The sequence below is a fragment of the Megalops cyprinoides genome, chromosome 15, assembly GCF_013368585.1.
Source record: "Megalops cyprinoides isolate fMegCyp1 chromosome 15, fMegCyp1.pri, whole genome shotgun sequence".
NCBI lineage: Eukaryota > Metazoa > Chordata > Actinopteri > Elopiformes > Megalopidae > Megalops > Megalops cyprinoides.
This window is the reverse complement of record NC_050597.1, coordinates 33,782,162-33,844,120: the sequence shown is the minus strand read 5'-3', so window position 1 is coordinate 33,844,120 and position 61,959 is coordinate 33,782,162. Positions and strand designations below refer to the sequence as shown.

The 61,959-nt window shown below is 42.3% G+C and overlaps 3 protein-coding genes across 3 annotated transcripts in view; 1 reads left to right on the top strand and 2 right to left on the bottom strand.

The window, feature by feature from the left end:
- Window positions 1–2,573: 2,573 nt before the first annotated feature.
- ogdhl (oxoglutarate dehydrogenase L) lies at window positions 2,574–37,674 on the top strand. Its single transcript, XM_036547105.1, has 22 exons — window positions 2,574–2,823; window positions 3,410–3,580; window positions 5,170–5,272; window positions 15,366–15,481; window positions 16,207–16,361; window positions 16,516–16,662; window positions 16,756–16,846; window positions 17,093–17,272; window positions 17,845–17,973; window positions 20,943–21,122; window positions 21,378–21,530; window positions 23,743–23,845; window positions 24,084–24,212; window positions 25,536–25,686; window positions 28,200–28,327; window positions 28,651–28,829; window positions 29,200–29,271; window positions 33,818–33,943; window positions 35,304–35,376; window positions 35,526–35,689; window positions 36,312–36,466; window positions 36,743–37,674. The coding sequence occupies exons 1-22, from the start codon at window positions 2,605–2,607 to the stop codon at window positions 36,864–36,866; spliced, it is 3,048 nt and encodes a 1,015-aa protein (XP_036402998.1). The 5' UTR covers window positions 2,574–2,604; the 3' UTR covers window positions 36,867–37,674.
- Window positions 37,675–38,650: 976 nt separating this feature from the next.
- c15h10orf53 (chromosome 15 C10orf53 homolog) lies at window positions 38,651–39,298 on the bottom strand. The gene is made up of 3 exons (XM_036547104.1): window positions 39,205–39,298; window positions 38,844–38,963; window positions 38,651–38,715 (listed from the first exon to the last, which is right to left on the bottom strand). Exons 1-3 carry the CDS (start codon window positions 39,296–39,298, stop codon window positions 38,651–38,653), a joined length of 279 nt encoding a protein of 92 aa, XP_036402997.1.
- A 14,143-nt stretch (window positions 39,299–53,441) lies between these two features.
- Window positions 53,442–61,959, bottom strand: part of LOC118790219 (choline O-acetyltransferase-like) — a 17,360-nt gene continuing 8,842 nt past the window's right edge. Inside the window, exons 8-15 of the mRNA XM_036547106.1 lie at window positions 60,886–61,055; window positions 59,455–59,555; window positions 58,773–58,901; window positions 58,193–58,315; window positions 57,696–57,837; window positions 54,815–54,877; window positions 54,390–54,527; window positions 53,442–54,069 (exon numbers count right to left, since the gene is read on the bottom strand). Coding sequence (XP_036402999.1) covers window positions 53,833–54,069; window positions 54,390–54,527; window positions 54,815–54,877; window positions 57,696–57,837; window positions 58,193–58,315; window positions 58,773–58,901; window positions 59,455–59,555; window positions 60,886–61,055 — 1,103 coding nt within the window. The 3' untranslated portion in view covers window positions 53,442–53,832. The remainder of the gene's footprint in view (window positions 54,070–54,389; window positions 54,528–54,814; window positions 54,878–57,695; window positions 57,838–58,192; window positions 58,316–58,772; window positions 58,902–59,454; window positions 59,556–60,885; window positions 61,056–61,959) is intronic.

Here is a 61,959-nt window from a genome sequence, read left to right as displayed (position 1 = left end):
CCAGCTTCGTTTCCGCCTGCTCTGTCTGCGCCCGGAATAAGACGTCCAACCAGCCGCCCGCCGGTCTGCTGCAACCCCTGCCGGTTCCCCGACGACCCTGGTCCCACATCGCGTTGGACTTCGTCACTGGCTTGCCCCCGTCAGACGGTAACACCACCATTCTCACCGTCATCGACCGTTTTTCCAAGTCTGTCCACTTCATTCCGTTACCTAAGCTTCCCTCCGCCAAAGAAACAGCGCAGCTGCTTATTCGTCACGTTTTCCGGCTGCACGGCCTGCCCTCCGACGTGGTGTCTGACCGGGGCCCCCAGTTCACCTCTCACTTCTGGAGGGCATTTTGCAGATTGCTGGGCGCTTCAGTCAGCTTATCGTCGGGGTTCCACCCCCAGTCCAACGGCCAGACCGAGCGGGCGAACCAGCAACTAGAGAGGGTGCTGCGATGTCTGACCTCCCAGGAGCCGTCGGCGTGGAGCCAGCACCTGCCCTGGGTGGAGTACGCTGTCAATTCCCTGCCGTCTTCTTCGTCGGGGCTGTCCCCTTTCCATTGTTGCCTGGCCTACCAGCCCCCTCTGTTTCCTGCCCAGGAGGAGGAGGTCGGCGTCCCCTCGGCAGCTGCGTTCATCCGGCGATGTCGCCGCACCTGGAGGCGTGCACGGCTCGCCCTCAGAACGGACTCCCGCAAGCTCGCCCCTCGCTTCATCGGACCGTTCCCCATTGCTAAGGTGATCAGTCCCACAGCGGTCCGGTTGAAGCTGCCGCTCTTGCTCCGCCGCATACATCCCACCTTCCACGTCTCCAGGATCAAGCCCGTCTTCCGCAGCCCGCTCTGTCCTCCACCCTGGGCGCCCCCGCCACCTCGCCTGATCGACGGATCGGAGGCGTACACCGTGCACCGCCTGCTTAAGGTTCGGCGACGGGGGCGCGGACTCCAGTACCTGGTTGACTGGGAGGGCTACGGTCCTGAAGAGAGGTGCTGGGTCCCTGCCAGGGACATCTTGGACCCCGCCCTCATCCGAGACTTCCATCGCCAGCACCCTGGCGAACCCGCTGTGACGCCTGGGGGCGTCCGTAGGGGGGGGGGGGTACTGTCAGGGCTCCGCCCCCCTAGCTGTGGTGTTTTTGTTTTTCCCTGTCCATGTGCTTTTTGTTTTTCCTTGTGTTCCAGCCCCGCCCCGCTCCCTGCCTGGTCCCCGCCCACCTGATTGCCCCATTACCTTCACCTGCCTGCCTGCTCACCTGCATCCCATCTCCTCATCAGCCCAGCCCTATTTCTACCCCGCTTGTTCCTGTCTTGTTTGCCAGTTCGTTGCAGTGTGTTTCGTACCTGTTTCGTTCCCGCAGTTTTTTGGATGTCTGATTTCTCCGTGTTTGACTCTGCCTGCCCTTCGTCTTTGTTTTCTGCCTGCCGTTTTGTCCCGTTGCCTGATCGTTTGCCTGCCCGGTTCCTGACCCTGCCTGCTTCTGTTACCGACCCTGCTTTTGTCCACGGACTGCCTTCCGGTTTTCGACCCTGCCTGCTTTTGTTGTGCAACTTGCCTGCCGTCATTAATAAACCCGCCTGGAACCTGAAGCTCTCTTGGTCTGCGACTGAGTCCTTGCCTGAGCCCTTACAAGTTTCTCACAGTGAGCACATTACAATGCTAATCCTTGACAAATTGTGGCAGGTCTTTGCACCGTTAATTTTTTTTTTACTTGAGCTGTAGAAAAATAGAATATCCACATGTATTATTTGTCACATGGCTGCCTGCATGTTTGGTATGACAAGCAGCATTTCAGTTGGAGAGCATTATTTTCTTGCTCTAGTTTAGAAGTTACTTAAAATACAGAGCCATTCATCTCAGTGAAAATGAATTTGAGAATTGCATTGGTGTCTCAAAATTGCAGCCATTTTGAAATGTGAGGGTTTTTTTTTTTTTTTTTTTTGAAGGGAAGGCCTCTAAATGTACAGGGAAGGATTTCACCACAGTGGAGGTACAGAGTGACAGAAAATAAGATGATAATTCAGTGAGGCACAGGCACAGCCCTGTACTGATAGCCAGCTAAATTCAGGCCCAGGGAGATTGATATGGTCATGTCTGTGTCAGAACAGGTTAAACATTTCAACTGGCTGTTAGGTAACACTCTGCTCCTTCTCCTCTCTGTGTTATGGTGGTGACTGCTCCCTCTCCTCTCTGTTTTAGGGTGGGCAGGTGACTGCCCTCTCTCCTCTCTGTGTGAGGGTGGTGATTGCTCCTTCTCTCTGTGTTAAGGTGGGCTGGTGACTGTTCTCTCTCTTCTCTGTGTTAGGTTGATGACTGCTCCTTCTCTTCTGTGCATTATGGTTGGCTTGTGACTGCTTCCTGTGCTCTCTGTGTTTGGGTGTTCTGGTGACTGCTCCCTCTCCTTTCGGTGTTTGTGTGGTCTGGTGACTGCTCCCTCTCCTCTGTGTGTTAGGGTGGGCTGGTGACTGCTCCCTCTCCTCTCCTCTCTGTGTTAGGGTGGGCTAGTGACTGCCCCCTCTCCTCTCCTCTCCTCTCCTCTCCGTGTTAGGGTGTGCTGGGGACTGCTCCCTCTCCCCTCCTCTCTGTGTTAGGGTGTGCTGGTGACTGGTTGGGCTGATCGGAGATGAGCCAGCTGCGAGCATTTGCAGGGATTGCAGGGGTCCTGAGGGGTCATTGGGTGTCATGGATAAAGGGGAGGCAGCCTGTGTCAGGGCGAGGCCTCCTTGACCCCCACCGGGGGTGCTCCTCCAGGGCTCCGGATCCAGCGTTGGGGGATGGCAGCTCCATCTACGTGAAGGAGATGTACTACGCCTGGCTGGAAGATCACAAAAATGTTCATGAGGTACTGGAGGCTGTTTGTTGCATATTTCATTGATGATATATTCTTTATTGATCCATGGTGGCAAAATTCACCTTGTCACAAACATACAGAGGCAAAATACAATAACACATATTCACACAAGCAACCAACCAATGATTGGTATACATCAGCAACGTCAAGAGTTAGAGACATACATTAGAATCGTTCCACATGTCTGCCCAGAGTAAACAAGAAGAATGAAAAAAATAATAAAAGTGCAATAAAATGGTGCATGGGAACATGACAGCCTCTTATTAAAGAACATGTAACTCTTCTCAAAGGGATTCCACTTCCTGTAGCTTCTCTTGTTGAGTATCTGAGTAATTCCAGTCAGGATAGTGGTAATGTGGGGACTGTGCTGCTGATCGTGTTAGTGTCAAATCTGTGTGTTTGTATTGGGTAGCTGGGAAACTCACAGAGGCTGTGTGTTTTCGGCATGTTTTGTATTAGTGAATGAATGTCGTCCTCATTATATGTTAATTAGCACTTTGTTGAGGTTTTTTGGCCTGAAGTGTGGTGTGCAGACATGCCCAGGAGCACCACAACATTGATTTTGTTGCCCTTGCAGTCTTGGGATGCCTTCTTCCGAAACGCGCAAGCTGGTGCCATGCCTGCTGAGGGGAGCGAGAGCCGCCCCTCTGCCCTGCTCCAGGGGCGTGCCATGTCCCAGACCCCAGGCATGGCCCAGAAGGTGGTGGAGGATCACCTGGCAGTGCACACACTCATCAGGGCATACCAGGTACTCTGACCCGTGCAGGAGCATCCCATCTGCATCAGTGCAATGTGACTACACCAGTACAGTACACATACATTAATACAGCCTATCTGCATCAGTACAGTTACTACATTAATACAGCCTATCTGGATTGATACAGTACATCTATATAAATACAGCCTATCTGCATCAGTACAATACATCTATATAAATACAGTCTGTCTGCATCAGCACAGTACATTTACATCAATACAGTGTATCTGTATCAGTACAAGCTATCTAATAATACAGTTTGTCTGTATCAGCACAGTCTCTCTGTATCGGCACAGTCTGTGTGCTTCAGCACAGTATATCTATATCAGCACAGTCTAGCTCTGTCAGCACAGTCTGCCTGTATCAGCACAGTCTATCTGCACCAATACAGTGACTGCTTGACTACAGTGTATCTGTTTCAAATGGACTCTTGTAAAGTGTGAATAACATATTTGCTACATTATTGTTTTGGTCAATGTAGTTTTGCAAATGGCCAGCTAAATTTACTTAGACAGTTTTTGAAAATAAAATATCAAAATAAACAAAGCAGGTGGTAGCATTTCCCTTCTTCCCTAAACAGCAAGAGTATCAAAGAGATAGATTAAGTTCTGTCTGTTGGCCAAGTCTCCTGTTCACTCCTGTCTCTGGCAGGGCCCTTGCTGGATTGTGCACACAGCCAGTGTGATTAATTTAATTCAGTTCAATTCAATTTTATTTGTATAGAGCTTTTTACAACACAACTAAGTTGTCACAAAGCAGCTTTACATTGGCCTGAGACCTCCTGAGAGCAAGCCTGAGGCAACAGTGGCAAGGAAAAACTCCCTAATTTACAGGAAGAAACCTTGAGCAGAACCTGGCTCAGAGGTGGAGCCCATCTGCTTCTGGCCGGCATTGGGCAGATAGAATTACAGAGAATACTTGAAATTGTACAATGTACTTTAAGACATGTGAGTTTTGATAGACAGTAGTAAATAACAGAGTAATTATAAAATCTATCCTAGAGAATGTCCGGTTCTTGGCACGCAGTTGGAGTTATAGACAGGGCAGCGAAGTAGCAGGACTGGAGATCGGGGTGTGATGTTTGGACTACAGCTCCAGGCAGGAGCCCGGAGCAGGGACAGGAAACAAATAGAGAACAATGATTAGTGAATGGTAAGAATGACAGAAATGTACAGCAGAGAGGCAGGAGAGGAGGGGCAGGGAAAAAAGGTGCCAGTGTGCAACAAGGAAAAAACCCCGGCAGACTAACATTATGGCAGCATAACTAGGGGACGGGAGGCAAGGAACCGGCATAGTCATGAGGGCGGCTCTAAGGCAGTCAACACCAGTTCACGGCACAGACTCCATGTCATGACAGCAATGACAAATGGTTTCCATGTGTGGGTCAACCAAACCAACAAGCCCTTTGCAAGTTGTGTTGTTAGAGTTATGCTTTGTTTTCCGGTGTGTGTTTTTTTATTAGCTCAGGATGGAATGCGTAGGTCTGGGTCATGTTGCCTTGTCATGATGCTCTCTAAACTCCAGAGGTTACATTCACTTGTCCTCTATAATGCGCTGCAGTCTTCCCTCCTTGTTTGCAGATTCGTGGGCATCATGTGGCACGGCTGGACCCCCTCGGAATCCTAGAGGCTGACCTGGACTCTTTTGTTCCTTCAGATTTGATCACCACCATAGACAAACTGGGTGAGACATTTCTCTGTACCTACTGCCCATTTTAATCTGTTGTCTTTGCAATTAGCAGTGTTATGTATAGTGTATAGAAAGTGCAATATGGATCATTTGAATAAATTCAAATACGTGTAATTACAGAGTTGATGATGTGATTTGCTTGCTTGACTTTACAGTCGTATGCCTGTCTATAATCTTTTACTAATCCATGTATTTTTACTTTATTTGGGTCTCTTTGTGTAATGGCTGAAGTTGATCACGGCTCTTTGCATTGTGAGGATATTTGGGAAGCCAGGGCTGGCTTCTGTTTGTCAGAAGGGTAAGAACATAAGAACATATGATGACGAGAACAGGCCATTCGGCCCAACTAAGCTCACCATTTCTTAATTAAAGAGTATCCAAAACTGCATCAAGTCTAAACTTGAACACAGCAAGGGTCTCTGCCTCAACTACATGACCTGGCAACCTATTCCATGTATTGATAACTCTTTGTGTAAGATAATATTTCCTTATATCAGTGCAGAACTTACTCTTAACTAGTTTCCATTTATGTCCTCTTGTTTTACAGACTGAACTCACCATAAAAAATCTATTATAGTTAACCTTATTGATTCCTTTTATAAATTTAAATACCTCAATTACCTTACAATTACAATTGTATTAATTACTTTATTTCTTTTTTTTGAAGGGCTATTTTTTGCAGTGTAAATCACCCCTAAGCCTCCTCTCACTTAATCTAAATAGGTTAAGTAACTTGAGTCGTTCCTCGTAGCTTTTATATTTCATGCCAGGAACTAATTTAGTTGTCCTTCTTTGAACCTTTTTTATTGTGCGGTGCCCAGAACTGCACACAGTATTCCAAGTGAGGTCTGACTAAGGCATTGTATAATTTCAATATACCCTCTTTAGATTTATACTCAATACCTTTGGCTATATATCCCAGCATCCTGTTGGCCTTTTTTACTGCTACAGCACACTGCCTAGATCCTGTTATGCTTGGGTCGACTATTACTCCCAAGTCTTTTTCAAACTGAGCACATTCTAGTTTTTTTACACCCATGAAGTAGTCTTGTCTAAGGTTCTTATTTCCCACATGCAAGACTTTACATTTATCTAAATTGAATGTCATCTGCCAGGTATCTGCCCAGTTTTGGATGCTGTTTAGGTCTTCCTGTATTACCTTAGTTGATTCTATACTGTTGGCTAGACCCCCTAGTTTTGTGTCATCTGCAAATTTTACTATTTTACTACTAACCTCTGCATCAAGATAATTTATGTATATAAGAAATAGCAAAGGCCCCAACACCAATCCCTGCGGGACTCCACTTTGTACAGGACCTTGCTCTGATACAATTCCTCCCACAGTTACAGTCTGCTTTCTATTAGACAACCAACTTCAAACCCACTCAGTGATAGCTCCTGTAATTCCTGCAGATTTCACTTTCAATATGCGCCTCTCGTGCCGAACATTGTCAAATGCCTTTTGAAAGTCCAAATAGATAATATCATAAGCTTGGTTTGAGTCCAGACATGCTGTAGCTTCCTCAAAGAAGTCCAGGAGGTTTGTAAGCATGACCTCCCTCTGCAAAAGACGTATTGGCTATCATTTAAGACACCATTTCGTTCCAGGAATAATTCTAAATTATCCCCAATGATGGATTCCAGTATTTTGCATGCGATACAAGTTAAGATGACAGGCCTATAATTTCCTGGATCAGTCTGGTCTCCTTTCTTGTAGATAGGTACTACACTGCCATGTTTCCAGTCATCTGGCATTTCTCCAGTTTTAAGGGATATAACTGTCAGAGGCTTGTAAACCTCCTCTGCTAGTTCTCTGAGAACTCTTGGATATATTCTATCAGGGCCTGCTGCCTTATTTGTTTTAAATTTTTGAAGTTTATCTAGTACTTCTGCATCATTTAAATCCATAAGTCTCTGAGAACTGACTGCACCTGAAGGCATATGCGAAAACACTTCACTAGTGAAACTCTCCACAAAGTAACTGTTTAGTGTATCAGCAATAGCTTTGTTATCGTAAACCATAACTCCATCCTTATTTTTTATACCTCTTATTTCATCCTTAACGATCCTTTTTTCGACCATAATATTGAAAAAAGCGTTTAGAGTTGCTCTTTGCTTCTAGTGCAATCTGTCTTTCAAAACACCTTTTAGCTTCCCTTATTTTTTTCTTAACTTGAGCTTGCATATTACTGTATTCAATCTTATTACCATCTGAGCTGTCCAACTTGTATTTTCTAAATAATTTCCTTTTTTGCTTCAAACTGTTCCGTAGCGACTTATTCATTCACTGTGGATGCTTCTTTTTCAGCTTCCCTTTTCTCACTTGCGGAATGAATTTACGCTGTACATCCAGAATAATCGTTTTAAATATGCACCACATTTCTTTCACAGTTTTACCACCTAGAAGAGGTACCCAGTTTATATTCCTTGTTTAATCACACATCTTGTACACATCCTGTCCCCGTACTGTCGCTATACTTACTGTATGCACTTTTGTATGTCGCTTTGGATAAAAGCGTCTGCTAAATAAATAAATGTAAATGTAAATGTAATCTTAATAAAGTCAGCTTGTCTAAAGTTGAATACTCTAGCATTGGAGAATGCAGACTTAACTTGCCAAAAAACTTCAAATGTAATTGAACTATGGTCACTTGTACTGAGTGGTTCCCCTTCCTCAATACTGCCGATTCTATCAGGATTATTACACAGAACCAGATCTAGGATTGTGTTCTCTCTCGTGGGTTGAGTAACAATGTTTGATGTTGTCATTTACAACATCCAAAAACTCTTCCTCACATTTACCTTGACCTGACACAGCTTTCCAATTAATTGAAGGGTAATTGAAGTCCCCCATTACTATTGTCTCACCCTCCTGACATGCTAGTTTAATGTTATCAAAGAGCATACTATTGACACTGCTGTCTGAGGCTGGTGGCCTATAGCATACTCCAACATTCAGACTTTGATTTTCCCCCAATATTTTAATTCATATGTCTTCACTAACACCAAGGGGCTCCATTCCTGGTATTTCCTGAATATTAAGATTATCCTTTACATAGAGAGCTACGCCTCCTCCTCTTCTATTGATTCTATCTTTTCTTAGCAGCTTGTATCCCTCTACGTTGTATTCATCCCCATCCCTTGCACCAAGCCACGTCTCTGTGATCCCAACAACATCAAAGTTACTATTACTCATAACGGTTTCTAGATCCAAAATTTTATTTTTTATGCTTCTAGTATTTAAACAGAGGAATTTCAGGGTACCACGTGTGCATTTCTTGTCCTTCACCCCCACCCCCAGCTGCTCAGAACCACCTCTATTACAGTGCTACTCTGACTGATTTACAAGCATCGTTTCCTCACTACTAATACAATATTTAGCCATGGTGTGTTCTATTCTGGCAGTCTGTCTATCCCTACCCCTCTCACTGCCCCCCAGACCCTAGTTTAAATAACTCTCTGCTACCCTAAGCAGACACTGGCCCAGTGCAGCTGTACTCCTGTACAAGCTGTATGCTTGTATAGGTCACCCCTGTTCCAAAAAGAGTCCCAGTGCCCCATAAACCTGTACCCCTCTTTCCTACACCAGGTTTGTAGCCACGTGTTAAACCTCCACATAAAGGCTTGCTTCCCTTTGCTTTCACGTGGTACTGGTAGAATTCCAGAGAAGACTACCGTGGAGGTTCTGCTCCTAATCTTCCCCGCTAGCTCAATAAATTTTTCTTGCAGAACCCCGGACCTACCCTTTCCTATGTCATTGGCTCCAACATGGACCATGACCACTGGATCCTCCCCCGCTCTGGCCAGGAGCTTGTCCACGCTCTCCAGGAGGTCTCCAACCTGGGCACCAGGCAGGCAACAGACCATGCGACCACACTATGCTATCTACCCCTCTAATGATTGAGTCCCCCACTATCACTAACTCCCTTTTCTTGGAGGATGATGCCGTCTGAGTGCCCTGGGGCTCTTCAGTCCTCCCACTCGCAGGATCATGGGGCAACTTCTCCTGCAGAGGCACGAAACGGTTGGTCACCGCAATCTCTGGAGATGCCGCCCCTCTTGGAATTTTGTGGCCCCTTCTATGCCTACGCCCTACTGTAGCTCTCTCGCCCTATCTGGCCTGTATCTTCCCCCCTACCTGGCTTGGGTGAGCAGACTATCTCTCTATAGGGCGTACTGATCAGTTCCTGGAACTCTAACAATTCAGGATTACTGTGGAGTCCAGCCTAGCTGGGCCTCGAGATCAAGAATCTTGTTCTCCAAGTGCTCAACAAGTCGGCAACGGTCGCAGATGAACTCATCCTGGAGGTCTCCCTCCAGAAATCCGATCATCTGGAAACTCTCACACAGTTTTGGCCACATTTTTTCCCCTAAATGAAACGCTTTCCCTAAATAAAGATTTACTGCCGAGACAGAATTACCAGCTAAAAAAAAGTGCTAAAAGCACAGAGGTGGCTCAGAACAGTCAAAGGCAGTAATCAAGAACAAGAAATGCCACTTAGCCTAAATACAATAAAACTATGTTTACAGTTCAGCAGACGCACTAACACAACCAGAATCAGAATATGCTAAAATCTGATGCTGAAAAATAGTAGAAAAAATTAAACAAGCAAACCAGCTAGCTAGCTAAACTACCCGACTAGCTAGGTAATGTGCACTGCTTAATTGTTTGAAGATTTGCTCCTGAGAGGGCGAAAAACCACAAAAAACCTCTCGTTGGCTAGAGCCGAATTAGCTGCGTTTGCCAATGATCTTGTTGGATAACGCTTTGATGGAGGAAAAAAGTGGAAAATTCCCTCTCTGTCCCCTAACGGCAACAAAAGATTCAACTTTAGGAGCAGATCAGACCTACCTTATTTAATAGCTAGGTAAATAGCCCCAATTTTTAGTTTTATCCTATTGAATGTAATAGCACAGAGACCACTCCACAAACACAACACAAACAAACACAGCAGGAACTCATCCAGGCTAGAGCAAGCGAGCAAGTAACTTGCTTCTGTCCCAGTAATCAGCTGTAGATAATGCATTCTTAATTCAATAATGCAGTAATGAAGAAAACAGACATTTTTGTTTAGAGTTTAGATCATTTTGGATGTGCAAATGCCTGCAGTTCAGGGTCCACATGTGAGAAGTTGTTGACCTCTCACTCATTGTAATTGGCTTAGCTTGCTCTCACCTGGGCATTCTGCCATGCTGTTCTCTTTTTATTTATTTTATTTAACCTTTGTTTAACCAGGAAAAAACCCATTGATATATAAAGTCTCTTTTGCAAGGGTGACCGCCAGGATCCAAGAGGATTGTCCACTGTAGTGACAGACCTGTTGCTGCACTTCTCTCTGTGTCTTCTGTAATGAAGGTCCTCTTGCTGCTGTTATCTCTCTCCTCTGTAGTGAGAGATGTCTTTCGCTGTTCACTCTGTTCTCTGTAGTGAGGGACACCTTTCTGCTGTTCTCCCTCTCCTCTGTAATAAGGGATGTCTTTCCGCTGTTCTCTTTATCCTCTGTAATGAGAGATGTCTTTCTACTGTTCTCTCAGTCCTCTGTAGTGAGTGAGATCTGTAAGGAAGCTACCATGTGTGTGTTTGTGGGAATTAGCTTTTGCACGTAAGCTTTCTGTGGGATGTTGGCATGATGTTGTATAGCTAGCACATTTTGTTGCTGTGTTGTGGTAAAACCTACACATTTGTTAGCATGTGCTGTGATGGCACAGACAGCCTAACTGTCACCTCATAGCTCCAGGTTTCTTAGCTATGATCATCTGGGCTCTATGTGTGTACGTGTGTGTGTGTGTGTGCTCTGTGTGTGTGCTCTGAAACCCTGCACCTTAAACTTACATTTGCACATTAGATGTTCTAATATGACATGGCTTATGTGCTATTTCATAGTGATGATAGGTGCATTGTAGTAAGCTGGAGGTGTTTTTCCATCTTTGAAAGTGCCGCTGTTGCCTCATGTTGACAGGTGCCAGCTCCTACTTCCTGCAAAACGGGAAGGTCTTTTATAGATTTGTATCTTTGTGAGCATTTAATTTCAATGGATTGTTTTGCTGTATCACAGTCTATTTATCCTTGGACTCTTCTATCCTATCTACTCCTGCACCACTCCTGTTCTGACTCATATGAAAGCCCAATGTATCATAAAACAGAATAAAGAAAACTGGGAAGTAATTGACCAAGAAAACTATTTTGGTCTGTTTTATAGGTCAAAATATGAAGCTTAGTGTTGTAAAAATGTTTTAGTCCCTTTTTAGATTCTGTTAACATGGATGTGGCATTAATAGGGATGCTTGCTGTGCATTTTGATGTGTATATATATTGCCTACATCATGGTTTGTATTTTTACTTCATATTGATATATAGTATATGCTACTCTCATCCAAAGGCATCATGTCTGTTTAGCTTTTTCACTGTTTGGGCTTATGCAGTCAGAATGGATTGCTGTACTTGTATTGTTTATAGAGAGGATTAAATGTCCTAAATGATCAGTAGGAAACTAGAATTAAAATGCTTTCTTTGACAAGCAGTTTTTTTTTCAGAATGCCCAGTGCTTATTGTTTGACAACTCCATAATCTACTCTGAGCTAACAAGCATTTCTCTGAGACAAAAAAAACTGATATGATTGGGCAGATTTTGTATGTTCTTAAATGTCAAAGAAATTGATATCAGTGCTAATGTTCTGAATGCAACAGCTTAGCAGGGTTCCCAAAGCAGCCCCTACATTGAAGCCCCCTCCCCCCTGCAGAGAGATAGGTGTAGAGGCAGTGTTGGTGGGAGCTGTCACATGCTAAGACAGGCAATGCAGGAGGTGACGCATCTAACGAGAGCAGTAGGAACAGGGAGGTGACTTGCTGAAAGAGAGCAAGCTTATGTAGATGATACTGCTCTGAGAAGTGCTATATTAAAATCCGGAACTGTTTGTGCAGATTCTTAGTGGCGGCAAAGCAAAGCACAACAGCTTTGCCTAATTACTTCCACCTGCTCTCCAGTTTAGCATGTCAGGTGTTGTCTGGAACGTTTCACTTCAGACCAAAGCACTAATGTGCCAGCAGGGCTCTCACAGTTCACATCAGCAGTGTGGGCTGTGTCTCGCATGCTGTAATTAGGTGCAGTTTTCTCCTCTTATTGAGCTCTGCTGCTTCTAATAGTGAAGCATTATATGTGTGGCATGTGCCTAATGGTGTCTTGGTGTCCTGCTGTTTATGTGTGCCAGCACGGTGTTTGCGGTGGTACAGCGTTTGGTGTTACGGTACTGTATACGTATATGTGTAGTGCGGTGTTTTTGGGTTATGATGTAATGGTTTACTGTTATGGTCATGGTGGCACGTTATGTGGTGTTATGGTGTTTGATGTTATGATTGTGTATATATGGCACGGTGTTTAGTGTTATGGTGGTACAGTATGTGTGGTACGGTGTCTGTTGTTATGGTGTGATGTTATGGTGGCTGTGGTGGTACAGTATGTAGCTGTATAACATAAATATTTATATAGAGTTCAAAGCACAAAAAACACAGTACCGGTGACACTCCTCAAACCAATTCCCAACCAATTCCATTTCAGAACAATGAAGATCTGGCACACTCAACCGCACTGTACAAGCACACAATAAGCTACCTGAATGTAAACCAATCAAACTGAGCTCACAGGAGCTGAGAGACTGCTGTTGTGTTTATATGTCATGTTTCCAAATAGGGTTGTCTCTACAGCCACAGATCAGAGAACAGTGTTAGTGGAAACACCAATATCCCTATGCACTATATCAAAACTATGCTCCATTAAGTAACATTAAATATTTTTAAAAAACAGTGTATCACATCAACATCCATGTCATGAAGAGTACAAAGAGGAAGGGGGGCCAAACCTTTCATCCCTGTTTACGATCATTGTTAAGGTTGCCTGATTTACTGAGAAGAGCCTCTCACTATTAGATGAGTCATATATCATGTGGTGTATGCAGGCAAAGGACCATGGCATGTTCAGAGACATGGTGGAGTGCACATAATTCACTCCCCTGGGACCTTCTGGCATCATCCGCCTTGTGGGATTTGCTCTGGAGACAAAGCTGTAGACAACACAAACAGCAACAGTTAATGCTATCAGAAGAGCCGTCATGCCGTCAGGAGGCGTCATACATCTATCTGCAGTAATCCAGCTCTGGGTCCTGTAGTGAAAATGACAGCATGCAGGACAGGATCTCAGAGCAGGATGAAAAATAGTCAGTGCCAGGTTTCTCCGCTCTCTGTCCTTCTACATATTTGTTATCTGGCATTGATGCGGTGCTCATTCACATGAAACATGAAGCTTCTCCAACAGGCTGTCAGACTGCTATGGACTCTGCAAATGTTTGTGTCCTCCCCTCCCCTTTTACTAGCATCCCTTTAATTTGATTTGCACCTGTCTCCTCTTGTGCTTGTTGGCTAGCTGAAGTTGAAGTCTCTGAGGGGGACTCTGTCCGTTGAATTTATCGCTGGGTCGCATGTATGATCATGTAGCAGACTCTCAGGATAACAGTGTATATCTTCTCTTTCGGTGCAATCAACTTGTGAGCATGTAGGGTGTAGCTTACACCTCTTTTTCCCTGCCAGAGCTCTCTGAAGTTATGCATAATGTGCTGCCGTTGTGTCAGAGTGCCTGTGTCCAGTAGACAGGTAAGCAGGAGATGACAGACCCTGAGCACAAGCGTTATCCAAGCCACCTGTCTCCTTGTCTAACATTCATCTTAATTCAGCTGCCCTCTTTAAGAGTTTCACCACAAGCGCTGATTTAGTGCTGATTTAGCATCCTGGCAGGAGGGGAAGGAGTAGAACAGTTTGGCAGCTGGAACCGAACAAAGAGCCTCCTTCTTAGCCTTGTAATTGCACACTTGTTGCAATGGTACATGAGCACATGGTACACAATGCCATCTGATCCATGTCCACCCAACCCTGATCAGAATTTCAGGAAAAAGGAGGGCCATCTTTGGCATGGATTTCAAAGCACACCGCACACCTGTCTCAGACTTCAGAGGGGAAGTTTCACCATGCTTGGGTCCGTGAACATTTTGGTCCAGATTGCAGTAGGTTTTTCTTGCATCCGTTAGGAAAGAAAATACATTTGACATAATCAGAAATAAGATGTCAGTCGCTGATGTCGTGTTTTCACAGTAACATGACTCAGATTCTGTGATGCAGTTTCCAAAGGTCAGACGAGGGCAATGAACACAGGGTTCATTACATTACATTATTGTCATTTAGCAGATGGTCTTATCCAGAGCAACTTACATATGTTAAAATTTTATCCATTTAAACAGCTGGATATTTACCAAGGTACTTCTGGGTAAAGTACCTTGCCCAAGGGTACAGCAGCAGTGCCCTAGCAGGGAACTAAACCAGCAACCTTTTGGTTATAAGCCCTGCTCCTTACCACTATGCTACACTGCCACCCCATTCACAACCATTTTAAATTTTGAAAGGGATTGTAGAGAAGCTGGCCGACACTTCTCTCATTAATGAGTAGAAAATAGCAACAGGTTAAAAGAAACCAATAATTTATTTTAAAATACAAACCAAAGATGAAGAAACTAGCCTACAACAACAGCAGAGACAAAACAAGCCTTCCCCTGCTCCCCAGTGTTAGCGCCGGTGATCGGGACACAAACGCGGACCACAGGATGTTCCGGTTCCAGGCGCTTTATTGAAAGGGACAGGCAGTTCGTAAATCCAGAGACAGGCAGGGTTCGAAACACAGAGAAGCAGTCCGGGGGCAAATCCAAAATCGGGAGTCAGGGAGAACAGGGTCAGGTCTCCTTCACAGAGATCGTGAACAGATATTCAATATTATATATATCTCAATATTTAATGGTATCTCTTTTGTTGATGACATTTTGCACATTTCACAGCCTGTGATTCATTTTACAACGAAATGTTTGTTATAGCATATAGTTCTAACCTCCATGGGGGCAAAGCAGCAGCCATTGGAACCTGCAGCCTCAGACCTGCAGTGCTGAATACTGTGATGTGCATCTCAGCTCCAGATCTCACCATGTCTGTACCTGATGAATTCACAACCCAAGCCCAAGATTTGACCTGTTTCTCTTTCTTCCTCCTTGACAGCATTCTATGGGCTGCATGAGTCAGATTTGGATAAGACCTTCCAGCTGCCTGCCACCACCTTCATCGGAGGCGGCGAAACCACCCTGACTCTGAGGGAGATCATTCGCAGATTGGAGGTGAGGGTGTGTGTGTGTGTGTGTGTGTGTGTGTGTGTGGGAGGGGGGGAGTGGTTGTATGGGGAGCCAGAGCCAGACCCAGGAGCATCATGTCGGTCATTCCCAGATTGTAGGTGAGGGGGTGTGGGGTTGGGGGGGGGGGGGGGGGGGGCTAGAGGTGAGGGCGATGGGGTCTGTGCAGAGCCGTAACCTGCAGGATAAGAGCAACGCGCGGCTATTTGTATGCATAACTAGGACAATCCAAACAACCTCTATTAAGAAGCATTTATGTGTCGTCAAGTTCAAGGAATTCTATACCAACCGATGGAATTGAAAATGGATGTGTAATTAAGATATTGTAAAGACAATTCCAGCACTTAAGAACAATAGTTGTTCATGACACAATCACATTGTTTGTATTGACAATTCAGAATCAAGTGTTTATGGTGCAGATTAAGGTCCACAGATGCCATCTAAAGCTAGACTTACATATCATTTAGTGTGCTCTACATTTAATCTCCCCAGTGTTAAACTCTTTATGCTTTGGTGGGATAGTTTGTTTCATCCATGGCCTCAAATAACCAATTCATGCCACAAATATTTTTGAACATGTATTGTATATTCAATATGATATTGAACTTCATCTTGGATTTCTGCAAAAAGTGAGTAGGTCAGTAGTAGTGTTTAGCAGGCCACTGTTTGCTTGCATGCTTAAGGAGTTATTGCTATTTCTTTTGAATGTGTAGATGTCATACTGTGGTCACATAGGAGTGGAGTTCATGTTCATTAACAATGTGGAGCAGTGCCAGTGGATCAGGCAGAAATTTGAAACCCCCGGGATCATGCAGTTCACCAATGAGGAGAAGAGGACCCTGCTGGCCAGGCTGGTGAGGTCCACACGGTCAGTACCCTCAGGAATCAACAGCAGCATATCTCAGTGGGCAGCAAAAAGGGGTGTTTTACACAATATTTGACCTTCTCGAAGCAGCAGGTTGCTTGCCACCTCTCTCCTTGTTCACAGGTTGCAGTTTGCTTGCAATGGTTTTTCTGAGCAGGTTTGAAGATTTCCTGGCCAGGAAGTGGTCCTCAGAGAAGCGATTTGGGCTAGAGGGCTGTGAAGTTCTCATCCCGGCCTTGAAGACCATCATTGACAAGTCGAGCGAGGCTGGCATCGACAGCATCATCATGGGCATGCCCCACCGGTACACCACACCCCTGAGATGGTTACCCTCACTGACATCTGACATTGTATCTTTGCTAATGTGTCTCAGATAGGTAACCCTTTTCTTTTCTAGGGGTCGGCTGAATGTTCTGGCCAATGTTGTTCGGAAAGATTTGGATCAGATTTTCTGCCAGTTTGATCCAAAACTAGAAGCTGCAGATGAGGTAAGAATCAGCTAAAAGGAAATCTAAGTGGCTGCAGTGGCCATGGTGATGGGTGTGGCAGTAATCACATTTTATATTGGCCGCAGTGGTGGGTGTGGCAGTAGTTGGGTGTTTTTATTGGCTGCGATGGTAGGTGTGGAAGTAATTTGGTTTTTTGATTGACCGCAATGGTGGGTGTAGCAGTGATTTAGTGTTTTATAGGCCATGATAGTTTGTGTGGCAGTAATCGGGTGCTTGTATCGGTAGGGTTCAGGGGACGTGAAGTATCACCTGGGAATGTATCACGAGCGAATCAACCGTGTGACAGACAGGAACATCACGCTATCCCTCATGGCCAACCCCTCGCACCTGGAAGCAGTGGACCCAGTGGTCCAAGGCAAGGCCAAGGCAGAGCAGTTCTACAGGGGTGACACCCATGGCAAAAAGGTTCCACCTTTCTTTATCCCTCTATATGCAGCTCCCGCAGTGTAGCTGGAAAACGCTTTCCGCAGGATAACATTTTCTGACATTAGCATCTAAGATAAAACCAACATACTAACCTTAGTCTGCATGAGAAAATCAGTAATCCATGGTTCTTCTGCAGGATCCTGTATGTCCTTTATATGCTTTTTGAGCTAATCAATTCAGATTCATACCTTTTTCACTGATCTCATGTCCATTCACAGTTTTTGACAAATGTGAAAAAAATGGGACAATTTCAGCCAATGTAACTGGCTGCTAATGCTCAATCAGTTAAGTCAGCCAGACATAGTTTGTTTTTAGCCTCTTGACATTATATTATTAATATAAAAGTCATTGAACCTATTTACAAAGATACAGTATGCGATATACTATAGATGGTGAACTGTACAATTATGACCACATGCTCACATTTATTTAAATGCTCTCGCTTTACATTAGTAACCTTTACTGTGCTAGTCCTATTAACTTTAACCATAATTAAATATGGCATAAGTGTTTTTTCTATGGTGTGTGAAGAGCATGTCTGTGCTTTTTAGGTGATGTCCATCTTAATGCATGGAGACGCAGCGTTTGCTGGACAGGGGGTTGTCTATGAAACCTTCCACCTGAGCGAGCTCCCATCCTACACCACACATGGTACCATCCACGTGGTGGTTAACAATCAGGTATGCCGAAATGCTTGGAGCTCTCTGACAGTATGTCATGAAAAACAGCACTGAGCTCTGCCCTGGCATTTGCTAGCATTGTAAGCTTAGTTTCATGGAACTAGGTTATTGCTAGCATTGGGAGGTTAGCTTCATGGAACCGGACTATTGCTAGCATTGGGAGGTTAGCTTCATGGAACTAGGTTATTGCTAGCATTGGGAGGTTAGCTTCATGGAACCATATTATTGCTAGTGTTACGGCGTAGCTATGGGCCCAACATAAGAAGCTAGGGGTGGGGCAATACAATCAGGCCACGAGACGAGATGATCCTCGATACAGGGTTAACAAGACGATACAGTCTCGATACTCTTTTTTATTAAATGTAATCAAACTAAATGGGTAGCCCAGCATTAATATCTAAACTGAAATGTAACAACTCCCAATAGACAAATGGCAGAAAACAGGGCTATTTTCTTAGCTAGCCACAACTTCAAAACAAACAGGGCAGGCAGAACGCACACCTGTGCATGCTCTCAGTGTCTTATGAACAAAAAAAAATCTAAGTTAGGAGGGCTGCTGCATGGCTTGAATAATCTAATCTTTTTACAAGTTCTTCTTCAGAAAAAATTAACAAATCAACATTTTTGGTCAGTAACTGAGACCTCTGAGAGCTTACAATGTCCCCTGCTGTTGAAAATCTTTCCTTTGTTTACAATCCAACAATTAAAATATTCGTCCCTCCTGTGAGAAATAAAATCTTTTAAAAAGTAAAATATGGCTTAGCTTTCAAACCTACACCTGTCACGCATGACGGCACAGTGAGACGAATATGAACATGGGCTGCACAGAAATAAACCATATGAGTAGCTCTTCTGTGGCTGATAGGGTGACCAGGTGTCCCGCTTTGCATTGTACTACACAGCATTTTGACCCTTTGTCCCGCATCCCACGTATTGAGATAATGTCCCGCATTTTCATTTGTCATTTGGTTTTCAACTGTCAAAAATAATAACACATGGATGTGTTCTTTTACCCGCCCGGCACATGTGCCGCTTATGCTGTTGTGGCATAGTTTCTACTGTATTTAATTCTTTCGCACGTAACTTATTTTTTTTTGCCTTGTGGCACGTGTGTTACGTTACATGGTTCATTATGTTTTCAATAGCATTATTAAGCTTCTCATAGTTTTCAGTTAGGATTTGCTATATTTTTTAACGTTAAATCGCTGTTTCCTCAAAGCTAAAATTAGCTAGAATTTTTCCAATCTAGTGTTGTAATCGCACCGGTTTTAGCATACGCGCTAAACGGCAATGAGAATTTCTACAGAAGATCTTACAAATACTTTTATCTTCCTCCACTACCTTATCATCGTGTCACACCGGAAATCCGAAGTTTTGCCACACGAATGATTTAAGTTGTGTAGGTGCATCACATATGTCTTGCTCCATCCTTAACTGAGTGAGAATTGGCTAACTACGTATGCGTTCATCTCTGACTGCGTGCAAATGATGAGACCATTGTACCACATCAAAAGTATTAATGGTCGCCCCCTGGTGTGGTGGCGGTGTAATTATTATTTTGTTGGATATCATTTCACTACTTAAATCATGAGGGCTTTTTTGCATAACGGAGCCGGACGAAAATATCATGACTCGTCACGAGATATTTCGACACATTATTGTATCGTGGTGCATCGTGTCTCGAAAGTATCGTCCCACCCCTATAAAAAGAGAAAATGAGTCATTTTGACAGTAGAAAACAAACAGGGAAATTTATTAAACAAACTTATGGGCTTCCCTGAGTTGGAGGGCCAAGACGTGGGAGCTAGGCTAGGCTGGTCTAAATGTCATGTGAACTCTTACCTCTCTCCCGTTCACAAAACACAGTGTCTTCTGGACCACTTCCTAGCCTATTTTCTATCTACTCTATGTTAGACAGAAGGATTTCTCACATCTTGCAGGGAAGCCCAAAACATAAAAAATAAAGACAATAAACTGGGGAGAAAAAACAACAAAACAAAAAAGTAGACCACTTGCTGGGGAGAAACTGTGTCTGTGTGTCTCTCTCTTTTGTGTCTCTCTCCTGCAGGCAAAAGTTGCTCCTCTTTAAACAGGATGGCACAGGTGCAACCAATTGGCTCATTAGTGCTGATCAGCAGCACAGTTGATTCCACCCGCACTCAGGCCATCTCAAAGAGAAACAGAAAGGGGAGGGGCTTGTAACACTAGCATTGTGAAGTTAGCTTCATGAAACCATGTCATTACTAGCACTGGGAGGTTAGCTTCATGGAACTGTGTTATCACAAATGGGGATTTGCTATCTGAGGAATATAACTTGATTTCATCAACAATATAACATGTAAGTCTTTATAAAAAGAGGTTTTTGATATATGATTAACAGTTGATAACTGGACTCATGAATCAATAGGCTGGAGGCAAAGTAGTGTAACATAGATTGTGCTGTTAGTTATAGATATGACTTGCTACAGAAGTAAAATTGAAATCGGATGACTGATAAACATACTTAACACACTGCATTGATCATAACTAGGATCTTATAATGTTAAATATGCCCACATAATGCGTGTGTTTTACATTACATTATTGGCATTTAGGATACGCCTCTTTTCAGAGCGACTTACATAGGTTACAATTTTTACATGTTATCCATTTATACAGTTGGATATTTACTGAAGCAAACCTAGGTTAAGTACCTTGCCCAAGGGTACAACAGCAATGCCCCAGTGGGGAATCGAACCTGCTCCTTACCACTATGCTATACTGCTGCCCCATTTTTAACATGCACGTTCAGAATTTACAGAAAATAAATAAAATAGGAAAGCTCAAGTAATGATATATATGTATGTCAGTATGTCTATGTGTGTGTATATAGCATATATAGCATATATACATACCATATACAGGATGTGTGACCCAGTGAGAGGGTTGAAAGCCCTTACGATATTCTGGCATTGTGATCATTTCTTCAGATTGGCTTCACCACTGATCCCAGGGTGGCACGTTCCTCTCCATACCCCACGGATGTAGCGCGGGTGGTCAACGCACCCATCTTCCACGTTAACGCTGATGATCCTGAGGCAGTGGTGTACGTGTGCAAGGTGGCGGCCGAGTGGAGGAGCACGTTTAACAAGGACGTCGTCATCGACCTGGTGGGTACTGGGAGTGTGAGAGTCATTTATATCGACCTGGTGGGTGCTGGGAGTGTGAGAGTCACTTATAGTAAAGGATCGACTTGACTAAGCATGAAATTAGACCTGTGTGTGCTGTGTGTGTGTGTGTGTGTGGGTGGGTGTGTAAGTATGTATGCGTGTGTGTGTGTGTGTGTGTGTGGGGGGGGTGGGGGGGTATATGTGTGAGTATGTATGTGTGTGTATGTACAGTATTTATGTGTGTGTGTGTTACAGGTGTGTTATAGGCGTTTTGGACATAATGAGATGGACGAGCCAATGTTCACGCAGCCATTGATGTACAAGCAGATTCGCCGACAGGAGCATGTGCTGAAGAAGTACTCCGACAAGCTGATCAGTGAGGGTGTGGTCACGCTGCAGGAGTTTGAGGTCTGGACCCTTTCACACCACTGTCACATGATGCACACTATCCCTCTGTACCACGGTCACATGATGATGTTTTTAGCAACTAGTGTGTCTGTCTTAACATTATACTTGCTGTGAGCATAGTCTTGTTGTGACTACTGTTGCTCTTTCCTGATGCAGTTTTTTCTTGTTTGGCTTATGCTGTCATGATAAGCCATAGTAATATAATGTAGATCCTAACAAGGGAAATATGAATACTGTTTCCCTTGTTAGGATCTACATTATATTACTCATTTATCTAATTGCCCATAGGAACTGTCCTAGAGCAGTGTCACCACCATACCAATGCACATCACACTAAATTCTCTGCGGGAACTGCCGATCACTCCCAGTTGCCCACAGGAACTGTCCTAGGAAGGGTCATCAACATGTCTTAACATGGCCTAATCACACCTAGGTATTTCTGTGAGTGCTCATCTGAGCCCAGGCAGTTTTAGTTCGGGTGCTATTTGCGTACGTAACTTTGGCTCCTTGGGAATAAACCTTGTCTCTGCAAGACCATGAGACCATCTTATTCATCCGACTGTCCATTCCACAAAGTAAAACCTAACACCCTTGACACAGTAAATAATTTTGGGATTTCTATTACTGATTCACCTCCCCCCCCCCCCCCCCATATATTAGTGCATATTCTCATGCGTTGTAATGCAAATAAATCCTTCCTCTGACTTGAAAGGTATGGAGCGGTCTGTGCAGATCTCTGTGTGGGCCTTTGCAAGTTTGAGTTACAAGGTGTCTGACAGAGATGTTCAATTCAAAGGCAGCTTTTCATAGACTCAGTCATCAATCAAAACATTCTGAATGCCAGACTGAAACAGAACATATTATTAATGAGCACAGAAAATGTGAATGACACTCGTGTCCCTCACACCAGCTAGGACGGATGATTAAAGAATTAATCATAATAAATTCTTGCCTGCATGGCATTCCTCTGCCATTCTATCATCAGACTCTACAGTGTTGTATGTGGAGCCACACCCAGAGCTCTGTCCAGACCATGCTCACCCCTGGCTAAGCCACTGAACCTCCTGGCTGTGGTGGAAAGCAGCAGCTGCTAATCATTGTCCCCTACCCTCAGCTGGCTGCCAGGCTCTGCTGCTCTGTCTGTGATGGCCATGGGCTCTTTTCTCAAGATTTACTTTACAGGGGTGACACAGCTGCCATTTCTTAAAGGGACATTAGCGTGTCACCCGCATCTGTCAGAGAATCCCCTTATATGGTCGATCATAAGATAGAGGACGTCATGCTTATAGCAGGTGATGATCTAGTTTTCTTCATGCATTGCAAGCACAGCAGCCAATCAAATGAGTTAACATTCATAACATGTTATTTGAGAAATAGAGCCATAAGGACATTGTACAGTGATTGAACTGTGTAATATGTCTGGGTTTGCTGACATATAGAAAAGTAGCTAGGGGGCTAACAATCTCTCTAGTGATCGTTGCAAAATAATGCAAATACCTGTTTGAAAGCAAAATGGTTTTGATTCTTGGCTCATGTGAACCATCAGATGGCCTAATGGTCAGATTCTCTGGTGTTGGGAACAGTCAGGTAGCCTAGTACTTGGATTCTATAGTGTTGTGAACAGTTGAACTTGCTTTCAACAGTCATTTCAAGGTAATTTGTTCTATTGAAAAAAGAAATTGTGTACGTATCAGAAAATGAATCCAATGGAAAGTGGTTGGATATTCTAAGAACACATGGCGATGTTCAGTAGATGGCCTTGATGAATACTTGGTACATTCAACAAGTTATTTTTTGTGAATTTAATTAATCTCAGAGGACAACGTGAGGTGCCCTTTTAAAAGTAACTTTTTCACTTTGAAAGAGATACTTCTTCTACTACATTCTATGTTAAATAAAGAATCCTTTCTTGTAACTTCTCATTCTTCTGTCTGGTTGACCCATTACAATATTGGCATTCTATTGTATTTTATTATCAATGTCAAAGGGAACATTTAAAAAAGGGATTCATTAAACCTGGTTAAACATCAGTTCAACACTCATATTATAATGTATGTATGCTATGGATCACATGATTACATAATTTTACATGTAAGAGTGTTCCCTACCAATCACTGCCAGGAAAAAGGATAAGGGAACTAGCTTTGCCTTTTGTAGCTCTCTATCTCTTTTGCCAGCATAAAATTTTATTACAATTTCTGTTTCTGCATAGGAGGAAGTTGCCAAGTATGATAAAATTTGTGAAGAGGCATATACCAGCTCAAAAGATGAGAAGATTCTACATATCCGCCATTGGTTGGACTCACCTTGGCCAGGTCGTATAGCATTTTAGTTATTCTTATTCATGTTTTAGATGACAATATATCCTTGTGTATAAGAGTGTCATTTGCTATTAGTTGTCATTAATGTGGTATGTGCTTATTGCTGCGCAGATTCCTTACCTTTAAATGGGTTCTGTATTGTAAGTGTGGTATGTGCTTTTTGCTGAGCAGATTCCTTTCCCTTTAAATGATGCGTGTATTGTGAGTGAGGTAAGTGCATTTTGCTGTGCAGACTTCTTCACTGCTGAAGGGGAGCCTAAGAGCATGAGCTGCCCACCCACAGGCTTAGAGGAGGGGCTGTTGCAGCACATTGGTGAGATCGCCAGCTCTGTGCCCATGGAGGGCTTCATCATACACCCTGGTAAGTTTGTAGGAAGCTGTACTGTATAGACAGTGGGGTCTCTTCTTAGGGCTCTCACCTGATGGAATGGAAGGGAAGGAAGAAGAGTGGGTGAAGTGGTGTGATGTCAGAGTCAGCTTATATGAAGACATGCACGGATGTTCCATATTCAACAGGAATTAATACATGGGCCAGATTTAGGTAGAATACATGAATGAGCCAGGTTTAAAGAATGAATGAATGACAAGTTTTAGGTATAATGAATGAATGAACTACATTTTATTTGAAAGAATGATTGAGCGAAGTTTAGGTAGATTGAATGAGCCAGGTGTAGGTAGAATTAATGAATGAATAAGCCAAGTTTAGGTAGAATGAATAAGCCAGGTTTAGGTATAATGAATGAATGAATGAACCAAGTTTAGATTAAATAAATAAGCCAGGTTTAGGTAGGATGGATGTATGACTGAGGTTGAGGTTACTGCAAGAGGACAGCTCCTTTCATTAAATCTTCATTTGAAATGTCAATATAAGTGCTGAGGTGTGCGAGCATGGACGCAGTGTGGCCTGCTGAGGGTCTGCCAGTGACAGTAATCACGGCGTGATTTAGAGGAGCTGCGGGGGCATGATGAAGTACTGCTCTGGGACCTCTCAATCACCAAGCGCCTCAGGAGACACATCCCTCACACATGGACCAATCACTTCAGCCGCCACTTCTAATGAGGCCTAGTGCAGAGACTGACTCACTCAGAACTCAGATTTTTCACAGTGCACCTCTTTTCATGTGGCACACACAATATGCAGTGCCTTCCAGCTTCTTGGGAAGTTTATAATAAAAAGACCAAATACTTTTTATTTCTTCTTGTGATCTTGTATTACCCCCAGTGGTTCCAGCTTTCTGCACCCCAGGTTGGCCGTTCCCTGTAACATCAGTGTTTGATCAGTGTTTTGCCAGTGACAACTTCCCCACTTTGGGAAATGACAGGCACATTTGTGCCTTCTGTTAGTAGCTGTAACAAATGGTGTATTTACACAGTAATGCCTGTGTAGGCCCAGGAGCAGTTGGGTGGTAATGATGTCTAAAATATTGTTGTAATATAATGTATATTGTAAAGAAAGTATGAGTGATGTAAAATAAAGTCTGAGCGAAGTAAAACAATGTTTTTTTAATGTTGCAAAATAAGATCTGAGTGATGCAGAATAAGGCCTGAGTGATGTAAAATAACATCTGAGTGATGTTAAATAAGATGTGTATGTAAGACGTGTGTAAAATGAAGGATGAACATTGTGACAACAGGTCTGAGTGATGTAAAGTAACAACTGAGTGATGTTTCTGTGTCATCTCAGGACTGTCTCGTATCTTGCGGGGTCGTGCGGAAATGACTCGGAAGCGCACTGTGGACTGGGCACTGGGGGAATACATGGCATTTGGCTCCCTGTTGAAGGAGGGGATTCACGTACGTCTCAGCGGGCAGGATGTGGAGAGAGGGACCTTCAGGTAAGAGGGGCTGGTCCAATACAAAAAGTCCACAGTGCAATCAATACATACATAGACAGTGTATAATAGTACATGTCCATCAATATATTGTGACCTCGTTTTAATGAGGGTAACATTTTTACCATAAAAGTGGTAAAAAAGCAGATTACGAAACCCATTACGTTTTTCCTGTTCTATCACATTTTTGTTGCTATTTAATCATGAGCAAACACTGGGGACTCATGACTGACGCATAAGTTTCAAATGACGCACTGGGCATCTAAAATACATATGTGTACGTATGTTCTACAATGTACAAGATGTGGATGATATTTCATCTTTGAAAGTAAATAAGAAATAAGAAAGAAGCTTTTGAATGTAAATATACTGTAACAGAATATGTAATCTTTATCTTTTGTACCACACATTTTGCCATGTGACAGGGGTGCTGTCCATCTGGCATTCACACTGACACCGTGTTAGCAGAAGTGCGTCATGCAGGTGGTACTGAGGGACAGACTACATACAGCACCAAACTGCCTTTATTTAGCATGCGCTTACTATTAGAGGAGTACCGTAACTGCAGCTTGCTCACTCTTTCTACTTAATGTGATTGCAGACTCATGGTGGAATTTCAGGTTTGGGGGTCATCCCAGTTATGATTTGCTCAGCATACTGCCTCTTGATCCAAGGCAAATCCTTGTGAAGTCATAATCATAATGCAGGAAATGAAATTGTCCATTTACATTACATTTACATTTATTCAGTTGGCAGACGCTTTTATCCGAAGTGACTTAAAAGTGAGGCAGAGCCCAACACAAGGACGAGGAAGTGAAGTCATCTGTTATACTGGAAAAAAGTCCTCCATTCTAGAGGACTGACGCAAACACAAAGCTGCTATTCCATAGTCACATTCTTAAATGCTTCGCGGATCCTATTGCCTGCTTAGCATGGTAAGGACAAAGGGTGATGGGGAAGGCAGGGTGCGACCTCTCTCATTTCATCCATTCTTATTTGCCTCTCACCAGCTGAGTGGGAGTGTGGAGTGCAGTGGAGGCTGGCTGGAGGCCCGGGGACTGCACATATTGGAGTGCCTCGGTCGGCTGGCCTGCTTATTACCTGGGGAGTTAATAGATGATAGTAACTGATTCAGTCGCGTGCCTTTGTGAAGGTGTAGCACGGCTTGCTCACAGGCTCCCAGGGGGGGAGTGGCAGGCAGCTGTGGCGGCATGCTCCCACTGAGTCTCTGGGGACCCTGAGAATCTGCTCCAAAGGGATGCCTCGGAACCAAAAGTCACACTAGAACTGTCTGCACCACAGCATGGTGAACACAACATGGCTCAAAGCCGAGTATGCCATGAAGTCCTGTATGACAACATAAAGGATAAGAGTAAAGTGCAAGGTGTCTGTCTATCTTTCTATCTGCCTGTCTATCTAGCTATCTGTCTGTCTTTCTCTGTGTCTGTTTATCAGTCTATCTGTTTATAAAAGGAATAGAAAATTCTAAAAATACTAAATATAAAGTCCTTAATTTTTGGACTTCAGATTTTTACATATACTACTATTACTGAAGGCGGTTGGCTTTTGTGTCCCGTCACTGAAATCTATGCAGAAATTGTAAGCCTCCTTTGTTTATATCTCATACATGAACATATCATATATTTTGTGAAAATGTACCCTGAACATGAGCCAGACCTTCACAAGTTAAACTGACTTGGAAAGCTGCTTTCCTTCCTATGCTTTTGAAACCTGTTTGCATAACAGGCAAGAGAAAGAAATGAAGACAAGTGTGTGTTCCTCTTAATGAGTGTGGCTTATTTGTGCGGGTGTGCTGGAGTGGTGCTTGATTTCTGTGCCTTTGCTGCTAGGACTCCCACCGCACGGATGAGGGGGTGGGCAAGCTAGGCATCATTAAGGAAACATTTAAGAGGCTTTAAATGATTGTCTCACCACACTTTTGATGGCTAAGTGGAGCCCTCCACTTGGGGCGCGGTGAAGCTCGTTAGAGCCTGCATCCCCACTCCTGCCTACCTGTGCTTCAAGCCTTTCCTGCTGGAGAGGGACAGCTCCTCAGTGCTGATTCAATGCATTGAGGAAGGCAGGGTGAACTCATGGGTTCCTTAAGTCATGAGGAGTTTTCAGGTCTCACACTAGAGCTGAGGCCTTAAACCAGGACTACCCTCTGGGGTTACTTGAAGGGCTGTGAAGGGGTACTCTGGATCAAGAAATATAATCCCAGATGATAGTAAACGTTAAGAAGTATCAAAGCTAGATAAGATAGAAGCTAGTCTAGGCTGATTCCAAAAGTCTGGAAAGTTGTTCTGTAGGTAGTTGATTGTAACTCTTGCAGAGAAGTGATCATGCAGAGTCCTTCCACAGAGTGGGGTGTATCTATAAGGCCACCTCTTCCATTATTTTCAAAACTTTTCAAAAAGAATAAAAACTTGTTCTCTTTGGAATACAAAGACATGTTCTAATGAAGATGTGCCTTTGGTTTATTGTGCTCATTGGTGAACATGTGTTTGTCTCTGCAGTCACCGCCACCATGTTCTACATGACCAGGAAGTTGACAAGCGAACCTGCATTCCCATGAACCATCTGTGGCAAAACCAGGCACCCTATACTGTCTGCAACAGCTCCTTGTCTGAGTATGGAGTCTTAGGTGAGTGCTTACGTCTCTTCACTCCAAATGATCTCATCACCATCAGTGTGGTGTCTAAGCAGAAATTTTGAAATATAATCTTTGCAGCTGCCCAGTAGCTTTGGTCGTTTTATTTTTTGAATGAATAACAGTCGTCCAAAAGTATGTTGGGTGTGTTTCCCTGTGGTGGGTTGTAATGAAATTGCTGTGTTTGGGTGTGTTTCCCTGTGGTGGGTTGTAATGATATCGCTGTGTTTGGGTGCATTTCCCCATGGTGGGTTGTAATGATATCCCGGTGTTTGGGTGTGTGTCTGATTCCCTTTGGTGGGTGTATGTTGAACCAGGCTTTGAACTGGGCTTTGCCATGGCCAGCCCCAACGCGCTGGTGTGCTGGGAGGCCCAGTTTGGTGACTTCCACAACACAGCACAGTGCATCATAGACCAGTTCATCTCCCCTGGCCAGGCCAAGTGGGTCCGCAATAATGGCATTGTGCTGCTGCTGCCCCATGGCATGGAGGGCATGGTGAGCCCCGAGCCCATACACCACTCTGAAAACACACGACCATCAAACTGCACCAGCTCCATAAAACTGCACTGTCCTTTAATGTGCAGAGTGTCATGCTCTCATGCTCTGAGTCACCAGTGGTACCTGAGTTAACTTAAACTTAACTCGTGATCTATTGAAGTTTTTTGAAGGACTTTAATTTAATGAGTAAGAGTGAAAAGCAGTCTTGCTATTGCATCTGTGCTTATTGCCTGCACCCTGAACTACTGTATGGTATCTTATAAGAATTTAAAAACTACTGTGGTAGTTTGGTCGGAATCCAGAGTGGTTGTGGAGTGTATGGTGTGTATATATGATATTTCCACTCATGAGTTGGTCTTGCTTCCAGGGCCCAGAGCATTCGTCAGCCCGGCCCGAGCGGTTCCTGCAGATGAGCAAAGACGACCCAGACCACTATCCAGTGAGTGTTCACGTCTGTGTTCATGTCAGTTGTGTCTGTGAATGTGTGTGTGTCTGAGAGAGAGAGAGAGAGAGAGAGTGAGAGAGTGAGAGAGTGAGAGAGTGAGAGAGAGACTGTGAGTGTGAATGTGAGTGTGGGGGTCTGGTTTGTAGGCACATAAATGAGCCTGCCAATAGTGGACCTGTTTGGTCAACACTTAGAGCTGTCTTTCTGAGCACTGCCAAGGTCAGCTCTCTGCACTGTGCCAGGCCCAAAGACATGCAGAAGGTACCCTGCATGTCCAGGCATTGCCTGCATTAACCAGTGGCGTTGTTAGGTCCAATCATTTGGGGCTATAGCCCCAAATATTTTAGGCCTGAAGGAGGAGGTGTTTATAGCTAAACAACAGACAGGCTGTGTAACAGAGCGGAACTTGACTTGCAGCATCTGAAGATGTGATAATATTTATTTATTATAAAAGGTAGATAAAACCTCCCCAACCTACTGATGCCGATCTCCCTTCAAAAAAAAAAAAAAAAAAAAGTCAAGCCCCAGGCAAACTTGACTTAGCCCCGAATCTTTTCAACAGCTAGAAATGTCCCTGGCATTAACCATACATGTATAGACACTGATGTATCAGAGCCAAGTATCCATTTATCACTAAAACACTTGCAATATTTTGTTTCATCCCTGTTGTGTAATGGGTAAGCCTAACACATCCACACAGATCCATACTAGTTTTATATTAGCCTACTGTAGAGGATTTTGGATGGATGGTGTCATTTACAGTTACATTGTTGCAGAGCTGGCCCTGACCAATTTGGTGCCCTAGGCAAGATTTTAGCTGGTGCCCCTTGCATTGCAGCCAATTCTACCACCACGGGTAATTGTGGTTTTAAACTATTCTTTATGGTCAAAACATGACAAACATTTGCCAAACAGCGGAACATTTCACAAATCACATTCAAGACAATTATAATGATAAAATTTTTTTCAACATGAAAATATGCATGAGTGAAAAAGTAAAATGCTTTTTCAGTCCTTTTTCCCCAACAAAATAAATATCTGAATAGAAAAATTAACTGCTGCAGTGTGATACAGCACACATGTAAGACACATGACAGACTGCAAAGTTTAAAAGTGTTTTAAAGGATAATGTCAATAAATAAAACAATAAATAGACAAAGAAATCATAATTCTGGTCAGCATGCCAAACCCTTTGTACAGACAGTTTGAAACAAGTGTTTTAGCTGACAATGTAAACAAAATAAATAGACAAAAGAAAAATCTCAATTGTGGTCAGCATCTTACTGTCAAGGCACAGGCAAGGACTCAGGCACGGACCACGAGAACTCCAGAATCCAGGCGTTTATTAACAGAATCGTAGAACAAACAGGCAGTCCAAAACAGGCAGGGTCAAAATACCAGGAAGGCAGACAGGTAAAAACACACTGCAACGAACTGGCAACAAGACAGAGACAAGCAGGGTAGATATAGGGCTGGGCTGATGAGGAGATGGGAAGCAGGTGTGTAAGCAGGCAGGAGGGGATGATCGGGTGGGCGGAGACAGGGCGGAGAGTGGGGCAGGGCTAGAACACAAGGAAAACAAAAGCACATGGACAGGGAAAAACAAAACACAATAGCTAGGGGGCGGGAGCACTGACACTTACCAACTATACCAAACGTATAGTTAGTTAGCTAGCTATCTATTTTGGACAATCTGTGAATCATTACACACCTACCCTTACGTTTTACAACACAATTAGCTCCCTCTGAGCCGATTAGGCCTACAACTTTGTCCAGGTTCTCGTGCTGCACGAGCTGCGTTATTCACATCAAATCTGAGCTACTGACTAGATGTAAATAACTTAAAAAGTAGGACAAATATCAGACAGACACCTTTAAGTTCTATATAAAGCGCATTTATTTTTGTGTGTTTAATTGCCAGCGTTAATGTATTATTTTTACCTAATGTTAATGACACAACATTAATTACCTTGACGGCTACTATGTAACTAACATTAACCAGCTAATTAGCAAATGCAACTCGGGCCTTGTAAGTAATTAGCTGGCTTAAAAAATAGCCACAAGTGCTTGTCATTTTTAAGTGTTTCCAAATAGCACTGCAACGTAAGTTTACTGAGATCCCATGTAATGTTATTGCTCTTGGCATTGAGGCGCTCTGTGTAGGCCTGTCAGGAAATAATGTACTGCCAAAGGGCACCAACCAGCAAAACGTTGCACAGTAGAAGCCACTTTCTTTGTTATGGAGAAAGCAGCGTTCTGGAAGTTGTCACAGAATTTTTGCCATGAAGTACAGTGTTTATCCAAAGCATGACCGCACGAACGAAAATTATCATGGCAAAAACCGGCACAAACGTAGCAGAAACTAACGTGACCATTTAGGAGCAATTCGGAGAAGCTTGGGGTGCTGGGTGACGTCATCGCCTAAAAATATAATGTTTATATCTACAAATCCATAGCACTACAAATGAAAATTTTTACGGCACAAACTGGCACAAACGTAGCACAAAAGAACGAGACCATTTTGGAGCAATTCAGAGAAGCTTGGGGTGCTGGGTGACGTGATCGCCCAAAAATACAATGTTTATATCTACAAATCCATAGCAGCACAAACGAAATTTTTTACGGCACAAACCGGCACAAACGTAGCACAAACGAACGAGACAATTTTGGAGCAATTCGGAGGAGGTTGGGGTGCTGGGTGACGTCACAGCACATACAATATAATTTGTTATATCTAAAAAACCATAGCAGCACAAGCTAAAATTTTTACGGCACAAACGTAGCACAAATGAACAGTAATACCATTTCGAACTTTTTAAATACTTGGGGTGCCAACTTCACGTAGGTCAGCATCTTCTATAGAGGTTTCAAACAAGCAAAGCCATTACCCTACAAGTTACGGGCAAGAAAGACAAGTCTGTCTACAGTCTCAGGTTTTAAAGCTGTCCTGTGACAGCTGATAAGCTTCTTGAATCCCTCATTTTCGACAGTGCTAATGGGAAGCATGTCTTTTGCAATGCAGTATGCAACTGCATTTGTGATGTCTTTGTGTCTTGTCTTTGTGTTTTTTTGTCGTAAGGCATGGTGCTGGAAAATGCTGATACGATCGTTTGCTGCTGGGTAGTCGCACTGGGTACCGGCCTGGTGCTTGTCGAGGGTCCACTAACAACACTCGTTTGGTATTGTAATTTCTTACTTTCTGTGTGTTCTAACAGGTGATATTGTTTCAAATGATGAAACAGGTTTGTGGTGTTGCCTGTCTTTGATGGCACGTGTCTTCGGCACAGTTTGCAGTGTACACAGCTCTGTTTTTTGTCGGATTATAAATAGCTAAAATATATCCCAAACTACTGAAGTTGAGTGACCTTTCTTGTCGACAATGTCTTTGTCCTTCGAGCTGGTCATGGGCACTGCGTTTTCTCTGGTGTCGCTCATTTTTCTTATTCTGCTCCAACTACAAACCTGTCAGCCACTGTGTCTGTAAACAATACCACGTGGTGGCCTGAATTTATACCTCTCAACATGCAACCTAACTTGCGCAAGGCATACCCCTATTTTTGCAACACAATTTGCAGTTCGTGATTCATTTCTGTGAATGCTATCTAAACATGGAAATGAATTATTTCGAACATTTATTGAACATTTGTTATATTTCTATCGAGGAAAATTATATCACGATAATTGTTGTTATCCTTTTATCGCCCAGCCCTACAGTTACAACTATTAATTACAAAAGGAGATGAAAAAGGAAAAGCAATTTAAGGTGGGGGTAACTGACATTAACTCTAGCTATTTATTAAATTAGCGAACGTTACTATCGTCCAAAGTAAACTAGTAACACTCTGCTCCAACGATAAGTACTATGCAATAGATAAACTATTCATTCATCACATTACCTCTGTCTGCTTCCCGTTTTTCTCCTCTTCTCTTCTTCTTTTTCTTCCCTGGGCACCAGAGGGCTTTGGTCTTTTTGATACGAATTATTGAATATATTGAATGTGCCGGTGTGATGCTGCGGGCAACCTAGAAAATAGGCTATGTAGTTACAATATTTGTTGTGGGCTTTTATGGTAATATTTCGAAATAATAGTATTAAAATAGTATTAGTAAAAAATAGTAAAAGTTAAAAAGTTTGAATTTTTTTTTCTTCCCTCATTTGGGGCGCCCCTATACTGTCAATGCCATGGGCCGGCTCTGTGTTGTTGGCATCAGGCAGATGCTCTTATCCACACTGATTCCAGAGATAAAGGGCATCCAGCAAAATGACACAAAATGATACCCAAACAAGGAAACCATCATCCATGCATGAACAAGAGTCAGTGTCAAACATGTTTACTTTTACCATGGAGGATCATGGATGGGTGGGGTCATATTTACCCATTCTACCACAGAGGATCACAAATGGGCGGGGTTATGTTTACTCACTTTACCACGGAGGATCACATGGGTGGTTTAACTATAGCACATGTTTACTTGCTTTGTTTACATATTTTTTGCAGAGTATTTGACCTTTATGTATCTTTGTTTCCTTCTGATAAAGGATGTCAGTGGAGACTTTGAAGTCCAGCAGCTTTATGACTGTAACTGGATTGTGGTCAACTGCTCAACACCAGCCAACTACTTCCATGTACTGAGGAGGCAAATCTTACTGCCTTTCAGGAAACCGGTAAGGAAAAACAAGCACACCTGATCTAAGGGGAAATGGAGAAAACTACCTCATAGTGCAGATATTTGCAAGAGATACACATTTATTTTCTCAAGATGGAAATTCCTTTGAATGAAGGTTTCTATCTGTCCCGTTCCTCTTTCATTAAGCTGTTACCAAAGTCTGTTCAGCTTTACTGACTGCCCAAGCTGAGAACTTTTAGTGGTGGCAGCTGTTTGGAATGGAATTGTTTTTTCTGGCTACTGGTTTACCTGAGTTTGTTTATCTGAATGCTAGTTTAAATTACTTGGTTTATACTCATACTGGTGTAAATGAGTTGTTTTATTTGGGTACTGGTTTAAATGGTTTAATCTGGATACTGGTTTAAAAGAGTCAGTTTATTTGGATTCTGTCCGGTTTAATCTGGACACTTAATGAAATTAAATTAATTTTTTAAATTTAATTCAGATACTGGTTTAAATAAGTTGCTTTGTTTGGATAGTAGTGTAAAATGGTTTGTTTTATCTGGGCATTTGTTTAAATTAGCTGTTTTATAGTTTTTAGGGGGATTTGTTTAAATGACTTGTGTTTTTTGGATACTGATTTAAATGAGTTATTTTATTTGGGTACTGCTTTAAATGAGTTGTTTTGTTTGAATACTGGTGTAAATGATTTTTTAAATTTTAGGTGGCTGTTAATCTCCTCAGGGCTCTCCATCCTCCACCCTCACTCTTTTCTTGTTGCCTCTAAATGCAGTGCTTGGTGGAGCATGAGGAAAGCTCTTTGTGAGTCAATTAAAATTATAGCCGCAGGAGCCTCATGTTTTATTTTGTGTGCAAGAACGCTAAAATGGATGAATTTGATTGGTTAAGCAACTGTCATTTCAGGGCTGGATATGTTTTCCCTCTTGTTTAGAAAGGGGAGTTGCTGTTGGTAATATCCTGCATCATGATGGAAATCAGACTGTTATCACTACCTCCATGTACAATATTATTAGCGGAGACTAAAATATGAAGATCTGATCAAAGAGGAATTTCAAATTTCAGAGGAACTGTGCATTTAACATCATTACATACATATTATTCATCCCTTAGTCATCATGCATTGCTTGCAGTCAGTGGATCGCTATTCAAGCGGCAATGTATCAAAGAACAAGGTCTACACCCGAATTACACACACCACACACACAATGTATAATGTACCACCAGTTTACCAGGATTTAAGAGACTGAATAAAGTTGGATGCCAGTGTCTGGGTTTGTGTAAGTAAACACACACACACACACACACACAAATGCAAATGGATGCTTACATACATAGTATCTTTTTAAAAGCTGCTATTGTACATGAGTACCTAGTAATCATCTCCTGTTTTTCTGCAGTTAATTATCTTCACCCCGAAATCATTGCTGCGGCACCCAGATGCAAGGTCCAGCTTTGATGACATGACAACTGGTGGGGGTTCCACCACTGTCATGGTGGCTGAGTTTATGCATTTATATTTTCATTAATACTGCTACTTATGGCAGCACTTCTTCAAGAATAACTATCAAATACAGGCTGCTAATAATGGTTAATGGTTACATAATAACTCTGGTCACCAGGCACAAGGTTCCACAGAATTCTCCCAGATGAGGGCCCTGCAAATGAAAGCCTGGAGAATGTGAGGAGGGCCATCTTCTGCACTGGAAAGGTGTATTACGAGCTGGCAAAAGAAAGGAAGCAGCAGGACCTAGAAAGTGATGTTGCAATCATCAGGCTAGAACAGGCAAGAACACTAGTGCTCAGTTCATGTATAATGCACACAGAACAACATAACAGGTAAGCACACCACTGTTCAGTTCATGCATAATATACACTGAACAATGTAACAGGTAAGCACACTACCATTCAGTTCATGTGTAATATACACTGAGTGACATTCTTTGACATAATGTAGGCATTACATACAGTACCAGTCAAAGGTTTGGACACACCTACTCATAGATGGGTTTTTCTTCATTTTACTATTTTTCACATTTTCCAATAATAGTCAAGACATAAAAACTATGAAATAACACAAATGGATTTATGCAGTGACCAAAGAAGTGTTAAACAAATCAACTATCTTATATGTTAGAGGCAACAAAAAGCTAAAAATATATTTTTTTAAAAAAATAAAAAGTTTATTGGAAAGAAGTTCATACCTGGACAAATAAATAGTGACGTGGATGCCTAAGAAACTAATTTCAACAATTTAAGCATAAGCCTTTAGATCAAAATGTCTTTGAATGCGTATTTGTCTTAATCAGGTCTGTCCAAGCTTTTTACTGGTACTGCAGATGTGACTTCATGCATGTAGTCATTTGTAGACAGCACTGAAATGATATTACTTTCAAATGCTTTTGCAGATATCACCCTTCCCTTTCGACCTGGTCAAAGAAGAGGTTGAGAAGTACTCTAGCGCTGAGCTGGTGTGGTGCCAAGAGGAGCACAAGAACATGGGCTATTATGACTACATCAGACCACGTTTCCTCACGGTCCTCTCCAGCCACAGACCCATATGGTGTGTAGTGGATACAGCTGGCTTCCAGACCAGTAATGATGTGTTTACATCCCCTTGTATTATGACGTCACCTCTTGAAAGTTCAGGAGATGTTGAAAACTATGAGGACTTACCCAGTAAAGATATTTAATCAGTGCCAGTACTAATGCATTAGTATGTGTCTGCTTTCTCGCATGGATAAGAAATAAAAGCACATAACTTGTGTTCACCTGGCCTTGACGTCTTCCATCTGGAGAAGGAAACATTGGACTCTGTGAATTTTTTGGGGTTTTTTAGGTATGTTGGACGTGAACCAGCAGCGGCTCCTGCCACAGGAAACAAGGCCACACACCTGACAGAGCTGAAGAGGTTCATGGACACAGCTTTCAACCTGCAAGCCTTTGAAGGGCACAGCTTCTGAAGCACAGCCTTTAAAAACAGCACAGTCTAGACAATTATCGTCATTTTAGCAATCAAAGCACCTTGTGCTCTGAATTTAAACACACCATACATTCTAACTTTCACAGATAAGGGCCTATATAAGTGGCAGGAATGGTGCAGAGTATTAACAGCACAAACCATACAATGTACTAGAATAGAAATGTAGCATTATTGTAATAGCTGATAGGTGCAGTGACCTTAATTTATTCCTAAAGTGTGAACCTACTATCATATTCTGTGCAACAGACTCCTACAGTCAACCATCCAGTAGCCAAGTAGAATTAATAATACATAAATGTCATATAAATGCATTTATATGTAATCACAACAAGTGCAGATCTTCCAGAATGTCCTGCATGTTCATTTTAATGTAGCGTTGTTCTAAATGGACTCATCTTGGCAACACAGATAGAAACACATGCTGTTTAAAAACCTATCTTCAGGTAGTGACTATGTCTCCTGCTATGTCAAAGCAGCTGTATGTGAGAAGGCTCACTTGAATTGTCCTTTCATAGTTTGCAAAGTTCTCAAGATTAGGGCAAGGCAATAATAAGATAGCAGCCATAAATTTAACTTTATCATCCTATGAATGCTAGGTAACCTGGAATTACAGGCAAAGCTTCTCACTGTAGTGTTGATTCAAAACATTTAGGATCCTCAAAGGTCAATTTGAAAGTAAGGACTGATTGACTTGTGATTTTAATGGTTTACACATAAGGAGCTTGAAGCAGAGATCAGGTATTGCCATTTTAAATGCTATCCTTGTTAAGCACAACACATCCCATACTGATATTGATATATACTGAATTATAACTAAACTCTAAGTATATTTACTATACTTTATGCACTATATGCCAAGTACATACTGTATGAAATTCTGTAAAGATAAACAAATCAGTCTGTATTTTTGATTAAACATGTTTCTTAATGAAAATCTAAAATTCATGTAATGATACTGTACTGTACCACATACTAAGGACAACATTAAAGTTGATTGCTGAAATTACAAAGTGTGAATATGACTTTTTTCTTTGTATCCTTGCGTTCTCAGTGTGGTCTCTCAATACAGGCCTATAGTTCCAGAAGGTTCCAGTTACCTTATTTAGATCATTACTTAAAGATGTGACTGGATGGGATCCTTCTGTTTTCTGGAACATTTCGGATTAGGACAATTGTGATTAATTTGTGAAGGATATAGCTTTGCTCTGAGCAATGCTTTTGTGATTAAAATAAAGCATTTTATAAATTAAGCAGAAAAACATCCCATGCATACATTCTGTTATGTAAGGCATTTTGTTCCTATTTAATCAGGGGTATGAATAAATCTGGATGGCACAGTATGTGTAAAATAATATGCATAGGCTACATGGAAAACAAGGCAAACCTACAACAAATAAAAAAAATGTGTGGGTCAGTTTATTTAATTATTCAGATCATCACAGAACAGTAACCCAAAATAAAATGACAGCAAGATAAAACCAAGTTTCAACTGTATTTCTACTGGTCTTTCCTTATATTACAATTTACTTACTTACATTTGAAACAAGTTCCATTGCATGTCCCTGTGTGTCTGTCTTGTTTCCTGGTGGTGCCATGACTGAACAGTACATTAATGCTAAGGAAAGTACAAACCTGCACACTACTTTACCTTGTAAAAGTCTATTACGAAAATAGACTTGGACGTTATTTCACGTTTAAGGTGTTCCTTCATAATTTGAGATAATTACTTTAAAATACGAATCAAGAAAAGAGCGGATGCTAACTTCAGTACGCGTTCTTTACAGATGTTTTAGCTGCCTGGCATAGCGGATCTAGCCTTCCATCTCCACCTGTGGAAAAGGTCAAATAAAACATTAGAGGAATATCACCAGCTTCCTCGCTAGCTCACAGGCTAGCGATACTACCAGCAAAGCGACATTTTGACCTTAAAGCAATAAAAGCTTTGTTCAAATCTTACCAAATTCGAGGTCTGCTATGCTGCATGTATAAACACATTCCCCGTTGACAATAAGCTCCACCTTGTTCCAGTCAGCGACCTTCTCCAGGACGCAACGATGCCCCTCCTCCTTCAAGACGGCTTGAAAATTAAAATAAGTTAATTAATAATAACAGCAGTCGGAAGTGCTGAAGTTAACGCTGTCCTGAAAGGCAGAGTAGATTGTGACGCCTCTTTTCCACAGCAGCTAGCTGCAAGTTAAGTATATAGTTAAAACGTTTGTTATCAAACTAGAAATTCTTGCGAAAAGTGTGAACTATATCTTGTTACACGGCAAAATTAGCTAACACGCTAACCACCAAGTGCAAGTACAAGTTGTTACCTTGAAGACCCTCCAAATGAAAAGTCCTATGTTTGACAATTCCACAACAATCACATGGGCCATACCGCACAATCACCAGGGCACTGCGGGGCATGGTGCAGCTAAACGCCAATGATCAAATGAAGTTGCAATTTACTTGAAAGGGAAATGGCACGGTTTGTTTCTTGGCAACACGTAAGCGTCATCACCAAGGCATTACGGTACAGCAGACGCTGCTCAGGTCTGAGCTGTTTTCACCTGGGTGGGCTGGGAGCGCATATTCATAGGCTGAAACGTACTGTACACATTATTGGATCTTCACTATGGAGGACAAAAAATGACATAAGCATAAATAAATAAACAAATAAATAAATAAATACATAAATAAATGAAAAATAAATACATTTTGGGAATGAAAAAGGCTATTTCTGTATGTTTACATTATTTATGCACTTCTACATTTATTCATTTATTTATTTATGCATTTCTACATTTATTTATTTCTGTTTTTTTCCATTTCCACATTTATTTATTTCTGTATTTCTACATTTCCACATTTATTTATTTCTGTGTCTGTATGTTAATTGATCACAAAACTGTGATCAATGATCACCAAATTTCTCTCGGACATCTTTTGTCAGAAACACTTTCACCTGTCAAAAAAAAAAAAGATCAAAACCGAAATCAGATTCAGATTTCCTTTATTGTCATTTTCTCATGCACTTGCGTACAATCAAGAATGAAATAATATTTCTCCCATACCAACAGTGTACATAAATTAGCAAGGAGCAAGGAGTGTACTGTAAATTGAGTTTTGTAGCAGCAAACGTATTTACAATATATTAGAAGTATGATCGTCACCTCACGTTAAGCGTTTTCCTCTCCATTGACGCCCATTATAAGGAAAAATCTTACTGTGGCTTAATGTCTCAAAACAGCGATAAATGATCACCAAATTTGTCTGACATCTGTACATGTCATAAACACGATCTCCTATCAAAAAAGCAAAACTCTCCATTGACACCCATTATAAAGAAAACGCTTCGTATCTTAATTTTGCTTTTTTGATAGAAGATGGTGTGAGATGTCAGTCAAATTTGGTGATCATTGGACGCTATTTTGGAACATTAACAAAAACGTCAATGGAGAGGAACACGCTTAATGTAAGATAACGTCCATACTCATAGGATTTCAGTTTTGATTTTTTGACAGGTGGACGTGTTTAGGCCTATGACAAGAGATATCCGAGAGAAATTTGGTGATCATTGATCACTGTTTTGAGACATTAAGCTGTTAATGCTGTTTTACGTAGGCCTAAGCGTTTTAGAATGTCCGCAAAAGCCTTGACGCTTGGTCGTAGGCTAGCCTACTTCAAAGCGGGATTTGTTGGCTAAATTAAAGTGATGAGAACACCAATGGATGTGTGTGGTTTGTACAAATATTTTTATTTGATTACAACTTTTATTTGGAAAACTGTGAGCTACACGTTTCGGTGCCTGGATTCCAGTTGTTTCTGCGAATTTCAGCGATCCATTTGCTTCTCTTTTCTTTAGCTTTCAGCAGTCTGTAAAATGATAGCTCTGATTTCTTGTTGAATCTATTTGTACAGTCAATCGCACAACAGCTTCGCACACTATCCATCTTTTCTCGAGTTCGGATTCATTTCAGGAGCTGGGAATTTCCTGAATTAACCTGTTCGGTGTGAAGATATATTTGGACTCATCAAATGTTTTGATATTTTCCAAAAACGTTAAGATTTAAGACTTGTAGTTCAGGTTGTAGTCCACTTTTCGAACGACGTATCCAATAGAGCAATGCGGGGGGAACGTCCTGGCAAATCACATACCACTATCTCATCCGGGCATTCTGGGATGCTCCGTTTAGAAAACCGTTGGTTCTGAACCGAGATAGGTTTGCTAGTGGACGACGACGCCGGCGGTTGGTAGTTAGCTAGATAGCAAACAGCCGTAGTCGTTGTGAAATGGTACAGTGCTTTGTCCCGGACTGCAGCCACCGTACATATGTGAACGACTGCAAATTTTTCAGGTTTTCAAAATGCCCCATGACATAGTTTTACAGTATGGAAACCCTGAAAGTTATCTCTGTAAGCACACCATCAGAGAGACGTCTATCAAATGTAGCTAACCGAATGTGCATCACTCAAGTCGAGTGCCCAAATCTACACGTGTACGAAGAATGATCTTTTTGCTTAAACATCAAGGTGTTTCTGACTCTGTAGATATGTCTCGAAGACTTCCAGCATTTTTCATCATTCAAAATCGTGGGCTAACAATCGGTCCACTTAGCAAGCTCGATGGGTGATGATGTGGTAACCTGACTTTGCTAGCTAGCTTGCTAGCTGGTTAACTATGCTACTTAACGTTACACGGGCCTACAGTCACCGACACCCTGTAGGTCTTATCCCTAATGCTCGCCCTGACCAAACCGGTGATATGGCCCTTGTGGTGGAAAATTTTTGATAAAGTGTATACCCCATATGTAAATTATGAGTATTGCCACTTTCGCCCCCCCCAGAGAAAAGCGGAGCTTGACGTGGTACGATTAAGCTTGTTACATGGTGGAAATAAGTTATTGCCAGCAAACATCATAAGCATTGCCAACAGATGTTTTGGCTGTTACAGGACAGTGGGTGACCTTGGAGAAGGAACACTGCCTTCAGCATTGGCCCTCCCTGGAAGTCACCCCAGAACCTTCGTGCACTATGTTGCTGTTCCATAGTCATGCCAACCTCTATTGGTTCATTGTCTACGCTTATTGTATCTTCTCTCCCTTCACTTCTCCTATTGGTTTACGGTCTACGCTTATTGTATCCTTTTTCTCTGACTCATAGTCATGCCACCTTCGCTTATTGTATCTTCTCCCCCTGACATGCCCCTACAGCGTGTCAGCATGTTTTTGCCTCCTTTTAACATATGCATCCCATTTTAGTTTTATATTTTCTTTTAGGAGTCATACAGCTAGAAAATAAGAGCTGATTGCCTGCTTTGGCCTAGCTGACATCTACTGGCAAATGCTTGCGAACTGTATGTGGATTTACTGCAGTTTGTCATAGTTGCCCATCATAGTAGTGCTATGTAGTCCTGTGGCCCGTCTTCTGGGCCGTGTCCAGACGGGGCCTAGTTCTTACATTAACCCTTTGCTTTAAGGCCTAACCTTGTAGCTTATGGCACATAGATATCTGTGTGCCTTCTTACAGTCTGCAGCACCGTGGTCTGGCTAACTGAGTTACTTAACCTTTTTTATTATTTAAATGTGGGCCTGGAAATAATGGTAATATTCCAGGCATATATGCTGTGTATTATTTAATTATGTTTAAAAATCATATAGGTGTGGAGTGGAAATAATGGGAAATTTCAGAAGTGTTATGTTTAAAAATAATATACAATTAATGACTATGGAGTTTATGGGACTTTCCAGGCGGGGAGTGTTTGTGAATGTATACACACTGCTCCGCGGACCAACCCGGTTTACTGTATGTGATTGATCACCATATGCAATAAACCAAACAACCATGATTACATCAGACTCTGTGAGGACTTATTATTTTCTGGAAGGCGTCAAAATGTGGAAGAAGACCCTCGGTCCATTTGGCCCAGACCAGGGGGATATCCACCACACCCTCAACTAAATTCCTCCACATGCCCTGATTTATAATGATTTTCGTCCCGCTGAAAACTTCGGGTCTCATACTTGAAGCAGGGGAGAATATGGCTAAGAGACACCATTGCTGCTAACGATGCTGATAGAGATGACTGCTAAGGACGAGCTTGCAACTAAGCCGCTACAGCGATAGCTGATAACGATGATTAGCCACACTCTAGCTAGCAAGGCCGGAGAGCGGGAATGAGAACGCTCCGTGGCTTCATGGGACATGCAGTTTTTAGCCCGTGGTTGTACTAGCATATAAGATAAAAAAATAAATTACGTAAAATTTAGCTCGAAACAATTAAAATAAACAATATAAGTCGGAAGTTGGGATCACAATATATAACCCAGAAATCGATGGTAAGCCATAAATCACTAGAAGTACTTTAAAAGTGCGTTTTTAAAAAAGAACGGGGAATTTTACTTCCGACACCAGTGTGACGTAGTCACCTCGGTACTCTTCGCGGTGCTTCGCGGACATAATGTTTAGGGAGCATAGTGTTTGGCTAGCTTGCAGCTGCCGCTGCAGGCTAGCGGGAACAAACCAATAAAAGCAGGAGAACAGTGCTTTAAAAACTACACTTTATACAATTTTAGCCTTTTGTGAAGCCAAATGTTAAGTGACATTGGTAGGTGACTCAATATACTATTATATATACTAACGTTAGCTACTGTTACCAAGGTTACGGTAGCTGGCTAGCTAGCTGTTGGTCAGCTAACATTACCCAAGCAAGCATAGCTACTTATTTCTCATATCAATTATACGAACGTCATTGAACGTAACATTGATGTGAGAAATTAGTAGCTATGCTTGCTTGGCTAATGTCAGCTGACCAACAGCTAGCTAGCTAGCCATCAATGTTACGTTCGTAACATGGATGTGAGAAATTAGTAGCTCGCTATACAGGTAAGAAATACATAGCTGGCTGGCAACAGGGTGAAACGTTTGAAAAATAAAACTTTGGTTTTTCTTCTTTTTTAAGGCAGACTAGACGCTACACTAGCTATGGTTTTTTAAAAATGGTGGTCACAAAGTTTTAGTTGGTCATGATAATCCTGCCCCCAGCCCCTGACGCAGCGGTTCTTTGTTCTAGACCAGGAAAGAGTTGGTGCTGCTCTCGAACCAGTTTTCCTGGCCAAGAGCTGGTTCTTTCGCTGCCAAAACGCGAAGAACTGGTTGAAGATTAGGCACCGGCTCCGAACCGGCCCTCGAAATGCGTTGGTGGAAAAGGGGCATCAGAGTTGAAGGAAACTCTGGGTTTTCGGTTTCACAAAGCCTTAAACTTAACTCTGAGTCAGTTACTATGGCAACATAGTCCGTGAATCTAACCTGCTCGCTGGCAGGTTTTCTTCAACTAACCCAGAGTTTCTCCTCCTCTTTAGCTGAAGCCTGCAGACTGAAGGTGTCAGACTTGGCGTGTCCTTTTCTTGATATTGAAGCACAAATACTCCGCAGAAATCTCCATCGGGAGAGGGTGATTAGACCCCACTTGGATGTTATATCATTCCCTGATGATTATCTGAGCGTTTCCATTTTTCTGCACAATCGATCATTTATCTGAACAATATTCTCAGCCCTCATATCGTTCATATGACACATTGTTTACATGCTCTCAGTTCGGAACAAATTCTTTGTGTTGCACTTTTTTTTTGCCAACGGGAGTTTTCTATATAACATTGGTGACGCTGAGCATATTTGCTGTTTAATACGCAGTTCAATTAGGCAATCACAATTGCTTGTAATGAAATTATACCTTAAATGTTTGAACTATATTTTTATATATCATCTTCAATTGCTGCCAAGTAGGTTTTGTGCCTGTTGGGTTGCACCTGCATAAATATTAAACACACACACACACACACACACACATATATATATATATATATATATATATATATATATTAGGGGTGGGAAAAAAATCAATTTACGATATATGGCAATTTTTTATAGCACGATACAAAATATCGATACTTCTTCCCAGAATTGATACTTTCTGTGATGTCATATGCATAATATTGGCGCTGCACTGCTGTATTGCTTTCACTGACAAATGTGAGCCAAGAATTCCACCAGGCCTGTAGAGGGTGCTTCTGAACGTTTGGGCTGCTGAATACTGTGCCACGAATAAAAATAGTGCCAGAAAAATCGCAATAATCAATACTATCGAATCACAATACTTGTAGAATTGCAATATATCGCAATACGAAACCAAATTGGCACCAAAGTATCGTGATAATATCGTATTGTGACAAAAGCATATCGTCCCAGCCTTTATATATATACACACATAAAAATTTTGAATAAGTGGAACACTTGAGATAAAACGTTTTTTTCCATTAATACTCATGCATTGACTCGGTTTCTGTTGCTACTATAGCTACTATACTATGCTATATATACTCATAGTCTGCATGCGCATTCATTAATATTTCTAACTCCACTGGGGAGAAGTGGGAGGATCGAGCTCTTTTTTCTCCTGTTGCCATGACGAATCATGTTATCTGCGTTTCATTGATGAGGGCTTTTTATGCATCTAGTCGGCGTTCGGCATCAGTCCAGGATACGGATAAGTGTATCATTTCTTTACTTGTAGATAGTTGCTGTTGTTTGGCTTTAGCTGTAGCTAACAAGCTCAAGATTGTGTGACCAGCTAGTTTCGATCTTTTGTTAATTTGTTGATTTGTCACACCTGTGCTTAGATATAGCCAGCTGTGAGTCGTTATTGCTTTGCTAGGTAATTAGCACTCGCAGGTATTTAACTCTAGTCAGAGGCTGCCGGTACCCTTCCAGGAGATACAACCACCGCAGATGCAACCCAGCCAACTTGGTCCATCCCACTCTGTCCTCTTTGGAGGTACTCTCAATGGCGGGCGGACTCAGTTATCAGTCCAGAAAGCGGATTTCATCACCGCCTATGCTGAGACCAACTCCCTTCAGTTCCTGGCTCTCACTGAGACCTGGATTTCTCCTATAAACACTGCTACCCCTGCTGCCCTGTCTTCATCCTACTCCTTCACACACACCATGGTCTTCAGGCAGAGGAGGGGGCACAGGCCTGCTAGTTTCTCCATCTTGGAGATACTGCCTTGTATCCCTCCAGAGCCTCTCTATCACCTCTTTCGAATTCCACGCAATAACTGTCTCTCATCCTGTCAAACTCACCATTGTCGTTCTTTATCGTCCCCCAGGTCCACTCAGTCTCTTCATTGATGAAATGGACATGCTCCTGAGCTCCCTCCCAGACACCCCGCTGATTCTCCTAGGTGACTTCAACGTCCAACCTGAGTGCTCCTCATCGGCTAGCGTGCTCTCACTCCTGCACTCCTTCTCTTTCACCCTCTCCCCCTCTCCTGCAACCCACAAAGCCGGCAACCAGCTCGACCTCGTGCTCACGAAGAACTGCGCCACATCCCACTTCACAGTGACTCCCCTCCATGTATCTGATCACTACTTTTTATCTTTCTCTCTCTCTCCCTGTCACTCTCGACTCCTCTGACATCCCCACTACTACCATCAGGAGGAACCTCCGCTCCCTTTCACACTCCACATTCACCTCCACTGTTCTCTCCTCCCTCCCTCCCCTCACCTCCACATGTCTGCGACTACTACTACAACTGTTTTAACACATGTCTGTCTCAGTCTCCAGATGCTCTCTGTCCCCCTATCTCCAGGACACCATGCCGTCGCCCTCCTCCCCATGGTTGACCGACTCCCTCCGCTCCAATAGAACTGTGCTGCGGACCGCCAAGAGGAAGTCGAGGAAATCCAGATCATCTGACGATCTAGCGTTCTACTACTCTGAAGCATTTACGGCTGCATCAACAACAGCTAAGTCCTCATTTTTTCAAAACAAAATCAATGCCAACATCACTAACCCCCACAATCTCTTCTCTACCTTTTCCACTCTCCTCTCCTCTCCTCCCCCCTCCCCTTCTCCCCTTTCTGCAGAAGACTTTAAGGATCACTTTGAGAAGAAGGTATCCAGTATCCGGGACTCCTTCACTCCTCCATCTACAACCTGAACCACTGGAAAGGCATCCAGCCACCACCTGTTGTCCTTCTCTACACTCAGCAACTCAGAAGTCCTTCAAGTCATCACAACCCACCATGCTACAACCTGCCCTCTTGACCCCATTCCTTCCACCCTTCTCCAGTCTGTATCCGGTGAGATCACTCCATATCTTTCCTCCATCATCAGTTCGTCTCTGACTACTGGCCTTGTTCCCACAGATCTTAAAAATGCTCTGGTTACCCCCCTGTTAAAAAACCTACTGCCGACCCATCTGACATGAACAATTACCTTCCTGTATCCCTCCTACCATTTGTATCCAAATCCCTTGAATGTGCTGTACTTAACTGTTATGGCCAGACTCCTGCCAAAGGTGACTACAGGCAGTCACAGGGCAGTTCAACTGTCTGCCTTTCTCCACAAGCACAACCTCCTGGACTCCCACCAGTCTGGGTTCAGATCCGGGCACTCAACCGAAATGGCACTCCTGGCGGTGACAGAGGCAGAGGCCCTCCACACAGCCTCTGACCTGTCTTCGGTCCTAATCCTTCGGTCCTCTCTGCTGTGTTCGACACTGTCAATCACCAGCTGCTCATCGCCAAGCACTCAGAGTTTGGCCTCTCTGGGACCGCCCTCTCCTGGTTCAGGTCCTACCTGACCAGTAGATTTTCCTAGGTCTACTGGAGAGGCTCCACCTCCACACTCACTCCCCTCACTACAGGTGTCCCCCAGGGCTCTGTATTGGGACCTCTCCTCTTGTCCATCTACACCAACTACACCAACTGCTGTTCATCCTGGCCAAGCCCTCCCCTCTTCAAGAGCTGTCTGTTACTGTCGACAGCACCACAGTAACTTCCTCCACTTCTGTGAAGAACCTGGGAGTCACCCTCGACAACAGGCTGGACTTCACCGACTACATCGCCCAGCTACTATACCTACTCTACCCAGCTGCTCGTCCAGGCCACCGTGCTCTCCCGCTTGGGACTACTGCAACGCCCTCCTTCCAGGCCTCCCAGCCTGCACCATTGAGCTGCTGCAGCTCATCCAAAACGCAGCTGCTAGGCTGATCTACAATCTCCCCAAGTTCTCCCGCGTCACCCCCTACTGAGATCCCTCCACTGGCTCCCAGTTGCAGCCAGGATCCGCTTCAAAACCTTGTCTCTCACCTTTTCTGCTGCAAGAAAGACTGCCCCGACCTACCTCCAGGACCTCATCCTACCCTATGCACCCGCTCGACAACTTCGCTTTGCTACATCCGGATGCCTCGCTCCTCCCACCAACAGAACGAAAGGCCCACGCTCCTCACAACGTCGTTTTTCCATCATTGCCCCCCAGTGGTGGAATGAACTCCCCACCACCCTGAGAACTACTCCTTCACTCCAACCCTTCAGACGTGGATTGAAGACACACATCTTCAGACTCTACCTGGACTGACATGCTTGCCATTTTGACCTTGTAACTTTAACTCTTACCTTGTATTGTGCACGTTTTTGCCTAGGTAGTATAGCGGTACTTTATTGTCCCTGTGATTGTATTCCATAGATCAGATTAGTTCTGGCTCGCTACACTGACCTTGCACTCAGCTTTAGCACTGTCTGCATTGTATGACCTGTACACATCTTGCCCTTATGCCTGTTTGCCTACTATATGCACTTTTGTATGTCGCTTTGGATAAAAGCGTCTGCTAAATGAATAAATGTAAATGTAAATCTTCTCGTGCACGTGCTTTACTCAGGGTTAACTCAGAGTTGATTGAACTACTTGTTATCAGCTGTTCTGAAACCGAAAACTCTGAGTTTGACAGCTCAGAGTTAGTCAACCCAGAGTTCAGGTTTAAACTCAGAGTTTGTTAAACCTGCTTTCTGAAACAGCCCCCTGCTGTCTCCTGGATGTTTATTAAGGAACCTGTTTAGCTATCTGCCAAGCTAGCAATTACATCCACATTCTAGTAAGGGCAGAATAATAGCATCTTTTTAGATGTCAGTCAATCCATAACATTGTTGCGACTGTGAGGTTTAAATGGGTCAGTGAATTTGTATAAGTTTCTTTGAATCTTTGCAAAGCTCCACCCCCCCCCCCCCCCTTGATACTGTTGCTAGGTGATGTTAATGGCACAAATTATCCAACTGAATGAAATGACTCAGGACGCAGTGGATAATTTTTGGTCTTAAAATCAGCTATCGGCTAGAAGTCAACAACAGGGTTGTGAGTGCAGCTGTGCTGACTCATTAGCTCAGGACCTCAAGGCATTTTCACACTGGACACGAATCAGAAAATGAAAGTCTTGAATCTGAAGTTTCTTCCTTTTTTCTCTTTACTATGAAATTAAACTTCAGTACAATATTAAAACGATGAATTCTAGGCTTTGCTACAGAAATGACATGACGCGCCAGTCAAAAGTCTGTGATGCTCTCAGGTCCGATGCTTCCGATGCCTTTATAGTAACTTCAGCAGCATCAATCAACATGCATCACACTAAATCTTTTCATATGTGGGTTTACATATAAAGATTTCACTTCTCTCATATAAACATGTTCACTAAATATAAAATTGTATCCAAGGTATAACACAAAATAACATGCATATTAAATGAGTTTACAGAAATGGCTCTAATAAGGGTCTTCAATATGCTGTTGAGGGGCACATTGACAATATTATTTTTTCAGAGGCACACACCTACATTACAAAAATTAGAGGCATAGGCCTACCACTGACAGTGTAAACCAGAAAAAAATATCATCACCTGTCAGCTGAGAAAGAACCCAACATCATCATAGAACAGTAATATCCCAGTACAGCTAGGTAAGTTTAAATGGCTAGCTAGCCAGATACTTGTGTATTGTGTTTCATTCTAGGTGTATATTATGTAGTAATATACACCTAGAATGAATGAATATACTTATGTAGTAGGAATATTGGCCTTTCTTCCTAATAAGCATACATAAAACAGTAGATCTTGATGTTACTGCTGTCACATCATCAGGAATTGGTAGCTAGCCCTTCCATCAACAAAGTGTTAGGTGAAGTATAAAAATTAATGTAAAACCTCAGTTTAGGTAGTTATTTAGCTAGCATTAGCTATTTGGCTTTGCTAACCAAGTCATGAAAAAGAGAGTATGCTAGCTAGCTTGTTAACCTTAGCTAGGGACGTTAAACCCAAGATGGCGCCAATGATGCAACCTTAGCTTGTAATGTGACATTTGCAATAGCTGATAAACACTTGAAATAAATAAAACAAACTTTTCAATTAAAGATGAAAAATATTTAATTGGAAATATATAAATAAGGAAATATTTTTATGATCATCTTAGAGATCATTTTAGCAGACACAGACATGTTTCTTATCCTTACAATGATGGCGCTAAAAAACTGGCCATCATTTTTAGCATTACTATAGGCGTTTTTTATTTTGAAGATAGAGCTCTGGACAGCATGGGTCTCCTCTGATTTGCGTAAGTGGCAGGGTTCGTCTAGGGTCGCCCTGCTTCCTGTTGCCAAGTCCAAGTGCAGCGTTGGCAAAATTTTAAAAACTCTTGTGTTGCCCCCTGCTGTCCACAAACCACCACTAAATCATGACTTTCCTCAGCTGAAAATGAACAATGAATATGCAGTGAGTTTGCCAGGTGGTTTCTTCGATTTCTGCATCACTTTAGGTGAGTGGATGTTCCTGATGCTGTTTGAATGTGTCTCATTGCCAAAGGATGTCCTTGTTACAGTAATATAATTGTTCTGCAAAATTATAATATTATTTAGTTGAACACACAACTTATGTAACTGTTTGTTGGTAGTGTGCCATGAGACAATATGTTTATACAGCTATAAATAACTATTACAAAAGGGATAATGCTTCAATGTCTGCTTTACAAATCAGGAACATCAGTTCAATTAATGCTCTCTAATGTAATTTTTAGATGAGAGGTGGAAGAAATTGCTACCAGAGTTATTTCATTTGGGTCTGTTTTAGCTCTGTTCCAAGTGGATGTTTGTATGTTTAGCACTCTCTTTTCTGTGACTGACTGCTGCATATTTTTAACAGACTGTTTTGTGTACTGAAGCATTCCAGAAGCAATTGTAATTGGATTAATTAGTTTTTCCCAAAGCCGATGAATTACCCTATCAATATCACTGTTCCCAAAGCAGAGACATTAAACAAGCTCTTTAAAAGGTTTTACAGTGGAGGTATGGTTGGAGAGGATGGGCAGGGGCATGGGAGAATGAATGTAAAGTGGTTTAGAGGTCTGGATGAGAAGGATCCTGTGGAACACAGGAACTTTAATGTAATGTGATTTAGAGGTATGGATGAAAAGATTCCTGAGGAACACTGGAGAATAAACGGAAAGTATGTGGAGTTTCTGTGAGATTTACCCACTCTCTGCAAATGTGATCACGCAGATCATGGATTTACATTACTGATATGCATAAAAATATTTCAGAAACAGCCTAAGGATTCCAGCTGACTTGATGAAACCAAAATTTATTTAGTCTCCAGTGCTTGTCATTTTGAATTCCATTTTTGAATTGAAAATCAGTTTGACATACTCAGTATATACAAGGTGTAGTTATAATGTACTGTATTTCCTTATGTAGTGGATGGCAGTTCAGTGGTACTGACATGAAAAGTCAGAGTGGCTGAGACATGCTCTCCACCAGGGATTGTCTTTCATGAGCAGAGCACTCTGGGAAATATACTTAAGAATAATTTCATTGCAATGTAATTCCCCATTCAGCACAATAGCCTATGAAATTAGTTCTCATGAAATCTATAACCATTATCTAAGCCTACACCATAAGCTTAAAATAGCATGCAGAGATGAGCTTCATTCACTTTATTTGACATCAAGTGATAATACACATTTAATTAAATTAAACATTATACACAAATATACTGTTGCATTGCTAATTGAAAATACACAATGTTTTTTATTTAGAAAATTAAATACTGTAATTACAATGTTTGAATGTCACTTTTTAGAACACCACAGAACATTCAACAATGGGTCACTGTGCAGGGAAGGAACATGGAAATGCAGTAAATATGCATTGAATGCCCTCATATTTTGTTCGTAATATTAACTCTTTAGTTCTCTGCATCTTGTAAACTATGAATGTGTGTATTATTTAGTCAGTAATAGTGCAGAGACAGAACATATACCCAAGAACCATATCAAACACTTTACACAAGTAGAGACATATATTCAGAGCATACAACATGTTTACTAGATTTCCAAGCTAATAACCGAGCAACAAAGGAATATCTCGGAATAATGATCACTAGTATTAAATGATTTATAATCTTCCCTTGAAAAAATATTACAGACTTGTGTTTGATAGGATATACTGTAGATGTCACAGGAGGTATTTTCAAAATACATGGTTGAAAATTGAATAGCCAACCAAGTAGAATGCTTTTTTGCTCAATGTCAGTCTAATAAATTGTACAGAATTAAGTGGCGAGTCTCAATTTGTGCACTGAATTCTTCTGTGCTCAGTGTTCAAAGAATTATGCATTGAGCGCCACCCTTGACTTGTTCCTCGGAGAAAAATTTGGTGTAAATACTTGTGGATGCTTCTGCAGGAATAAAATGGACTGATGCTATTACATTTTCATCTTAATTCAGTCCTCAACCTTAATACTTCTAAATTGGCCATAAAGCTAATTTCTTAATGGTGGGTTAAACGTAAGTGGAGGCTGAGATGACCCATCCCCTCACTGTAAAGGGCTCTGAGATATCTGGAACGCACTATAGAAATGCACTCCAAGATCATTATTTCTGTTACTAAAATGGTTGGAGTGGGTCCCATAAACAGTTTTAATACCACCATATCTAATCCAAATGTCCAATATAACTTCTCCAGCTAGAGGAGCCTTTTAATTTCTGATTGATTACAAAAGAAGAGCTGTGCCAAAATGAGTACAATCAGACAAAATGCATACTTGTTACAAAAGATCATGAAGCAAAGAAGCAATATTAATTATTATAACTTTGGCTACGGACATCATGGAATGGTAATACACTGTTTTTGTTAATGCTTAGGTATAAGCAAGAGAAAGACACATTTCTAAACTAAGGAAAATACCTTCATACTTTAGTGCATACATACAGGCACTCAATTCACATTATACTTTACATTTATATGGTGTAGCTGTTGGAATGTGTTATTCCATACAGAATTCTGATATTGACACTGTTGCAAAACATTCTGTTAATACATGGGTACCAACAGTTTATGAAATGTTACTGCTATGTAAGAATAAAAAACTTAATGTGGTCTGGGTCACCAACACACCCTTCTACTGAAACTTTCATTCATTTGTTTTGGGACAATGTAGCATAGTACAGCACGACACTACATACTGTACAACATCATAACAGCACACTTTTCACTATTATGTATTAGTGTATATTACATTACATTGCATTACATTATTACTGATAATGAATTACTGATGAATGAATGTACTGTAATTTATTACTGTATATTATTAAATTATATTTTATATTATATATAATATATTATATTTTATTTACATAATTTTTACTGATATACAATACATAAAATTGTTCACTTTGGTAGTCATAAATATTATTTTCCCTTGCAGTTGTGTATATATGCAAAATGCAGGGGGCAGAGAAAATGTCATAACATTTGCAGTATACAGCATTTATCTACAGTCCCAGTGTTAGTGCTATTTGCTTTCATCCTATTAGAGACCATACCAGAGATATCACCATCGTAAGTGCCTGTCCAGTTCATTTAAGTACATTCAGTGCAAAGATTGTTTAAAATTAATATGCAAAAAAGAGAGATAAAATACCCTACATCCAATACTGTAGCGCATTCAATGTATGTAATGGCAAAAAGAACATTACATGAAAAATGCTCATCCTATTTCCCTGCACTGTGCCTCTGAAGGATAGAGATATGGTGAGGGGAGAGTTTGTTCTCCCTCTCTATGCCTGACTGCCATTTTTCACTGGAGACTGAGCTCTGGTGGCTGGGCCACAGTGCTACTCCTCAGGCACAGATCCTGCATATCCAGCAGGCTGTCCTCCAGGGCCTTGGCAAGTGCTGCCGAGCAGGTCTCCTCACTGTCCCTGAAACTGGACACGCAGAAGAGGATGTGATCCACCTGGGGGTTGTAACAGATGCCGTAGCCATCAGGGGCCACAGGGCCATAGCAGCAGAATATGTCCTCATTTGTGGGGACCTGTTTAGGGAAAGGGACAGTCTGGGCCAGTCTGCATCACAGCAGGTAGTGGTGATAGCTGCTTTAGAATGGTGGAATTGCAGTTTGTCCTCCTTAAAAAATGAACATGCATGGATGGGACTTTTTCTTACTTCCACAGAACATTCTCTTCATTTCACTGATGACTACAACTGCAATACAGCATAACTAAAATTAACAGAAATTATGGCATGTGAGTTAATGTGGAAAATATTGTAAAACTGAATGAACAGCCACATAACTGACTGTAAAATAGAGTATTATTGCTTTCACTTACATTGCAGGATGCAGAAATTCCTCACCTGACTGGTGGATAGGAGGAAATGATTGCTGGTTATATAGGTATCGTCAGTGAAGACCTCAGGCTGTTCCATCCCTAGCTCCTGTGCCATCCGTCGAAGTCCAAGCAAGTGGTTGTCTATAGCCATTCCCGTAATCGCCTAAGAGGAAACGTTTAGAGTTTAGGGGTTTAAAAGACAAGAAAACATACTTTCACATGGTTCAGTTCTACGTTCATTCTATTATAGAAGGGTAAGTTAGTTTCAACACTTTTGACCTGTATTGCCTACAAAATTTAATATGGTTTACAAGAATACAAAAATATCTACTATTTTCTAAAGAATATTGAAATACTTATATGTATTGTAATTATAATATTTCAAGAATATTATTCTCTACTATATATAAATTCTCTATTATTGTATAGAAAATTTGAATAAAAACTCACAAGTAAAGTGTAATTGGTCTGGACATTAACTGCATCCCACAGTCTCTTCATTTTTTCAGAATCCTAGAGAAAGGAGTCTAAGTGTCACCTGTTAAGAAGTTTATGTTTTACATATGAGGACAAAGCAACTAACATGTAACTATAACACTGACAACCTCCATGTCACTCCGCTACACATATCTGATCACTACTTCGTTCAGTTCATGTTGTGTCTCCCTCCATCTCCATCATCCTCCCCTCCTTCTGTTTCCTTTCGCCACAACCTCCGTTTCCTCTCACCCACTCACTTTTCCTCCCTGATCACGGCCTCTCTGCCCCCTCCCAGCCACTTCTCCTCAGTAAATATAGATGACTCTCTGCTCCACCCTAACCGCCTGCCTTGACAGCATCTGCCCTCACTCCTCCAGGCCTGCACGCACGACACCCTCCAACCGGTGGCTTTATGAGGTTCTCTGCGACCATCGGACCAAGCTCAGGGCAGCCGAGAGGAAATGTTGCAAATCCAGAGACCCTGCTGATCTGACTAAGTATCAGTGTCTCCTTTCCTCTTTCTCCTCACACATCTCTACTACTAAGGCCGCCACAAAATCAACAGCACCTCAGACACCTGCAAACTATTTGCGACATTCAACGCTCTCCTCTGCCCTCTGCCACCTCCACCCCCCACCTCTCTGACTACTGATGACTTCACTACTTTTTTCACTGGAAAGGTAGATGCCATCAGCAGTCAGTTCACACATTCGCAGCCAGCCTCGACCCACATGTAACACACTACTGTCCACATTCTCTCCACATCTCTGAGGCTGACGTCTCTAAGCTGCTACTCTCCAACTGATGCACCACCTGCCCCCTGGACCCAATCCCCTCCCATCTCCTACAGGCTATCTCTCCCACACTCTTACCTGCATTCACTCACATCATTAACACATCACTTAATACTGGCACCTTACCCACCGTGTTTAAGCAGGCGAGGGTAACCCCACTACTCAAAAAACCTACACTTAGCCCATCCCAAATAGAAAACTACAGACCCATCATCCTCACCCATGCGAACTGTCTGCCGCATTTGACACAGTGAACCACCAGATCCCCCTGTCCACCCTCACTGAACTGGGCATCACCGGCACTGCATTTTGCTGGTTCGAGTCCTACCTCGCAGACAGATCCTTCAAGGTATCCTGGAGGGGTGGGGAGTCTAAGTTCCTCTGGCTAACTGCTGGGGTATCTCAGGGATTGGTGCTTGGCCCCCTCCTCTTCTCTCTATATACAACCGCACTGGGTCCGATCATCCAGGCACATGGCTTCTCCTACCACTGCTATGCCGATGACACCCAGCTCTACCTCTCGTTTCAAACTATGACCTCACTGTCTCAGCGCGGATCTCTGTCTCTCAGATATCTCAGCCTGGATGAAGGAGCGTCACCTTCAACTCAACATATCCAAGACTGAGCTCCTAGTCATCCCAGCCAGCCTGTCGATCCAGCACGACATCATCGTTCAGCTAGGCTCAACAACACTAACTGCGTCCAGGTCTGAAAGGACCCTGGGAGTAGTGATTGACGACCAGCTAAAATTTACCGACAACATTGCTATGACTTCCAGATCAAGCAGATTTGCACTGTACAACATCAGGAAAATCAGGCGCTACCTACCTGAATAAGCTGCACAACTCCTTATCCAGCCTCTGGTCATCTCAAGACTGAACTACTGCATGCACTATTAAGCCTCTGCAATTGATACAGAATACGGCTGTACGTCTGGATTTCAACCAACCAAAAAGGGCTGATGTTACACCTCTCTTGGTCTCACTCCACTGGTTCCCTTTAGCTGCCCGCATCATGTTTACGGCCTTGATGCTTGCCTACAGGGTGACCAACAAAACTGCACCTAAGTACCTGAACTCACTGTTGAAACCCTGTGCTCCCTCCTGACCGCTACGTTCTGCCACCAAATGGCGCCTGGTGGTCCCATCATATTGTGGCGTTCATTCACCATCCAGGACTTTGTCCCCCAATGGTGGAATGAACTTCCACACCTCATCTGTTCTGCTGAGTCCACCTCTGTCTTCAAGAAATATCTGAAGACACAGCTCTTCCACTTACCTGAGCACCTAAAACACTTCCCCCTAAAGGAACTTCTCATGTCTAAAATGATCTCTTACTAAACCATAAAATAATAAATGAATAAAAATAAATTAAAAAATGTAATGGTTTAATGAACTCATTAGCTTTACCTGCTAGTTTGTACCTTGCCTGGCCAACCTTTGGAACTTTGTCATGCAAAGCTTTTGTTGACTCTATGATTTTTTGCTTGTGTTGTATTGTACCTCACTTGTAAGTTAGTTTGGATGAAAGCATCTGCCAAATGAACAAATGTAAATGTAAATGAAGGTGCTAAATCAGTGTGTGGCACATGGCATGGAGGAGTGCGAGAGAGAGGCTGGACCTGGGGCAGCAGCAGCCTCACAGACAGGTGTCTGCACAGCTGAGGCTGATTGCCCAGATGAGTGCTAGCTGCCTTCCTTAGGCCTGTTATAAAGACACAGCCGGTTGTGAGGGAGCTCTGAACACATTTTTTGTGTGTCTTGAATGCCTCTGCACTAAACCTTTTTGTCTGCCTTTGTCTTTTGACACACTGTGTTTATTTTTTTCACATTTGACTTTACCCAAATCAACAGGTGAAATGATCAGCCATTGTCCTGGTCCATCTTCTGTTGGCTATGTGTCTTAACCAATCACCGGCTGGCATGATTTTAACTTCACATTGAGAATCAAGATCAATCTTAGAGGACAACTGATGACCACACTGTTCCATTTCCCAGCCTTAGAAACAGTACGGTGAGTGATGAGGATACACACAGCCATTTAGAAAAACCACGTACGGAGACAGATGACTTCCTGTCTGTCATTGCTTTCACAAAGGCCAGGGCCTCAGCAGTGGCAGAGCGAACGTTGTCCACTCGCCCCTCTCGAAAACGTCGAATGGAGGCACTTTCGTAGGTAGACACCAGCTGTCCATGACATCTGAATATAGAGACAGAAAAATTTGATGTCCTAATGTAACACAAAACATGAGAGTTCTATGAGATTAATGACAGTCAACAACAATGATAAGAACCTACGTACACTTAAGTAGTCTGTATTGTAGGCTTTGAGAATTCAACACAGTTGATGAAAAAAAACAGTTTTCAGTTCACTCATTGATACACCACATCATTCCATGCTGCAGATGCAGACTGTGTCCAAACTGTCATACCTTCATTTTTTGCTTAGTCTTTCCACACCAACAGAGGGACTGTCTTCTAAGTAGTAGCTGTCCTCTAATAAATGCTGAGAGCTTTTCAGTAAAAATGTATATTCCAGTCCTTCAGCTCCTCACCTGTAATAAGCCAGCTGAAGAGTGACTTGTATGTATGCATCAGGACTCATTTTCTGCTTTTTGATGAACTCCTTGCCGTAAACTCTGAACTTGAACACATTCATGTCCAGGTTTCTGACAAGCCTGAAATAAGATTTAGTGATGTGATAAAATCTGTCAAAAGGCATACACATTTCTGGTTTATAACAAAATCCATGAGATACAGTTTTAAGGTGACATTGTAACACATGGGAAGGCTATTCTGTATTAATGTAATTCTGGCCTTAGTAGTTGAATATTTGGTTGTTTAAGTAGCAGGGTGAGTTTGAATGGCTGTTTGGTGGGGCATTTTAACTAAAGTGGGCTGCTTGTAGGTTAAAGATTCATGAAAATATTTATACAAAAAGATGCATGAGATAGATTCACAAGATGTTTTTTTTTCCATATGGCTACATTTATAATTACTAATTTCATAGAGAATATAAGAAAATGGCTACAGTAATCCGAAGCTCAGTAAAGGGAAAGATGAGAAGATTTGGGTCTGCTGGTTTGCGCCTTTTGTTTCGGTCAGTGAAATATGGAGGGGGGGGGGGGGTGTTGCCTTTGAAGCCTTTCTGCACAGGAAGCCAGGGCCCCCTGGATTTCTGGGGAACACTTCCAGTGGAGCCTCCATGGGGTAGGAAGCTCTCCGACACTGGCAGCACTCACAGGCTTAGAGGGACTTCTTTTCCTGTGGGAGCCATGATCACAGTTTGCAATCTGCCTCTGAATCCCTCAATGCTGCCTCTAAATACTTCAACGATGCCTCTAAATACTTCAATGCTACCTGTGAATACATGAAAGCTGCCTTTAAATACTTTAGTGCTACCTCTAAAAACCTCAGCACACCCTGTAAATCACTGATTCTCAATCCTGCTCCTGGGGGCCCCATGCTCCGCACATTTCCTGTCTTTCCCTGCTTTACCTACCTGACTGAACTCATCAGTGGCACTTTTGATTAGCTCAGCACACTTGATTTAATCAAAAGCATGTTAATCACACTAATCAGGTGTGTTTGGAACAAGGATAGATAGAAGATATGCAGGACAGTGGGCCTCCAGGAGTAGGATTAAGAAACACTGCTTTAAATACTTAAGTGCTCCCTCTAAGAATTACAGGATGCAGAGAACAGTCATAATATACACAATCTAGTTAGCTTCTACATTCCATATTCATTGACATCTAATGTTTTGCAATATAATCTGAACAATGAAAGAGTTATCAGTTTTATCAGGATTGCTTACATGTATCTGAGGAGGTATTCAGCACATTGCACAACAACAATGCCTTCAAATGGAGAGTGTTCACACACCACGCCGCAAACACCATCCATCCCTATAACAAACTTCAAGCAAGAACACCACATGAAACAAAGACATCCAGACTGGATTCAGTACACAGGCTTACTCTACAATAACAGTACATTGGGGAGTGTTTATCCCCAATAAATAAATAAATAAAAAAACAGCTCCCCGAAGTTTTATAAAGTGAATAAAGTAAAAAATAAATAAAACTAGTAAAACTTAAATTTGTACTGAAATTTGAGTCTCAGTTGAGTCTCAATCAGGCCTTAGATGCAGTTCCATTATGTCTAAAGTCTCTAACAACAATATCCTGCACCTCTCTACAAGAAACAGTGTCAGAGACAGCTTCAGGACACACTTCAGTAACATTACTAGTAGTCGTGGGTTGAGACTGAGAGTATGACCGGCCCTGGTAAGTGACATGCAAGAAATAACGTTATAACCTATCAATTTTTTTGCTAGTCAGCTGGCTAAATTACGGATCAACAAATGAACTTGTTGGCGTTCACTATTGCATTCAAGTTCGCTCTATGAGACCCAACATTAGCTTATGTTATTATCATCATCGGCTACCTATAACATGTAAAAACACCAACTCATACGAGCGAGTAATGTTATGTTCGCTATATGATAGCTAAAATAAGTTCCACTTGCACTGGCACCAACGTTACTCAAAGATATAGCTATTGCTACATAAATAAACTCTATTATCTCGTTATAGTTAACTGTATATCACTGCAACAAAGTGCATTATTCAGGCATTTTCAGTGTAACTAGGCATGCTTGTCATCATAGAAATAGATTTGTAACTTCAGTGTAGAGGATTGTGATGTTTATTGCAACTTAGGCAATATCTGCTGCCTTACCTGCTTGCCTTACACAGCTTCGTTCACTCACTGGAGCTGCTCCAGTATGCAAATACATTCCTCTGTGCCCATTTGTGGCACAGTAGCCCTCAGTGTTGATAGGCTATTACTCGTGACGTGTAACCAATCAGTGGTGGGCGGCTGCATCAGATCCAAAGTAGCGCATTTTTAAATGAATTTGTTTTATTGGCAATTGGATTTTTAAAAAAATGATTCTGATAATCGTAAAAATGCTGAATATTGGATCTGATAATCAGCCAGGCCGATAATCGGTCGACCCCTATTATAGTACTATCTCTAAACAAGGTTACATTACTTTAGGGCATCCCCTCTCCCTCCCTGACCCACCAACCCTCAAGCAATAAGCCAAATTCCACTTTGGGACAATAGGGGGTAAAGTTCAGCCCAGCTCAGAATGTTACAGGTAAAACACAGAAGGACCTGCTGTGTTACAGTTCAGAGCTGGGATGCCCTGTGACACTCAATGATGCCATGCTAATGATACCTGCATGGGCTTGTCGTACCAGCGGTTCCCCCCGTTGGCACAGCAGCCACCGCCATGGAGCATTTGCATGGCTCGGCCCGTCTCTGTGAGCTCCACCCCACAGGGCTCATCCAGGCACACCACACACAGGCTCCTCTCCATCACCTCCAGGGAGTGTCTGTTGGTGGCATCTAAGACAAAGACATTCGTATAATGACAGTTTCAGAGGTTTCTGCGCTTGTTAACTGTGAGAGTAAACCATAGTGCTACTTTTCAAAGAAGGGCAACTAAATTGTTCAAAGAAGGGCAACTAAATTAGTTCCTGGCATGAAATATAAAAGCTATGAGGAAAGACTCAAGTTACTTAACCTATTTAGACTATGCGAGAGGAGGCTTAGGGGTGATTTAATTGAGGGGTTTAAATTTATAAAAGGAATCAATAAGGTTAACTATAATAGATTCTTTAGGGTGAGTTCAGTCTGTAAAACAAGAGGACATAAATGGAAACTAGTTAAGAGTAAGTTCCGCACTGATATAAGGAAATATTATTTTACACAAAGAGTTATCAATACATGGAATAGGTTGCCAGGTCATGTAGTTGAGGCAGAGACCCTTGCTGTGTTCAAGTCTAGACTTGATGTAGTTTTGGATACTCTTTAATTAAGAAATGGCGAGCTTAGTTGGGCCGAATGGCCTGTTCTCGTCATCATATGTTCTTATGTTCTATGTTCTTATGTTTTGATAGTATTAAAGGATTCATTCTGAGGCATTTACATTTATTCATTTGGCAGACGCTTTTATCCAAAGCGACTTACATAGGTTCTTTACAATGTTATCCATTTATACAGCTGGATATTTACTGAGGCAACTGTGGGTTAAGTACCTTGCCCAAGGGTACAGCAGCAGTGTCCCAGCGGGGATCGAACCGGCAGCTTTTCGGTTACAAGTCCTGCTCCTTAACCACTATGCTACACTGCCGCCCTATCTATGCATCTATGCTATATGCCATATTATACTGTAATAATAAAGATGCACTGTACTCATTAGTTATAGTTGTAGCACTGTAGTTGTCATTGCATCATTGCAGGTTAAACA

Excerpts from the sequence above, each read along its gene's own strand:
- ogdhl (XM_036547105.1), top strand. The coding sequence starts at position 2,605 with ATGAGCCAGCTGCGAGCATTTGCAGGGATTGCAGGGGTCCTGAGGGGT. Across the intron at positions 15,482-16,206 it reads AGATCATTCGCAGATTGGAG|ATGTCATACTGTGGTCACAT; the intron begins GTGAGGGTGTGT and ends TTGAATGTGTAG. Across the intron at positions 17,273-17,844 it reads GTGACACCCATGGCAAAAAG|GTGATGTCCATCTTAATGCA; the intron begins GTTCCACCTTTC and ends TGTGCTTTTTAG.
- c15h10orf53 (XM_036547104.1), bottom strand. The coding sequence starts at position 39,298 with ATGCCCCGCAGTGCCCTGGTGATTGTGCGGTATGGCCCATGTGATTGT. Across the intron at positions 38,964-39,204 it reads TCATTTGGAGGGTCTTCAAG|CCGTCTTGAAGGAGGAGGGG; the intron begins GTAACAACTTGT and ends TTAATTTTCAAG. Across the intron at positions 38,716-38,843 it reads CATAGCAGACCTCGAATTTG|GTGGAGATGGAAGGCTAGAT; the intron begins GTAAGATTTGAA and ends CCTTTTCCACAG.